The sequence below is a fragment of the Bidens hawaiensis genome, unplaced genomic scaffold, assembly GCF_021521415.1.
Source record: "Bidens hawaiensis isolate Kalapana, Puna unplaced genomic scaffold, B.hawaiensis_p1.1 tig00025091_1, whole genome shotgun sequence".
Classification (NCBI taxonomy): domain Eukaryota; kingdom Viridiplantae; phylum Streptophyta; class Magnoliopsida; order Asterales; family Asteraceae; genus Bidens; species Bidens hawaiensis.
This window is the reverse complement of record NW_027493990.1, coordinates 99,324-171,412: the sequence shown is the minus strand read 5'-3', so window position 1 is coordinate 171,412 and position 72,089 is coordinate 99,324. Positions and strand designations below refer to the sequence as shown.

Sequence of the window (72,089 nt, the reverse complement as noted above, 5' to 3'; positions counted from 1 at the left end):
AAACCTTGCACCACTAGACGTGCTTTGTTTCTAACAATCACCCCTCGATCGTCCTTCTTACACTTAAATACCCACTTAGTCGGAATGGCTTTCTTGACTCTAGCAGGTTTGTCTGTTAAGTCCCAAACACCCAAACGTGCAATTGCTGTAATTCTTCTTGCATAGCTTCTACCCAAGAAGGATCTTCAAGTGCCTTACGAGCTGTCATTGGCTCAACTTGAGATAGAAAGCAAGTGAATTTAGCAAGATTTACAATTCCCGAAGAATGTAAGTTAGTGTAAGCACACAATATGTTATTATCACTTGACGAAGCAACTTGATGACGTGTATGAACGCCCACATCAAGTTCTCCAATGATGTTTTCCTGTGGATGATATCCATGAATCCGAAGAGTGGGATTCTCAGGAACAACAACATTATCAAATAAGTTAGTGTAATGTTCACCTAACTCGGGAGATGAAACATTATCACTAGCAACTGGAGAAACAACTTGAGGTTCTTCAGTTGGAGCATCTGGTTGAGCTTCAACATCATTAGAACTTGAAAATCTTGGAATGGTCAAATGATCTTCAAAGTATGCTCCAACCAGATCTTCATCGATGTGTTCAGTCGAAGGAGTAAATGAATTAAATAAACTATCGTAGTCAAACATCCAGTCTGGACCTTTTCCTTTAGGAGGAGTTGTGTACTTTTGACAGTCCACATGGTACCATTCTTCAACACAACCAGATGTGAAATTAAAAACCCTTTTCTTTGGAGATGCATATCCCAAGAAATACCCTTCGATAGCTTTTTCTTCAAATTTACCCGAATCCTTCTTCAACATTGTACACGGACACCCAAATGGTTCCAGGTACTTTAAATTAGGTTTTCTATTATTTAAGAGCTCGTAGCTTGTCTTCTTGAGTCGTTTCACAGTTAGAACTCGATTAAGCGTATAACAAGCTGTATTCACTGCCTCATTCCAGAATTGGACAGGAAGCTTAGAATCAGCAAGCATTGTGCGTGCAGCTTCAATCAGAGTTCTATTTTTCCGTTCAGCAACACCATTTTGTTGAGGTACATAAGGTGCAATATATTCTCGGTGAATTCCCTTTTGAATACAAAAGAAATCCAATATAGTGTTTTTGAATTCAGTACCATTATCACTTCGGATTCTCCTCACCTTTTGTTTATACAGTGATTCGATCTTAGTAATAAGGTTTTGTACCAAAACCGGTGTTTGATCCTTCGAACTCATAAATAACACCCAAGAGTATCTTGAATAATCATCAGTCACTACAAAACAATACCAGTCTCCAGAAATACTCGCACGATTCACTGGACCAAACAAATCCATATGAAGTCGTTCTAGCGGAGTATCAATGGAATTGAATAGCTTAGATGGGTGCGATTTCTTCTTTTGTTTGCCCTTCTTACAAGCAACACAATGATCTGATAACTTAAAATTCTTTAACGAGACACCCTCAACTAAGTCATTTACCATTAAATAATTCATCTTTCTGACATGTATGTGACCCATTCTACGATGCCATAGAAACGAGTCTTTCTCGGTTGCTTTCTAGACAAAACATGTTTCGATCGATGTGGATACCTTAGAACTCATATTTAAGACATAAATATCATTTGATCGTGGTGATCGCATGACAACCATGTCCTCGGGAATAACATAACCCGGTTTCAAGATAAGACCTTCTTTGTCAGTAAATATCGTAGTGTACTTTTTATCACAAATCTGCGATACACTCAATAAGTTATGATCAACTTTGTCGTAATAATTCACTTTATCAAACGTAATGTGACCATTTGAAACTTCACCCTCTTGTGTGATCATTCCCCCAGAATTCCCAGCAAACGCTACATAACCCCCTTCAATATTCCTTACGTTGGTTAATAGGTCGAGATTCCCAGTGATATGACGAGAACATCCGCTATCCATGATCCAGTTTTCACCAGAGATGGTCTTGGATGAACCCTACACACAAACAAAAGTGATTAGTTCAAAAAGGCAGCCCAGGCCTCAGTCTTGGGCACCTTTTGGTTTTCTCTTTGATCATTAACTTGAACAGATTTCAACTGTTTTTCAGCCACTTGTGAAAAATTTACCGGCTTCCTAGACTTTCATCTTAAATAAGCTGCCTGAACAATGTTTGAATTCTTGTTCTGACATATGTGTTCAGTTGGAACGAATTTTGGTTTCACTTGACCATGTGTCTCATTGTCATGAAGAACCTTCCGAGGATTCACATTAGAGAATAAAATATGAGTATCATCCGCATACGACACAGGTCGTTTCAGGATCTCCTTGACCAATGGAATTGGCTTAGATTTGGTTTAACTGACTTCTTTACCCTCACAGGTTTGGTTTTCACAGTTTCTTCCTTATTCACTTGAGATTTGAATGAACCATACACAGCTTCCTCAAACTCTTGAGGTTCGCAAAGAATATGATTAGAACTAGGAATGTTCTTATTCTTGTGTATTATCTCAGGTTCAAAAACATCTTCAATAATCACTTTGTCAACATTTTCAACAAAGACCTTTTTATTTTCCACATGAGGTTTTTGAGGAGCAACTTGGGGTTTGACAATTTCAGGTTTAACCAATTTAGGTTTTTCAGAAATCACAGATTCTTTTTGAATCAAATCCTCTTCTTTTCTTGCAAAAGGATTAATTTTATAATCATTATGGAAAGGTGGTGGAATTTCAACAAAACCAATACCTTTCTTGGAATCCTTTTGTTTTCCAGATACCTCAATGATTTCATTCAACAGAAAAGATGAATTTCTAAATTTCCCCAATTTGTTCTTCAACTCAAGAACCTCATTCTCAAGCTCAGTTATCTTTGAACGATGTTTCAAAATCTCTTGAAATTTTTGTTCATTAATTATCATCTTCATAGATAACTCAGCCTTGAGATCGTGGTTACTTTTCGACAATGCATCAATCTTTTCTCGAGATCTCATTTGAGACTCAAGAGATTGTCGATAAGTATCCTTAAGAGAAGCAATTTCTCTTATTAGACTATCATTTTGATTTTTCAATGCTTCAAACTTAGATTTGTTAGATTCACAGTCAACACATGATGCTTTAACAGATGAAGTAGCAGAAATAGAATTACTAACCTCGTTAATCTTGGCCATGCAAGCAAACATTGATTCGGAAGGCTTGTCGCAAGAGTCGTCAGAATCAGATCCAGAATCATTATCGGAAGACATCTCACTACCAGTTGCATCTTGACAATCTTTATGTAACCCAAACATAGCCAAATTTGCTTGAACATCATTGCATAGTAACCGTTGTGACCAGTCGATTCCATCTGCTAACATTGCTTGTGTTGTAGAAGAAGATGGTTTCTTTTCAGCATCACTTCCTCGTGGTGTAGAAGCATTTTGACTTTGACCACGAGGACCAGTGTATTCTTTCCTTGGTTTGTCACATTCCTTCGCGAAATGCCCAAAGTCTTGACAATTATAACACTTTACTTTTAATTTGTCAAAACCCAACTTCTTGTTTAAAGCTGGAAGATCTTTTCCAGTTCTCTGCATGAATCTTTTAACTTTACGGACAATCATAGCCATGTTCCATTTTAAATCCATGATTTCTAGATCATATGGATCTATCTGATCATAGTCCTCATCTGTTAAATCACTTGTGGCAATCTTACTACTCACTAAGTTTTCATATGAAGACATAAAAGCTGTCAGAAAAGAAAAGTTTTGCTCAGCTTCCTTCATATTAACACTAGGTTGTGTAGCAAATGGATTTGTATTAGTTGAACTTCCAGAACCACCCGAATTACCAGCAGGGTAGAAACAAACTTTTGGATCATTCAACATAGTTGATTCTTGTTCACTTGCAGCATGAGTAAGAAAAGCAGTGATTGGAGAGATCGTTGAACTAAGAGGCAAACTTCCACCATAGAAAGCTGGATCTTGATTTTCTTTGGAGGATTTTTGACACTTAAGATCATACTCTCTGGCTTCGATCTTTTGTAAAAATTAAAGTGTCGTCAAGTCTTCATTCAAGAAATAGTCATTTTCTTTCAAGACCATTAGAAATGTTGAGTAGGAACTTGGAAGCACACTTTTAATAGTGTCAATTTTATCCCTCTCAGAAATCTCCATTTTCATCTTGTCCATTTCAGCAATTAAATGACTAAATCTAGTAGTCATCTCTTCAACTGTTTCTCCCTTCAATAAATTAAAGTTTCGAAACTGAAACTTGAGCATCACTTTCTTACTCTCAGTTGTGTTTCCCATACTTCTCATACGCAGATGTTGAAATAAAGACGCACATCTCTTGATACTACCAACTTGATGAAAGATATTTTCTGGTAATGCCATAGTCAGAGTAGAATAGGCTTTTATCTCGATTTCTAAAGCTTTCTTCTCTTCTTGTGAGTATTGAGAAACAGCTTTAGGAGTATACCCAATAGTATCATCACCAATCATTGGTGCCACATAAACTTCATCAAGACAGTAAGAGCAATCAGGATGAACATATCCCAAATGTGCACGAAACCGAGGTTCCCACTTGGCAAAGTCACCGAACTTCATCAATCTTGGACATTTAGAATGCGAACCTATCTCGGTATCAAGTTGCAACATCTGTTGCATTAACATGTTTTGAGACGCTAATGCATACATACCGGCCATCTTTGAAAAGTTTCAAAAATTTAAAGGGTGTAACAAATAAAATTTAACAATCTGTGAACAGTTATAGCGAACTGTGAACAGCTATAGCGAACTGTGAACAGTGTTTAACGAATCAACTCTTAACAAGGTTAAGATTGACCAAATGGCAAAACAGATAACGAATGAGATGAAGGTTTAGCGAATCACAAGTCAACTTAACGAATTGACCAAACGAATCACAAAGGATTAGTTTAGCGAATCACAAAGTATTAGTTTAGCGAATCAGATGATAATCAGTAACGAATCTCTAAGGAATGCTTAGAGAATTAAGATAACGAATCAGCTACAGTTGATAGCGAATCAACTATAACGAATCAGGTTGTTACAACCGTTTGTAACAAACTCTGACACCTTATGCCACGTGGCAAAGGTTGTTAGGACACAAATTCCAAGAAGAACATGTGTCACACGAATCGGTTAATCTAGATAGCGAACTATATAACACGAACCAATAACTCACACGAACTGGCTAACGAACAAGGTAACGAAGTAACAAATTTGATAACGAATCACGACAAAACATATAGCGAATCACCAGGTTGATGATAACTAATCAGATTCATCTTTGAATCTTCAAATTTTCAAACATTCAAAGTGAATTTCCAGAAAATTATGAACATTAACCCAGAAACCCAGAATTGTTAAATCCGTAATACTACTTCGTTATTCAACCAAATCGCACAAATTAGAATCCAGTACACTAAACCTCGTAACCGATTAACACCCTAAACCAATTCAATTACACCAAAAACTATCCCTAGTTTCGGACTTAAACCGAATCCAAAACCAATCCACACAGATCCAATTCAAACCTCAATTCCACCTCACAAATCCTTACCAATACCTTAATCAACCCATATCCAGTCCAAATTGTTCATAATTCAAACAATTTAACCGTAAATCGATTCAAAAATGCTTAAACAGAAAAATTAATAAAAATGATAACAATATCAAACCAAATCAAGTGTATGAGCACCAAGAGCTCTGTTACCACTTGTTGGAACCCGTATGATTCGTATCAATAACAATAACCACTAACAGATCTCAGATCTGTGTTTATACTATTAATACGATTAAGGATCTAGCTCATAATTAACATTGATTCAGTGTTATATATGTATATCTATTATCAATATATTAGTATTGGTGTTTGTATAAGATTAGTGTGAAGCTTGAGAGAGAGAGATTGGACAGCCATTCGTTAATTAACTCTCAAAACCTCTTATTAAAACGTGAACAGGAGTTCACTATATATAGAAGGTGATCTGGTTCGCTAACATCCCCTAGGGAACCAGCCTCTCCTTCGTTACATACATTAACATAGCGAAACACCCCCCTGATTCGTTAACATCCCCTAACGAATCAGGAGGGAATACATTAACAGTCTAGTTCGCTAACATCCCCTAGAGAACTAGCCTATAACTTAACGAACTAGTTAATAAACAAACTATTTATTACATTAAACATAAATAATACGTTAACGATAAATACAAAGACTCAAGACGCAAAACCGTGCATTAACACCCATATATTGTAAACGGGTTAAAAATGGTGAGGATGTCTGAGACAGTTACAAGTGGCATATACCGGTATTCTTTTATTAGAATAGATAGGTATTTGAAATAATCAAATGGTCACATTTTATTCGGAAAAGAAAAACATGGTACACATTATATTGTCAATATCAAATTGATGTGAGTGGCTATTGTTTCAATGTAAAGGGCATGATTATCCATCACTCTGTTTGGTTTAGTTTTTTTTTCTTAATCTAGTTTTCTTTCACCCTTGGGAGTTAATCCGTATGTAACTTCTAAAAACCACTACAACAAAGGCCTTTGGTCATTACTCCGTTATTAACGATTATTTCGAGTCATTCGTCCATTTAATTGGTTATTGAAATCCACATTCAATAAAAACATAAACTGGCACTTTTTTTTTCTCTTTAAGGATAGATAGTTTGGAAAGAGATATTTTTAGAAATTTATGAATTTTAAGAACTCAAGAACTAAATTTATGACCACGTACTAAATTAAATGATATATTTTTTGTGGTTAAGATTAAACACGAATTAATAATTGAGAGATGTTAGAGAAAACTAATATTTAATGATGAAATGGTATTTGGATAAAATATATATTTTACAATTATCAAATTCTAACAAAAAAAATATGATTTGTCACAAATCATGTTGTTGAAAAAAAATTAAATTATTATTTTATATAATAAAGAGTAAACATATTTCTTTATAAATATATTAAAACTTATTATTATATATGTTGTAAATAATTAGGTCAAATCTACAATAAATGAATCAATACATTTTCAAAACCTATTATTAATCTTGCTTACCTAGTTGTCTCCTAAATAGTAATATTTGTTTACTAAATAATTTATCTTTTGTAATATAAATACTATACTAATGTAAACGAAGAGATACACCATCATATATACTCTTTCAAAGATATATAAATATCTCCCTACTTCTCTAATAATCCTTTCTAAAGTTCTTAAGAAATAACACTAATAACGTGTTAATTATTGTTATATTATAACACGTTATCAGCACGACTCGCTTGTGTTTAAATAAAGAAGATCAACCAAGTAAGAAGGTGTCAATCATAAGCAAGCTTATCATTTATATCTCATCTCATTTATTCTATTACTTACAAAATAATTTTTATATCTGTACATAATTTATATATATAACCGTTGATGAAACGATCATATAGCCGTTATATAATAGTTATAAATTTTCAACTATAAATAACCGGTTATCAATCTCAATTCTTTCACAAATACAAAAACACATTTTTTCTCAGGAATACTCAAGATAATATTTTGAAAGATGATTCACCCAGTTTTGATGTTAACCACCATAATGCTAATAATCTTATTGTTCTTAATTTGCAATCTCTCACCTAAGGAGTTTAATCTTTTCTTTTTTCCTTTATCTACTTATAGCTCTATCTTTTTATTTTCTTTCAATTTTAATAAGTTTGTAATCCTAATATTTATCTTATATGTGTTTCGTAATAAAATGGCAAACATCGCAGAACTTAAAATTCCGGCTCTTAATATCACCGGAGATAATTGTATGTCGTGGATGGCACGTGTTGAACAACATCTCAAATCAATGGGTGTTTTGGAAAAGATAAAGGAGGGAAATAATTACGAAGAACAAGACAAGGAAAAAGCCGATGTCTTCCTCCACAAACACATTAACGAGATGTTACAATTTGAGTAATCAAATTTAGGATCCATACATCTTGTGAGAAGATTTAAAAAGCGGATTTGATCATCAAAGGGAAGTTCTACTTCCCACTGCTAGAGATGAATGGAACAGTCTCAGGTTTCAAGATTTCAAAAAAATTAAATGAGTACACCACTGCTTTATTCAGAATATGCTCAACGCTCCGATTTTGTGGGCAAACTATTATTGATGAAGATATGTTGGAGAAAACTTTCTCCACATTTTATGCATTAAATATGAATTTGCAACACCAATATAGGTTGCTAAAATTTAAAAGATATTCTGATCTAAATTCATTTCTCCTCGTAGAAGAAAAGAATAATGAGCTTTTAATGAAAAAATCATCAATCTCATCCCACCGGATCACTACCAATCCCAGAAGCAATATTGCTACTAATAATGACAATAAAGAAAAAAAAAGTAGGTACAAGGCCATGGGCGTGGTCATTTTGATAAGAATTATTCTAATGGTCGACACCGTCCATTCAAAGGTAATAATAATTACCAAGGTAATTTTCATGGTCGTGGCTGTGGTCGAAATCAAAGAACCACCAATTACCACGCTCCACAAAATAACAAATACAACCAACTCAATAAATGGAATGAAGCTGGTAGGTCCGAAAACAATGGCACTTTTTGTGTTAGATGTTGAAATACAAACCACTGGTCAGAGGCTTGTTACACAACTCCACATCTATGTGAAATATACCAAGCCTCTCTCAAAAGAAAAGAGAAAGAACTGAACCACGTTGATAACTTTGATGATCTCAATGTTGAGTTGAACATTGCATACTTTGATGTGGAACGCTGAAACAAATGTTGCTTGACGACAATAATTATATGCAACTATTAAGTGTTTTTCTTATTATCTTTGATTATGTGTTTTCCTTCATGTATTGTTTGTCTTTCGATTAAATAAAGTTCTTATTAAAATATCGTAATGTCTTCCTTATACGCTTATTATTTTTCTTAGTATTTTCAAGATTAAAATGAAAATCACTGGAGCACAAGATCAAACAAATGAAGAAGATATATGTATAGCGGATAGTGGAGCCACACATACTATATTTATATCTAAAAAATATTTTTATGAACCGAAACCAACAAATGGATCATTAATACAATATCGGGTCCTACAAACTTGATAGAAGGAGCGGGAAAAGCTAGCTTAGCATAACCAAATGGTACAAAGCTCAAAATAAAAAATGCTTTATTTTCCCCGAAATCAACATGAAATTTGTTGAGTTTCAAAAACATATATCATAATGGATATGATACTCAGTCAAGGACTGTTGGTAATGAAAAATATTTACATATCATAAGCAAAGATGAAATATTGGAAAAACTGCCAATGCTCCATTCTGGTTTACATTATACATATATAAATGTGCCTCAAGCACATTTTACATTCGAAGAAAAGTGTTGTGATTCAGGTATCATAAATTTATGGCATGACATATTAGGCCATCCAGGATCCACAATGATGAAAAAGATCATTGAAAATAAACATGGGTATCCATTGAAAGATCAAAAGATCCACAAAATAGATAAAATGTCTCAATGTACATCTTGTTCTCTTTGCAAATTAATTACAAGGCCTTCGCCATTAAAAGTTGATAAAGAGTCACCATTGTTTCTTGAAAGAATTCAAGGTGATATATGTGGACCAATTCATACACCTTTTGGACCATTTAGATACTTCATGGTTTTAATAGACTCATCCAACAGATGGCCTTATGTCTCTTTATTATCGTCTCGTAATGGCGCTTTCGCAAAATTTCTTGCACAAATTATCAAATTACGTGCACATCTTCCTGATTATACCATTAAAAGAGTAAGGCTTGATAATGCATGAGAATTTACATCGCATTCTTTTGATGATTATTGCATGTCTGTGATGTTTTTTGTTGAACACCATGTTACTCGCTTACACACACAATATGGTTTGCCCGAGTCGTTGATCAAACGCCTGCAACTAATAGCTAGACCATTAATAATGAGGACACAACTCCCTGTTTCTATTTGGGGTCATGCAATTATGCATGCTAGATCATTAATTCGTGTGAGACCAAGTGCAAATCATAAATACTCTCCTACACAACTTGTTTCCGGAAATGAGCTAAACATCTCCCACCATAGAATTTTTGGGTGTGCTACGTATGTTCCTATTGCACCACCACAACGTACAAAAATGGGTCCTCAAAGAAGGTTGGGAATATATGTTGGATATGAAACGTCTTCCATCATAAGATACCTTGAACCTTTAACAAGTGATGTATTTATAGCACGTTTTGTTGATTGCCATTTTAACGAGACAATATTCCCGGCACTAGGGGGAGAAATGAAAAGGCAAGAAAGAGATATATCATGGTGTGTGCCATCATTGTTACACCTAGACCCAAGGTCAAAACAAAGTGAGACAGAGGTTCAAAAAATAATACATCTACAAGAAATTGTCAATCAGTTACCTGATGCATTACTAATATAAAAAGGGTCACTACATCTCATATACCAGTTGCTAATGCTCCAACTCGATTTGAGGTTCCAAGTAAGCAAGACCATAATAATGCACCTCATGAGTCCAAAAACATTCAAAACTTGGGAGGCCAATCGGTTCAAAGGATAAAAATCCTCGAAAAAGAAATGGCTCTGAAAAGGATACTGACCCTATTGAAGGAATGAATGGCAAAACTGTTGGATTTTATACAAGATAATCAAAGTTCAAGTTAACCATATTTAACTAGAAAACGCAACGGAAGCTAGGATTTTAAAACTTGTTATGAACATACCATTATGTTAAAATCAAAACCCAATGAACAAGGATCAAAATTACAAGAACAAAATGCTCACAAAATGTAAATTGTACCTTCTTCTACCTTTAGAAGAACAAGTGATTTGTTGAAGGAGATGGTGGATGAACGACAAGCCTTCAAAGAAGAAGACCTCAAGAGTGTGATACCCCAAGCTATTTGTGACAACACCAAGTGATTGCTAGGATTTATGAACACTATATGAGCTCCCAAAGACTCCCAAAATCTGCCCACCTTGAGCCGTGGGTTTAGAGAGAAAGAGAGAGAATATGAACTTGATTTTTTTTTTTTTTTTAACACTTGAAAATTCAAATGAAAGATATTCATGCATGTCTTGGATGTGGAGATTCATAAAGAGGCATCACATGGACCAAAAGAAAGCCTTGAATTTGATTGGACCAAAACCTTCCACCCACATGGGGTGGACGGCTCCCCTTTATTTTTTTTTTTTTTTTTTTTTTTTTTTTTATTATTTTGTTTTAACCATTTAAAACCATCTCCATTCATTTTATAAAACTTAATTTTATAAAATGTACATGCATTTACATAATTATTTAACCAATTAAATAATTAATTTATATAAATAAATTATCCAGATAATTTATTTAAATCCTCAAGTGTGTTTGTTTAGAAAACCAATTTCCTAAACACGTAGTGTTCGGTATTCTTTTAAATGATCAAATCACTAAAGGAATACATTTGGTGTTGTCTAGCTTGTTATTGGGTATGACCCGACTTGGATCAAACACAGTTAGCCACATTAGTATAAGTATGTGTCTCGGGCATACGTAATTCCAACAATCTCCCACTTGCACGAGATACATAGAAAATTAATGCAAGTGGTGAATACCGCCTAACAACAGTTCACCACCCCTAATGTGTTTGACGAAGTGCCATTCAATAACATCATCCCTTCAAGTTCCTTACTTGATATGATTTAGGTGAATCTATCATTATATCCCTTTGTTACTAGATGTCATGTTGAATCTAAGAGACATAGGTGATCATTCTCTTTACAATTCAACTTTATCAGGCCTTAGACATCTAAACTCTCAACACATAAGAGGAACAAATTCCATCTTGACTGTATATGCCTCCCACTATCACTTTTATACTCCACCTGAGCTCATCCTTATGTACCATCTTTTACGAATAGCGAAGGGGAGAGTCAAAGTGTAATACTTGGTGAAAATCAAGACCCAATATACATCTCAGGTCTAAGGATAATATGAAATTCTCCTTTACTCAAGATTACTAATGATCAAGTCAATCGACTCCATGTAGTAATATTGAGAGCGGGTCAGTCCAATATTTGTATCCCACAAATATCTATGAACTTTGGCAGCAAACCTATGCTCCATATTCATTCCTTATGAATATCCACCAATCCTAGTTCATAATAGTCTTGCTTCATATTTGTTCCCACAAATGTGATCGACTACGGACTTTTGGAATAAGATAACTTATTCATGGATTAAACATGCAAAATTAGAATTTAACTCAAGATTCCATAATCATATAAAAGAGTTAAATTACAAAAGTCTTTTAAACTTTAATACAAAATAGATCAAATCCAATTACTAGAATATCGAAGTCCTAAGCCACTCGCATGACGCTCATGTTTCGGTCTTTCTAGGAGCTTCGTGAATGGATCCGCAAGATTTTGATCAGTTCCAACTTTGCGAATACATATCTTTCCTTTTTCAACTTCATCCCTTATGTAGTTGAATCTCCGCTCTATGTGCCTTGTCTTTTGGTGCGAACGAGGTTCCTTGATTTGTGCAATCGCACCCTCGTTGTCACAAAAGATTTCTAGGGGGTCTTGAATGGAAGAGACCACCCCTAGATCAGTAATGAATTTCTTCAACCATGCAGCTTCCTGAGCTGCCAATGAAGCGGCGATGTATTCTGATTCTGTAGTGGACAATGCTACCACTTCCTGTTTTGAGCTCTTCCAAGAGACAGCTCCTCCATTAAGAGTGAACACATACCCAGACTGTGATCGAGAATCATCTCGATCAGTTTGGAAGCTCGCATCCGTGTAACCTTTTATAGCGAGTTCCTCCTCACCAGATCCATATATCAGAAACATATCCTTAGTTCTCCTAAGGTATTTCAATATGCTCTTAACAGCCATCCAATGACTGTTTCCTGGATTCTGTTGGTATCTGCTTGTCATGCTCAAAGCGCATGACACATCCGGTCTAGTACATATCATCGCATACATGATGGATCCTATAGCAGAAGCATATGGGATTTGTTTCATCGTCTCTTGCTCACCCTTTGAGCTTGGACATTGAGCTGAACTCAATATGGTCCCTCTTTGAATAGGTACAAAACCTTTCTTGGAGTTTTCCATCTTGAACCTTTTCAAGATCTTATCAATGTATGTACTTTGGTTCAAACCTATCAAGCGCCTTGACCTATCCCTATAGATCTTTATTCCCAAAATATAGGCAGCTTCACCAAGATCCTTGATGGAAAATCTACTTCCAAGCCAAGCCTTAACGCTTTCCATGGTTGGAATGTCATTTCCAAATAGTAGGATGTCATCGACATACAATACTAAGAAGGTAATTATACTCCCACTAGCTTTCTTATACACACAAGCCTCATCAGCGTTTTTGATGAACCCAAAATTTTTGATTTCTTCATCAAAACGATGATTCCAAGTTCTAGATGCTTGTTTCAATCCATAGATTGATTTCTTTAACTTGCATACTTTATTAGGATGTTTCGGATCGACAAAACCTTCAGGCTGAACCATATAGACATCTTCCTCAAGATATCCATTTAGGAAAGCGGTCTTGACATCCATTTGCCAAATTTCATAATCATAATGTGCAGCTATGGCAAATAATATCCTAATAGACTTTAGCATTGCCACAGGCGAAAAAGTTTCATCATAATCAACCCCTTGAGTTTGAGTGAAACCTTTAGCTACAAGTCTTGCTTTATAAGTATCCAAGTTTCCATGCATATCAGTTTTTCTTTTGAAAACCCACTTACTTCCAACAGCTTTGGAGTTGAGTGGTGGTTCAACCAATTCCCAAACTTGGTTGTCATACATGGATTGCATCTCAACGTTCATGGCTTCAAGCCATTTGTCACAATCATTCTTGGACATTGCATCACGGTATGTGGTTGGTTCATCCGAATCTACCACGTAGCAACCTTCTACAAAAAATCCATATCTTTCAGGTGGATTGCTAACTCTACCAGATTTGCGAACGTTTTGTGTGTTTTGATCAACCACTTGATCACTTTCAACAACCTCTTGTTGAGTGCTAGTATCAACCAATTGTGTATCATCTTGTGATTCTTGATCCTCATCAAATTTCACTGTTCTACTATTAGTTCCTTCCTCAAGGAACTTAGTTTCCAAGAACTTACCCTTTCGAGCAATAATAACATTTTGCTCACTAGGGTTGTAAAAGTAATATCCTATATCATCTTTAGGATAACCTATAAAGATACATTTAGTGGATCGGACTTCTAATTTGTTTGGGGTGTATTGCTTTACATAAGCTTCACAACCCCAAACTCTTAAGAATGATAGCGATGGAGCCTTTCCATGCCATATCTCAAAAGGTGTCTTCTCCACTTTCTTGGTTGGAGCCATATTCAATATGCGAACAGCGGAAAGTAAAGCATAGCCCCAAAATGATAGAGGTAAAGTGCTTCTAGCCATCATCGATCGAACCATATCTAATAGGGTACGATTTCTCCTTTCAGACACACCATTATGTTGTGGTGTTCCAGGTGGAGTAAGTTGTGAAATAATTCCACAACTCTTAAGATGATCTTGAAAAATACCACTTAGGTATTCACCTCCTCTATCACTACGAAGTACTTTGATTGTGGTCTTGAGTTGTCTTTCTACTTCAGTTTTGAAGTCTTTGAACATTTCAAAAGCTTCATCTTTGTGTTTCATTAAGTACACATAACCATATCGACTATAATCGTCAATAAAGGTAATGAAGTATCTTTCACCATTCCTAGTCATTGGTCTAAAAGGACCACATACATCCGAATGTATGATACCCAATAATTCTTTTGACCTTTCAAAAGTTTTATTAAAGGGTTGCTTTGTCATTTTGCCTTGTAAACAAGATTCACATACATCAAATGAATCATACTCATTTGTTTCTAGAATACCACTCTTGCGAAGAGTTTGCATGCGATTCTTGCTTATATGTCCAAGGCGACAATGCCAAAGATAGGAATCACCCAAGTCCTTCTTGAGTTTCTTGGTGCTGACATTGTACATTGAACTACTATGTGACATACCACTTTGATCTATTTCATATATACCATTCATGGGTATAGCTTTAAAATAAAATATGCCATTCATCAAAACATGAATATCATAATCAATAAACTTAAGATCAAAGCCACATTGTTTTAAAAGGGACACGGAAATAATGTTTCTCCTTAACTTAGGAGCATACAAAACATTCTTCAAAATTACTTCCAAACCACTTGGAAGCTTTAACAAGTAGTCTCCTTGGGCTTGGACTTCAACTCTTGCTCCATTGCCCATAAAGAGACTAATGTCCCCTTTGTTGAGTTGTTTACTTCTTTTGAACCCCTGCAACAAATTGCAAATGTGAGTTCCACATCCGGTATCAAGTACCCATGTATTTGAAGAAATAACATTTAGTTCAATATGTATAGTAAAGATAATACCTGAGGTATGCCCCGCATCCCTCTTATCTTTTAACGCATTGAGATAGGTCGGACAATTCCTTTTCCAATGACCTATCTCTCCACACTCAAAGCATGGATCTTGCGCCGCAACCTTTTGCTTCTTTTCCTTCGGTTTGATGGGCGTGATGGCTTTCCTCTTTCCCTTTCCTTGGACGTGGCCCTTGCCCTTAGCAACACTTGCTTTGGGTTTGGAGTTATGTCCCCTTTTTCCTTCATTGATTGTTAGAACGGGTAAAACCTTTTTACCCATTCCCGCTTCGGCCGTTCTTAGCATTGCGTGAAGCTCACCAATGCTTTTGTCCCACCCATTCATGTTATAGTTCATGACAAAAGTTTCAAACCTTTTGGTCAAAGAGTTGAGGATCAAATCCGTAGCCAACTCATTAGAGACGGGACAATTTAACCTACGAAGCTTTTCAATGTAGCTTTTCATCTTTAGGACATAAGATGAGACGCTTTGGGTTTCCTCCATACGACATGCATGAAACGCTCGAACCGTTTCGAAACGTTCCGCTCTAGCTTGTTGAAGGAACATTTCCTTCAATTGAGTTATCATGTCGTATGCCCCATGATGCTCGAAATCCTTTTGGATTTCGGGAATCATAGTCCCCAACATGAGGCAAGAGGCTTGCACCGAATCTTTGGTGTACTTGACCCAATTGTTATACGCCTCCTCATCTTCCACGTTAGGCTCATCGGGAATGGGATCGTCTAAGACATATGATATCTCTTCTTGCTTGAGAACTATTCTCAAGTTGCGATACCAATCCATAAAGTTATTATGGTTTAGACGATCCTTTTCAAGGATGGTTCTTAAGGATAGGTTACGGGTGTTATGGGTAGAGGTGTTTGCATTGTTAGCGGCCATCTACAAAATTTAACAAAGTTCTATTTAGTATTATAATCAATTTAATTATTAATACCCTTTTATTCCAGATTTTAAAATAATAATTAAATTCTAGAATCCAACGATAAATCAAATTTCGGTTAGGTGACCTTTATCCCGTTATTTGATTTAACAAGGTAGTCAATCTTGACAATTGCAACCCTTTGCAACTTCTAGAGGTATGGGACCATTCGAAATCCTTATTTCGTGTTGGCATGTTAATCCCATCAACACCATTAGATCCCATGCTTAGGTGACCTTTATCACATGGTTTCCAATTCAAGTCGTCCTACTTGTATAGACATGTAAGATTAACATACAAGTGGTTAGGTGACCTTTATCCCACAAATATGTTAATATTACCCTAAGTATATTAGTTTGCTCAAAATGGTTAGGTGACCTTTATCCCATTTAAAGTTCCCTAATACGTTAAGTGTTATACAAAAGGATGGTGTTAGACTTGTTTCTTTGGTAATTATGAAAAAGGGATTTTGAATTTTCAAATATTCTAGTTGAAAAACAATATGCCATATCCTAACATGCATTTAGAAATATGGCGATTTTGAAAACCAATTTTCAAGGTTCAAGTTATAATAAAACCAATTTTATTATATGTGAGTAATCGCTTAGTTTTAATAAACCCATTTAATTAAACTAATTGACGCGATATTACCAAATATATATTAGAACCCGTTTCATGCTTGTTGTCGTTCCTATGTGACGGTTTGGATATCCTAATATCTATCAACCACACATTACATAAAGTAAAACAAACAATCAAGCATACATATGCAAAATATAGTCATAACCGAGAACCGCTAAGTTTGACCATACTTGTTAGCCGAAACAAGTATAGGTCATAAGTCACACCTAAGGGACAAAACATGACACAAGGATGGAATGTTGACTCCCACTTGACCTTGCATCCAAATGCTTCAAGTATCCTTTCCAAGTTGTTGTGTTCTTGTTGGGCTTGTTAATGGGCTCCAAACTTCCAAAAGTCTTCTTGGGCCCAAGAGTGAAATTTATGGGCCTAATGGGCTTGAATCCCATGATGGGCCGGTGAGGCCCAACAAGCCCAAAATTTCGGTCCAAGGCCCAAATCCACCAATTCTTGCATCTTCAATTTTTACAAAATGTATCCTAATACATATTTTTCTAAAAAAAGGAAAATGCAACTAATCTATTTATTACATACCAACTTATGAATAAATAAATTACACAAGCCTAAGATTATGAATTATTACAACCATATTGAATAATAAACATAATCAACATACACAAACAACAATCAACACATCCAAGGTCTAGGTTTCGGTTATGACACATCCAAACATACCAAATGTTCTAAGCATGCAACCTAAGCAACCAATGCCCAAAATCACCAAATAAAATCGGCCCCCCCCCCCCCCAAGAGGCTACGGCCCAAATTTCTTTTATTATTTTTTTTTTATTTTCAACATCCAAATGTTAATAATGGTTTCCTAAGATCTTTCCATGCATGTCAAGATCTTACAAAACCATGAGGGGTAAAATCCACCAAAATTTCGGACCCCTTTTTCACCCATGAAAAACCCGAAATCTATGAACATGTAAGGAGCATAAGTCCTTGTAACCGGCTCTTGATGCCATTGTTGGATTTTATACAAGATAATCAAAGTTCAAGTTAACCATATTTAACTAGAAAACGCAACGGAAGCTAGGATTTTAAAACTTGTTATGAACATACCATTATGTTAAAATCAAAACCCAATGAACAAGGATCAAAATTACAAGAACAAAATGCTCACAAAATGTAAATTGTACCTTCTTCTACCTTTAGAAGAACAAGTGATTTGTTGAAGGAGATGGTGGATGAACGACAAGCCTTCAAAGAAGAAGACCTCAAGAGTGTGATACCCCAAGCTATTTGTGACAACACCAAGTGATTGCTAGGATTTATGAACACTATATGAGCTCCCAAAGACTCCCAAAATCTGCCCACCTTGAGCCGTGGGTTTAGAGAGAAAGAGAGAGAATATGAACTTGATTTTTTTTTTTTTTTTTAACACTTGAAAATTCAAATGAAAGATATTCATGCATGTCTTGGATGTGGAGATTCATAAAGAGGCATCACATGGACCAAAAGAAAGCCTTGAATTTGATTGGACCAAAACCTTCCACCCACATGGGGTGGACGGCTCCCCTTTATTTTTTTTTTTTTTATTTTTTTTTTTTATTATTTTTGTTTTAACCATTTAAAACCATCTCCATTCATTTTATAAAACTTAATTTTATAAAATGTACATGCATTTACATAATTATTTAACCAATTAAATAATTAATTTATATAAATAAATTATCCAGATAATTTATTTAAATCCTCAAGTGTGTTTGTTTAGAAAACCAATTTCCTAAACACGTAGTGTTCGGTATTCTTTTAAATGATCAAATCACTAAAGGAATACATTTGGTGTTGTCTAGCTTGTTATTGGGTATGACCCGACTTGGATCAAACACAGTTAGCCACATTAGTATAAGTATGTGTCTCGGGCATACGTAATTCCAACAAAAACCTTCCCTCAGGAAGGAGTAAATGATATAACCTTCCCCTATGAAGAAAGAAATGATTCCAATAAAGAGTTGTCAAACAACTATGGTCAAACACATATAATGTGGGATCGAGATGAAATGGAAAATATTGATGATATATATTTTCGTATTCCGTGGCAAGTGATATTATGGAAGAAAATTATGACCTTGAACCAAAATCTGTAAATGAAAGTCAAAATCGACAAGATTAGAAAAAATGGAAAAATGACATGCAAGCTGAATTGAATTCACTAAACAATCGAAAGGTTTTCGGACCTATTGTTATTACACCAAAGGTTGTAAAGCTTGTAGGGTATAAATGTGTTTTTGTACGAAAACGAAATGAAGTTAAAGCTACAAATCTAGAATTGTGTTTCAAGGTTTTTCACAAAAGCCAGGGATTGACTATGATGAAACATATTCCCATGTTATGGATACAATAACCTTTAGATATTTAATCAGCTTAAAAGTCTATAAAAATTAGAGATGCGTCTCATGTATATTGTCACAACTTACTTCTATGGATCACTAGACAGTGACATCTATATGAAAATTCCCGAAGGATTTAAACCCCCCAAAGAATTAAGCTCAAAGCCTAAGGAAGTGATTCCATCAAGTTACAAAGATCCTTGTATGCACTAAAACAATCTGGAAGGATGTGGTACAATCGTTTGAGTGATTATTTGATAAGCAAAGGATATACAAGTAATCTTATTTGTCCATGCGTCTTCATTAAGACGACAACCTAAGGATATGTGATCATAGCTGTGTATGTTGATGATATGCATTTAATTGGGACACAAACAGAAATTAATGAAGCAATTTCTCTTTTAAAGAAAGAATTTGAAATGATAGACCTTGGAAAGACCAAATGTTTTCTTGGTTTACATATTGAGCATATGCATAATGGGATACTTGTGCATCAGTCAATTTATACTGAGTAACTTTTAAAGCGTTTCAATATGGACAAAGCAAATCCTTTAAGCACCCCAATGTTTGTTAGATACCATTTCGTCCTTGCGAAGATAATGAAGATATCCTTTGTAAGGCCCTGAACCCAGAAACCTTACTAACAGTTGGATTTGCACTTGAACACAACTTAGTACATCACATTTTACAAATACTTTCACGGAATATTATTAACTTATAAAAAACTTTCTTTCTAATGACTCTTTGGATTTCAACACCGTGTGGATAGCCTTGTGTGTACTCCACGCTCCCTTACTTTCTTTTATCAACTACATGTATGCATACTACAAGTCAGCTACGATGAGTGAGTTCTAGTTAATCAGGCAACATACATTACATTCACATATTCATACGTATTCGTAGATACATATTACATACTTTACATGCTTCCTTCATTCTTACATACATACACACATTCATACTTATACACTTTCATACTTGCATTCCTTCATACTTTCATACCTACATTCTTTCATACTTTCATACATTCATCCTTTCATTCTTTCATACTTTCTTCTTTTAGCTTACTTACACATACATAATTATTTATATATTTTATAGAGCCTTTCGCCCTGTAACCTTCGCAGATATATGTAGGGTCTGCAATCCTTGAATCTTCGCAAATATTATTAGGGGTCTGCAACCCTTTAACCTTCGCATATATTAGTAGGGTCTGCAACCCTTTAAACATACGACCATACAACCATGCATAACTTTACTTTATCTACATACATATATGCATGCATACATACATACATACATACATACATGCATACATACATGCATACTCTTAACCCTTATCTACATTCGTTCAACATTTCTATATCATTCGTATATTATTTATAAAACATTCATATAGCATACACTTACCATTTAATGTAAGTGTATTAACTAATCACATAGGAGTATGCACACAGCCCCGAAAACATAATGAAAAAAAGGGGCATGAAACTCTCCTGAATCCTGTTACATTCAGAGCTAACAGTAATCCCCTTCTTTAGTTGCGCACGACTAACTGTTTAACATGTATACTTGTTAATTAACCGCGTTACCTAACTAAGTTCGTGTTTAGTAACTTAAACATGCTTGATAAGATAGGCTCGTTTGTTTAGTTAAACTGATCTGACGGGGTTACATCGTTTAACGGAAGTCATTATTTAATTCTTTATTTTTCTTACGTTTAGCGTTCATACTTTTCGTTTATTACATTTGTTTAAATCATTTTATATTCAAATATGTGTGTATGTGTGTGTATCTAATCTAAATATCTATATAAATGTCTACCATAAATTCCTACATGTCGCTCTCACGTCGCTTCCCACCCTCTATCAAGCTACCAGATCGCTTGATTTATGAATAAAATCTTCTCATTCACTCCCTCAGTTTCGTGGGTATAATCCTACTGGTTTTATCTCTCAAAACGGGTTATATGACTGAAGTAACCTTAAACCTTCACAACTTTGATGCGACGATTTCCCTCATCTTACTAAAACCCTAATCGAATCCTCTTCTTGGCGACTCTAATTGATCCTTGCCTCTGTCTTTTCCATCTTATCTCATCGCACCCATGATCGTCTCTTAATTTAATAGATATTTTCTATTTTTATTTCATCAATATTATAAGCCCTAAAATTTATCCAATCAGTTATCTTTATTCGATTTGAAGAGGTATGTTATAGATTAAATCGTATGTTCAGATTTCCTACATGAGTTGTTGCATTAACGATTTTGATTATTGAACCTAAATACATAACAAAAGTCATGTTTTTTTATTTGCTTGATACTATCTATACAACACTATGTATTGGAATAATGATGCTTGAATGAAAGGCTTTGTAGTATTATTTAACTTTTGAGTTTGGGATTAAACTCAATCAAATTTAATGTTTTTACATTGTATTCAATGTCTGCATACCAACTGCTCGATGAAATACATGTGTGAGATTATAAATTTATTTTACTTCAAAAGTTTACAATTAATCTTGAATGATCGAAGTATATAATGATGAGTATTGTTTGGTTTTGTGTTTTTGGGGATCAAATTCGACATTCATACAATGTATTAATGGATGCATACCAACTTCTCAATGAAATGCATGTGCTAGATTATAAATTTATTTTACCAATTCCGAGTCTAAAAAGAAATTTCAAAACATGCAGATAAACAACACGTGAAGATCAGAAGATCACATCAAAGAAAATTCAAGCCAAAGATAAAATAGGCAAAGCTCAAGATAATAATAATAATAATAATAATAATAATAAATCAGGTTTCTCGAAAAGATGTTCACGGGTTTGCCTAGACACATTTGGTTGGGTCTTGAATCTGACTTTGGTTCGGATCCGGTCCAGGTCCAACTCCGTATCAATTTGGTATGTCAAGATAACGTAACGTATGATAAAAATCAAGTCTTTTAACTTATTATTATATGAATAGGAGTCACATGTTCAAGACACATTGTGCAAATATTTTCATCACCAAGGTGACATACAAAATGTAGAGGTACACTTTTTCATTCTTGTAAATACTAAAATTCAGATACATATATAAAGTGATTGTTGTTTTATTTATTTTGTTTCTTTGAAGTTTGATGCTCATTTGGTGTTGTAGACTTGCATCAAACTAAAAAACATATTTATTGCACCGAAAAATAACAAGGATTGAAATATGTAATTAAATGGCACTCAAATAAATTTACAATTTATGAAACTATAAATGGTAGGATATCATGAAATCAGATGAGATATTGGCTTAAAAAGGCTGAATTAATGTATATTGTCATACGCTGGTTATTAATATTAGTGTATGCTTCGTGTTTGCATTGACTGAGTAACTAAATTTGAATTTCAAAGAAGCCAAATCACATGTTATAGATGTTAGAAAGTAAAGTATTTTTAGCAAATATTGGGTCAGTCAAAGTTAGTTACATCATTCTCCATATGGCAACTTCATAGCTAATGACAGCAAATGTCTAGCCTAAAATTATTATGTATCCATATTTAGTGGTCTGTTTTGCCTACAAAAAGAAAGGCATTTTCATTGTAATCACACAAAATATTACAATCAGTACTTCCCTTCAATTTATGATTGATATCATGGTATCAAAGCAGTGTCTTTGGTCCTAGAACCGGCCTGCTCATCACATACCTTTCCTTGGTCATCAGATCCCCTCGCTGCCATGTCCGGAGACGCTAACGCGGGTTCTGATTTATCAATCCAACTGGCCAATCTATTCATGAATGGCTTCAACCTCCAACCCCAAAATCCCAAACTATCCGACAACCTGCAAATCAACCTCAAACTCAATAGCCAAAATTATGCCTTATGGACTCGAATGATTCGAGTCGCAACAGGCGGAAAATCAAAAGGTCTGTTAAAACACCTAACCTCATATCCTCCCGACCCAAGTGATGCAACATATGAGCAATGGGAACAAGACGACCTCGTCGTTTTTTCATGGCTCATTCAGAATATTGAACCGACACTCGCCAGCAATTTAACCGAGTTCCCTAACGCAAAAACGTTGTGGGATGCTCTGGTTATCACATACAGCAGTGGGAAAGACAAGCTACAAACATTCAATCTTCATGTGAAAGCAAATGAAATCAAGCAAAACGAGACTTCTCTAGAAAGCCTCTGGATCTCTCTTCAAGGAATTTGGGGAGAAATTGAAAGAATTGACCCAAATCCGATGAAGTGTCCAGATGACATAAGGATCTATACAAAAATAAGGTCAGACCAAAAATTATTCCAGTTCTTAAATGCTTTAGATCGGAGATACGACCACATAAAACGGGAGATACTCCGGTTGGATTCACTACCAACCGAAGAAGAGGCATAGGCAACCGTTCGAAAGGAGGAGGCTCATCAGAAAATTCTTGGTACAACCAAAGATGACTCGTCAGGTATGTGGGGGGGGGGGGGGCGGACATGTCGCCACCAACCAAAAAACCTCAAATGGATCTGGTCTTGTCTCAAAGAAGTTCCACCGATCCCAATCTCCACAACCCGACAAAAGCCATCTGAAATGTACTCATTGTGGTATGTCTAAACATACCAAAGAAGAATGCTTCAGGATTTTCGGGTATCCCGACTAGTGGAGTGACGGTCACAAGAAAGGGAGCAAGAACGTCGGACAAAAGAAAGGAAGAGCCGATGTCGTCACGGGCAACAACGATGATACCGACGTAATGAACGGCGACACCGGTGGCTTCGTGGGTATGGCGGCGGCTGACAAATATGATGAAGGGGTCTCAACAGGTATTGGGTTTGAAGATATTTCTTAAGACCCTTCTAAACTTATCTTTAAAAATATTTTAGTTATAACCCCAATGGAAATACAAAACGCCCAAACAGACCCTAGAGAAATTGGGTTTGCTAATATTGCCATAAAACCCCACGGAAAAAAAGATAAGTTTTGGATTTTCGATTGTGGTGCAACTGATACAATGACATATGAATTATCAGATTTTCTCTCTTCGAGTAAACCAGGAAAAACATGTATTCAAACCGCAAATGGGGAAAGAATGAATGTAGGGGCAAGGGGAACCATCGAAATTTCACCAACGTTAAAACTTTCGAACTGTCTTTACGTTCCGGATTTGTCACATAAACTTTTATCAATAAGTCATGTGACGAAAGAGCTTAATTGTATTGTTCTAATGCACCCAAATTTTTGCATATTACAGGATGTCAGGACGGGAGTGATCATTAAGCGTGGCACTGAACGACAAGGGTTATACTATGTGGATGAGGTGACTCAATCGGGTACTGTGATGCTTGCTCATGGATCTTCAAACCGCGAAGCTTGGTTATGGCACAGAAGATTGGGACATCCTTCTACGGGTTATTTACACATTTTATTTCCAAAGTTGTTTCTTCCTAATAATGTTTCAAACTATGAAACTTGTAAGTTTGCCAAAAGTCATAGACAAACGTACAAACCAACCAACACAAGAGTTGATGTACCTTTCTCTTTGATTCATTCGAATGTTTGGGGTCATGCTCCAGTCATTGGTGGACAAAACTTTTGTTTCTTTCTTCTTTTTGTGGATGATTGCACTCGAATGACTTGGGTTTATTTTTTGAAACACAAATCCGAAGTTATTGACAAATTTACCATTTTTTATAACATGATTGAAACCCAATTTCAAAAGAAAATCCGAACCCTTCGATCCGACAATGGTAACACACGTATGAAACAATTTATTGAAACTAAAGGGATAATCCACCAAACTTCTTGTGCACACACTTCAGAACAGAATGGTGTTGTAGACGGAAAAATAGAATCCTGCAAGAAATCACTTGGGCACTTTTAATTGAATCACAAGTTCCGAGTAGTTTCTGGCCCGAAGCCGTTGCCACCGCCACCTACCTAATCAATCGCCTAACAACCAAAATTCTTAAACTAAAAACACCTTTAGAAACATTATCAACACTCACCAAATCCCCAACCCTCACTCTTCAACCAAAAGTTTTTGGTTGTTCTGTCTTTGTTCACATACCAAAACCAACAGGACCAAAATTGACCCATGTGCCAAGAAATGTGTGTTCGTTGGTTATGGAATCAATCAAAAAGGATATAGATGTTATAACCCAAAAACAAAGCGGATGCACACTACCATGGAGTGTGATTTCCTTGAAACACAATATTACTACACTCCCCAACACAACGGTCAGGGGGGAAACACATATTCAGACACACTGAGTTGGTTACAACTTGTTTCACTTCCAGAAGAGAAATTACTCACAGTACCCAAGACGAGTCACTCTCAACGTCCACACCACCCGAGGTTGCAATTACCAATATCCCGATCACTCCGTCCAACATAATATCAGATGTAAGTAATTCTTCTAGTGCTTCTAATGAAACTAATAATGTTGCTAATGACTCTGGTGTTACTAATGAACCTATGCCAATTAGCCACGATGTAGCTGAAGATGATCAAGAGGCTCCTTTTGCCTCTGAAGAAGCCAGTGAAAAATATGTCTTACCCCCTAGGGCAAACAGAGGGGTTCCTCCAAAGAGATACTCTCCAGAGAAAGTGTCTCGAAGTTCAAAATATCCTATAGCAAATATTGCCGATGGGAGTCTTTCACAAGAAGCCAAGGCGTTTGTTGCCTCTTTGTACTCTGAAGAAACTCCAACAACTGTCGAACAAGAACTCAAGTCGAAGAACTGGAAAGAAGCTATGAAATCAGAAATGGATGCCCTAAAGAAAAATTCCACATGGGAAAAATGTATCATTCCGGAAGGTAAAAAGCTAGTGGGATGTCGATGGGTGTTCACTATAAAGCATAACCCAGATGGAACCATCGAACGATACAAAGCACGGTTGGTAGCCAAGGGATATACACAAACGTACGGAATTGACTATTCCGAAACCTTCTCACCAGTTGCAAAAATCAACACGATCAGGGTTCTTTTCTCTATAGTTGCAAACAAACAGTGGCCACTCCATCAGTTTGATGTTAAAAACGCCTTTCTACACGGGGAGCTTGAAGAAGAAGTGTATATGGAAGCACCACCCGGATTCACCGAAGACTTTAATCCGAAAGAAGTCTGTCGTCTGAAGAAATCCCTATATGGTTTAAAACAATCTCCTCGAGCTTGGTTTGGCAGATTTACCCTTGCTATGAAGAAATACGGATTCAAACAAAGCAACTCAGATCATACTTTGTTCCTTAAACGAAGAGGCAAACTTATAACATGCCTAATTATCTATGTTGATGATATTGTTACAGGTAACAATGAGGAAGAAATGGAAAGGCTAAAGGCAAATTTGTTTTCAGAATTCGAGATTAAAGACTTGGGAAGACTCAAGTACTTTCTTGGAATTGAAGTACTAAGGTTCAACCATGGGATTTTTATTTGCCAGAAAAAATATGTTCTTGATTTGTTAGCCGAGACAGGGATGATTGATAGCAAACCTTCAGACACTCCTATGATTATGAATTAGAAGCTCTTTATGGAAGAAGGTGCACAGTTGACTGACAAAGGAAGATACCAACGAATTGTGGGGAAATTGATATATTTGTCACATACTCGGCCAGACATAGCCTATGCCTTAGGGGTTGTAAGTCAATTCATGTATCAACCCCAAGAGCCACATATGGAAGCAGTTTTAAGAATTATCAGATATCTCAAAGGAACTGTTGGCCATGGTGTTTTATTTAAGTCAAATGGTCATGTTAACACTCAAATCTACACTGATGCAGATTGGGCGGGAGATAAAGGAGACCGAAGGTCGACCTCAGGATACTTTACTCTAGTTGGAGGGAATCTTGTCACATGGAGAAGCAAGAAACAGCAAGTGGTGGCCCTTTCCAGCGCAGAAGCCGTATTCAGAGGGATAGCACGAGGCTTAACTGAAGTTCTGCGGATTAAAAAACTTCTCACTCAAATTGGTTTCACTTCAAGTAAACCCAACCAAATTCTATGCGACAATAAGGCTGTTATTCAAATCTCGGAGAATCCAGTTCAGCATGACCGAACAAAGCATATTGAGGTAGATCGAAATTTCATTAAAGAGAAAATAGAAACACGGGTCATCGAATTGCCATTCATCCGGTCTGAAGATCAACTAGCTGATATTTTAACAAAAGCCGTCAATGGAAGAATGTTCAGCAAATGTTTGAGCAAGTTAAACGTTGGTAATCCCACCATTCAACTTGAGGGGGAATGTTAGAAAATAAAGTATTTTTAGCAAATATTGGGGTCAGACAAAGTTAGTTACATCATTCCCCATATGGCAACTTCATAGCTAATGACAGCAAATGTCTAGCCTAAAATTATTACCTACAAAAAGAAAGACACTTTCATTGTAATCACACACAAAATAATACTATCAGTACTTCCCTTCAATTTATGATTGATATCAATAGACATTCATAATTAAAAACTTGATACCATCATAAACGCCGTTGTACTTGCTTGCGCATCTAATGAAACTTGACTTTGTATAGAATTTATCATTTTGATAAAAGAACGGAGGAACAGATTATACTGAGAGTTGAGAGTGCCACCCTCTGTTGTTGAACGTATAGAGCACCTTTTAAACGAGAGTGCATTAGATGACAAGTCACTAGATTTGTCATTATTTGGTAACACAACATTGTGTTTGTTACTTCCATGGTCACCAGGCTCCACCACCAAAATCCATCATCGGCGCTACAATAAGCCCAGGTAAGATCACTCTAATTCAATTAATTTATTGTACTTATGCTCTAACTATATCGATTTGATTATAGGTCTTGATACACATAATCCATAGCATCCTCTAGGGCAACTGTATTTTGTCAAGTACCCTGTTGTTCGTCCTACTTTGTAACTCTTTTAATTGTATAAATCGTTAATGCAAGTTAATTTTGGGTGATCGATTGGTAGTGTTACGTTGTTTTCTTTCGAAAAATTTAAGTAAATGGATGATTTAGACCATTGATGTTGCGAACCATAAATTAGTAGATTTAAATCCAAAATAGATTGCTTTGTATAAGGCAAAAACAGTTTAGGTTACACTAATTGTAACATTAAAGCTTGAATTCACTAAATTTTTTAAGTTAAAAAGTAATATAATTGCTTCAAATCAAACTTTTGTTTGGTTTTCTGACTTATGTTAATGTTGATGAAGGTTATAAGAATGATGAGTGCAACCATCAGGTAAAAAGAGTTGGCTTTCTGTTCATCTGATCTGGCAAACATTGTATGTATTCTTTGATTATTTCCTCAGGTCTTGTTCTTTAATAATCTGTTACCTTTGATAAATTATAATAAATAATGGTGGATGCACCAAGTATATGATAAGTACCGAATGAAAACAAAGACGGTGTCGTTTTTCTTAAGCTACAACGTATGATTTAGGGCTTTTTTTCACGCATATATTTCAATTGGTTTCTGTTTATGAATTAGAATAAGAAATTGATGCATGTAATGCAACCCTAAATGTTTAATATAGGATCTATTTATATTTAACCGTAACTAGAACATGAAATCGATGCGTGCAATCATGGTTTAAGTAATTACGTTATTACTACAGATTATGGGCGTGGATGATTCGGTTTTGGGCTAAAACTGAAACAAAAACCGATGCGATGCTCTCAAAACGATGGTTTAGGCTCTGTGAGTAAGTTATGTTCCATTAAACGATGAAATCCCAAATCGATGCGATGCTTTCAAAACCACTTACCCCTACATCATGTTCTTTCAATTCAATCCAGATCTATTCAAAGAAGCAAAGCTTCCAACTTGGCATTCGAGGCTGAGAAACTCGATAAGTTATGAATCTTAATCGATTAATAAAACTATAGGTTTGTTTTTTTATGAATTTGTGATTACGTTCATTTTAGCATCTCATATTGTTTAACATGATTTTGTGCTTCCAGCCACAACTGCAAAATTACTAATTCTCTGATGCTTTTGTTAATTATCTTTAAATACACATGTTCTAGACGATAGGCTACTTAAAAAAGATTTATTTTGTTTTTGTTTTAAGCACCGGTATTAGTGGCCGGTACAATATCTTATGAGACGTGTGCTACTCATGTATGGTTAACAATTTCTCATTTGTATCTTTTCACCTTTTGAATGTTACTGATCTTCCATTCTCATATTCTTTGTTATAACAGATCACAATCATGTTGGCTCAACAAGCTTTAATTTGCTCAATAGAAGAAGTCACTCAAGAGTTACCTGGGTAACTTTCTAAATTAGCTTAGAATCATTTTGATTTTTCGGCACGTTAAAAGAAGTCTTTAAATTCACATAATAATTAACTGAACATGATATACAGTGGAAGTACGGGAGTTGGCTTATGCTTTAAATATGTTGTATTTTTCTTATGCTCAGTTTTGTTTCATAAAAAGAAATTTAGTGATATGTTTGTGGTTTTTTTGGAAAACAAATTGCAATATTGGTGGTTTTGTTTTAAATATGTAGAATTGATGCGCAATCGGCTGAAATTGATAGTGTTTTCACTAAATCGTACAAACTAAACCATGTCTTGTGTTGGCAAACCAATATGCGTGTGTTGTGATGGTTTTAGACAGATATATTAGGTTTACTTGTGTTTATGATGTTATTGACTGAACTTACACCTCCACATTTTTTTCTTCTCTTTATAATATACCATGTCTGCATGAAGCCTTTTTGCCCAAGGTTCAACGAGAGAGCCGCTTATAATAGTTTAAAGATTGAATGATTAATTCTTCTTGCGTAGATTAACCGCTTAACTAATGAGAGAGTGTTATTGGTTTTTAATAGCAGGGATAGAAGCCGCATGTGGTACAACATATACACTTTTAGTAAACAAGTAATTTACAACACTTAAAAAAACTTGAAATATAACATGCTTTATAAGGAATTAATATAAAAATTATTTATTTAAAATAGTATTAAAGAAAACCCTAAATTAACTCGCGTAACACGCGGGCTAGAAGCTAGTATGTGTGTGTATATATATATATATATATAGTAAGGATCCTAAGAGAACCTTTTGAAAATTGAGAACTTTGAAAACCATTTTGAGCAAAAAAAAAAACATCTAAAAAATATTTAAAAAAATCATAAAACGAAAAAAAAAAAACAAAAATTTTAAAAAAGTAAAAAAATAAAATTCTTATATTTCATTCCAGTTTCATAAAAAACAAAAACAAAAACTTTGTATTATACACATATGTATAATTTCATAAAATCTCTAGTTACATAATGTACACATATGTGCATTGTCATTTACCTTAAATTATACATATGTGTATAAAAAATTGTGTATAAAATTTAAAAAATAAGTATTATACATATGTGTATAATTTTGTTAAAACGATATTTTTTTTTCAATTTTTTTTATTTTTTTATAAAACCCGGGATGAAAAATAAAATTTTTTGGTTTTTTTTACTTTTTTTATTTTCGATTTTTTTTTATTTTTTTAAGAAGAGTGTTTTTTGTAGTCTAAAATGCTTCTCAAAGTTCTCAATTTCAAAATAGTTCTCACATGTTCCTAATCCTATATATATATATATATATATATATATATATATATATATATATATATATATATATACTAGTTTTTATTTCCCGCATTACGGAGGTTGTTTTATATTATTTGTTTCTAATATTTATTTATTTTTTGATTTTTTGTTGTATGAAATTTAATAATATACTTATGGTTTAATGACAAATTGTTTCACAAATAAATAAGATGTTATAACCCGGATTGAAAGCTATATGTGTTTGATGAAACCCAAGACCCGTTTATATTTTTTACTATAAAATTGGTTTTTTAATTATAACTAATATATAGCTTTTTTTTTAATAAATCAGATATTAATTTTTAGTATATCCCTACTTTATAGGATTATTAAATCAATTATTTGGTGAGATTAGTTTTTTATTTAATAGGATGTTATAACCCGTTTAAGAAATATACGGGTTTGATAAGATCCATGCCCGTGAATTCGGGTCAAATGCATGAAAATCCTCCATTTAAAAACCAAGCAAATCTGGTGACTCCAAAAAAATGGGAAGCGACCACGTCACGACACGTAGGATTTTTATGGTTTCTTTTATATATATTATAGATATATGTATATATATATGTGTGTGTGTGTGTGTGTGTTGCTTTCATATATCGTCTAACTTGTTTTCTAAAGGTTAACGGAGTTGGCGAGGTCGGTTAGTTTGGCTCATTATTTTTGGATAACCTAAGTTATATTAACCAGTCCATTTGCCTAGCCCAATTCCAAGCCCGTCTTGTAAAACCATCTGATCCTGTCCATCTATAAGTCCAAGCCCACCTTAAAAGCCCATCTCGCAAGTTAGATCTTGTAAGCTCATTGTATCCAGGCCCATCTCGCAACCCATATCTCGTAGATCCACCTCGCATGTCCATTTGGCCCACCCAAGCCCATATCGTGAGTTATCTCGCAAAAATTTAATTTGCGAGGGCCGTAGTTCGAATCCGGCTTCCCCATCTCGCACCAAGTATTTCAACCATTCCACAGTGGAATTTCCACCACCCAATCCTTATGCTATGATGTGTGGGTTAAAGTATGTGCGTTAAGTGTTCAATATTGTGTGTTTTACTTGTTTATATGTATCGAACACAAATACTTTGATAGGTTTTATGTTTACAGGTGTGCGGAGCTTAACGGAGCTTAAAGGAGCGAATTTGGAGCATTCATGGTGGAGTGGAAATGAAAGTAAAGATCCATGATAAGATAGAGAATTGAAATACGAAGACGTGGCTGCAAACTGGGAGGAAAACGGATTCAGTTCTGATGATTAACACACTCAATCGTTAAGTCTTTTGATTTACATATTTAACAAGAAACTGTTCAAAGAAGTTTATCAATTCCTTAACTTGTTGCAAAACCCGAACCCTGGAGTTTGGTTATTTTCATATTATTGTTTACAAACTACTCTTTTAAACCGCTTGACATCGTTTGTCCACTTAGTTAATTAATTATTAAGCATTAAACTTGATTAGCACTTTCCACTGATTTCCTGTGGATTCGACACCTTACTTGCCCTTGCTAGTAAAGGTATTTTACAAATGTTTTTGATTGACCTTTCGACATCGATTAAAATGGCGCCGTTGTCGGGGAATCAACGCGCAAAGTGCTAGTTTAGTGTTTTGTTTACTTTAGTTTTATTTTATTTTTGTCAGTTTTACGTTTGGTATTTGTGTGTCTCATGTGTGCAAGTAATTAAAGATGACGTGGAGTTGGGTCTATGACCCACATGAAGGATATAAGATCGTGGAGGACGATGACTCGTACCGTACACATACATATCATGGCCCACCTTCACCAAACTCTCAAGGCTTCTATGAGTCAGATAACAAAAGGAGCTTCAACCAACAGCATCGCAACATGCAGTACCAAGATTATTCATCGCCTCAATCTGATTATAATAGTTATTTTGGGTCAATAACAGGTAACCAAGAAAAGTCGTATCAAAGCAGTTATCAATCTGACAAGAGAATTAATGGTTACCAATTTGAGGATGATTCGGAGTATGATAGTGAAGGGTTCGATACGCCAAGTTTGGTAAGTTATCAAGATGATGAGGACTACTACTACCATGAACATCGTCAACCACTATACGAGGAAGTACCTCGATATTATGATCATGGTGGTACATATCAGAGAAATTATCATCAAGATCAAGAAGATTCCTCGGGTAACAAAGAAGAGTCGATTAAGGATGTGATGGAGTTATTGAAGCAAATAAATCAGAGGTTAGAACTCCAGGAAACGTCTAATGCTGCCCAAGATGAACTGATGAGTCAACTATTTGAAGATGTGGTCCAAATTAAACGAGATCAGGAGCAGTTGGTTAGTTATGTCGTGGTGAATGATGAGCTAATAAATGAGGCTATTGATCTTTCGGAGAATGAATTTGAGGAGGTGGCAGTGGAGAATAATACCACACCAATTCCTCTAGTTACTGAAAATCCAATGAATGCATTAGTTGCGGTTGCCGATGAGGATGTTGAGGGATTGGGTCTAGACCTTTTGGAGTATATAGTTGAATGTGTGGACCGAGTTGAAGACAAAGTACCTTTCAAGAAGAGGAAAGTGGAGGTGAAGGATAGTGGGCATAGTATTAAGAAATGGGGCCATATTGGTTCTTGTTCTTCTGATGTGTCCACCACAAGAAAAAAATTATGGACACAACACCTCAACTACCGAGCATACATGGGAAACTCGATTGAAAAATGCTCGGTTCGGCCCCGATCAGTATTTAATATTTTGAAGATAAGAAATAGTGTGTGGGCTCGACGTGTGAACTACCGGGCATAGGTTGGAAATTCTTAAGGTAAATATGCATTCGCACCGGCCCGCTTTGGTTTATCGGACATGCTGAACATGAAGAATGAAGTAAAACCGTGGTGTGTCAACTACCGTGCTTTTATAGGAAACTGAGTAGGTAAATGTTCCATGCGACCACCATAACCGCCAAATCAGGTAACGGTCTGGCTGAAGACCTTAACAAAAACTTAGCGCTGATCGGGAGGCAACCCGACCTTTTGTTTTGTTTTGTTTCTTTATTTTTGGTTTTCTTTTTGTGTGTTACTTTTTGTTTGTGTTTTGTGGTCAAAGTGAACCATAAGTGTGGGGAAGCTCATGGTGGTTTTGTCAAGATTCGGTGAAGTAGATATTGTCATATCATATTCAAGAAGTGTGGGTCAAGGTTGCAAAAGTACTCATCAGCAGGACCCGTTTGACATAAGAGATTTGAATCAGGTCCATGTGTCTCTTCCTATCTTTTATTTGCTGTTGACTGTTTAATAATTGTGTTATCGGTGGTCGGGTGGCGTGATGAACTTTCGGGTCGTGTGGTTGATGCTAGTGTCTATGCTTATGTTTGAACACTTTGTGTGTTTATTTTAATGGTATGCAACTTTATTTAAATCTGGAGATGGGTAATTGGTTGTCCCTTGAATTGCAATTGGTATGAATATCCCGTGTTTGCATCTGTTTTTGAAAATCTGAGTTACATTGAGGGCAATGTAAATCTTAAGTGTGGGGATGGAGAAATTAAAATTTTTTAGCCTTAAGAGTAGCTTGATTGTGCGCAAAAGCCAGAATTGTAAATTGTTAATTGTTAGTATTAATGCCAAGTAGAGGTCTTTGGTCATGGTCAATTTTTAAGCTTCTCGAAAGTCTTCCCATGCAAATGTTTTTCAAAAAGAAAAATTTAAATGAACCGTTTAGATGGGGATAACGAGTCAGGGGGACAGGAACACATGTTTCATGTCGGCAGCATAATTCCTCCGATATGTGTGTGAGTTGACCCAAATATATATAATACACATATAAGATATAATACACACATGTCATTGAGCACTTTCATTGATGTTCATGGATTACGGGACCGTAGTTGGCAAAATGCGAAAGTGATAGAGGCAATTAGGTTAAGCCTCGTCTGGATGAGAATGAGTGTGGGTACTGGGGGTTGGGGCCTCATACATTATATATATGAGGATGGTTAATGAGAGGGGCGGGGGTTTGGGTCCCTTAGAAAACCTTTCTTGGACTTATTTTTCATTTGGTTAAACCCGACATTATGTTACGAGACAATCCGGCTTACTAGGTTTATTTGTAATTGTATTTGTTTTTGATTTTGTATTTGTATTTGTTCCAGTATTAAGCATTACGTTATTATGCTTAAAAAAAGCCAAAAATATGTCTGTGTATATTCAGTTATGTATTCAGTAGTTCGTTTTTGTCAAAAAAAAAAAGTCAAAGAAAAGCTCAAAAAGAGTCAATGTTCTAGTCAGTATTGGTCGTGAATGAAAGTTCGTGAGTTTGTTTAGTTGTTTGGTCGTTGGAATAAATTAGTTAGTTGTTTATGTCAGTATTATTTAGTTTTTTTGTAATAAGCCGGATCGGATCGTTTGAGCTACTTTCAAAATTTCCTTCCATACCCTTACACTTGACCCTGTTACAACCCTTTTAAAACCTCTTGATTTGCATATGTATCAAGGCAGCTTTATGGATGAACATTTTCTTATGAGTGATACTGAGAGCAGAGTGATACTAGCACATCTTTTGCTAGTACAGATATTAAACCGAGAGGAGAGATTATATTATGAGGGGTATGACCATGTGTGCCTTAACCGGAAACAAAGTACACTCGTTTGAGCGGTTTCAAAAGTTTTAAAATGTATCATTAAATTATTTGGTGGGTTATCAACCTTGATAGTGTCAGTTCTTGAGAATCGGGTATGACCTTATACCTCACTAGTATTAATACTGATAATTGATGAACCGTCGATCGATGTGTATGTGTTGCATGAGAGTTTGCTTGAGGGCAAGCAAATGATAAGTGTGGGGATGAATCATTTTGATCGATGTCGGAAGGTCAATCAAAAACATTTATAAAATACCTTTACTAGCAAGGGCAAGTAAGGTGTCGAATCCACAGGGAATCAGTGGAAAGTGCTAATCAAGTTTAATGCTTAATAATTAATTAACTAAGTGGACAAACGATGTCAAGCGGTTTAAAAAAGTAGTTTGTAAACAATAATATGAAAATACCCAAACTCCAGGGTTCGGGTTTTGCAACAAGTTAAGGAATTGATAAACTTCTTTGGACGGTTTCCTGTTAAATATGTAAATCAAAATACTTAATGATTGACTATGTTGATCGTCAGAACTGAATCCGAACAATTGACACAGCTTAATGAAAATCTAATTGATAATCGATTTTACTTATTGAAACACAAAATCAATAATATGGTTAATGATAAACGGGTCAATGACGAAAGAACTTAATCCTAATTGTTGATTACCACAAATCAATAACTGACAAAAGATTAAGCAATCAATATATGAAAACCGTTTAAGCACAAAAGCAAACACAAAGAATTGATCAACCGAATGATTAATCAAATCCAAATCCAAAGTTTAAGTTTAGAATATCAAAACCTAATCATGCAACTCAAACCTACACCCGAAGATGGTTATGAAGCCTTTAGCCTTGCATCTTGATCTTCATGCTCTTGATTATGATGTTGGAGGATGATTTCATGGATCAATCGAATGATTAGAGTGTGTTAAGATGGTGTATGATAGCCTCCAAGACGTCCCCCAACTGATTATTATTGAATGGTTTCGACTTTAGGGTTTTTGGGCCTTAAATATGGAAGAAAAATCACCAAAATCCCTTTTTTCGTCAGACCAGACCGTAAGCTACGGTCTGGCCACCGTAAGCTACGGTCAGACCGTAGCTTACGACGGTCTGCCAGCATAAATCTTGTTTTCTTCATAGAATCTTTGTTTCAACCCCGTTTTCCTCCCCGTTTGCGGCCACGTCTTCGTATTTCAATTCTCTATATTATCATGGATCTTTACTTTCATTTCCACTCCACCATGAATGCTCCAAATTCGCTCCTTTAAGCTCCGTTAAGCTCCGCACACCTGTAAACATAAAACCTATCAAAGTATTTGTGTTCGATACATGTAAACAAGTAAAACACACAATATAGAACACTTAACGCACATACTTTAACCCACACATCATGCTACTTAGGGGCTGTTTGGGTAAGGTCTGGGTAAAACCATTCAGATGGACATGTCTGATTCGTTATGGACATTTTTTTTCTTTCATGATGTTTCTTACCCGCATGTTGTCCTGCGGTCGCATTTGTAAATTACGTGAACTGAGCCATTTCTTAATTCCTAATCTGAATTCTCTTTTATCAATATTTCCATTTCTGTCAGTGTCCAAATGTCTCATTATGATCTCCTGTATCTCGCTAGCTACCACCATTGTCTCCTTATCGAGGTCTTTGACAATGAAGGTTTGCAGTTCAGTTGGTGTAATATATCCATTACTGTCTGTATCGATGTCATTAAATAATCTGAAAGTTTAATACATAGTTAGACCCTAAGGATAACATTGTCATATATTCATAGCAGAGAAGTGGCAAGATGGGTGGATTGGGTAAAACTTGAACCATATCAGATAAAACGTAACCGAAATTGACACGTTCAAAAGTAGATGAGTTACAATTATCACCTCTAAAGACATACCAACATACCTCTCTATGGCCGAATCATCTAGTATTCCATCTTCATTAACTAATTTCTTCTTCATCATAAGTGACATTAGATCTATCAATTTGTTTTTATCTTTTAGCAATAGTTCCCGGACCTGGAACACAAAACCGAAATGCATCATTCACGGATAACACATACCACAAACTTGTTTTCATTTAGTTTATTATGTGACCCTTACCTGATTGTACTCAATCTCAGTTTCTTCATTTAACGAACGTGGACCATCCAAAAACTTTTTTGTGCCGTCAAGCCAGTCTTCAAACTTTTTATAAAATTCTCCCTTCTTCATTGTTTCACTTGTAGTCTCTGGATTGTTGAATATTTCCTCTATCTTTTTTTGTCTCATCATCAAATATTTTTCCCTGTCTAACATAAGTCTCTGTACCTCATAAAATGATACATGCATTTCTGAGATAGTAAAAACACATATCTGAGATCTGTATTAATAGTATAAACATATATCTGAGATCTGTTAGTGGTTATTGTTATTGATACGAGTCATACGGGTTCCAACAAGTGGTATCAGAGCTGTTGGTGCTCATACACTTGATTTGGTTTGATATTGTTATCGTTTTTATTAATTTTTCTGTTTAAGCGTTTTTGAATCGATTTATGGTTAAATTGTTTGAATTATGGACGGATTGGATTGAGTTTGTGTTGGTTAAGGTATTGGCTACGTTCGGATAAGTGGAATTGAGGTTTGATTGAGTTTATGTTGTTTGGTATTGATTTCGGTTTAAGTCCGAAACAGAGTATTGTTATTGGATAAATTGGTTGAGTAATTGAAATCGTTCGGTCACGAGGTTGTGTGTACTGGATTTGGAATTAGATTACGAGGAGTTTGATAGGTAATTTGTGCGATTTGGTTGAGTAACGAGGTAGTATTACAGATTTGGTATTTCTGGGTTGATCTTCATAATTTCTGGAAAATTATGTTGAATGTTTGAAGATTTGAAGATGGACGTAATTCGCTATCATCTTCCTGGTGATTCGCTATATGTCTAACATAAGTCTCTGTACCTCATAAAATGATACATGCATTTCGACTTTTTGTTCGACTTCTGCATACTCCAGTCTCCTTTTCCATATCCGTGAATCATTACGCTGCCAAAAATAACGTCCCAACACAGAAAAATCAATAATTTAGAAATATAACTTTTGACACATTTCTGAAAACTTAATATTTTTTAATAAAATCATGTGTGTACCTGATAGTAGAAGTATGAGATCAAGCAAATTAGCGAAGCAGAAAGAGAGACAAATAGGACAATCTTGTATTCTTCACTAGAATATGATAAGCCAAATACACTAGGCAGTAAGATGATTGCAAACGGTATAAGTGAAAAGAACATAAACTTGGCATGATAACTTGTTTCGGCATCTTTAAGAACACCAGAACCTGTAAAAATATACATATAATTTGGTTCACATTAATAAAACTACATGATTTTTAAGCAGATTCATGCTCATAGAAAATCTTAATGACAATAATTGTTAAGATAGACGAGTGCGAACCACTTAATAATTGTATTGCTTGATTTCCAATATTCTTTTGAGCAATGGTCTCTGCATCTCTATGATCACCTGACATTTAAAAGATATACATATAGTTAGGTTCATATCAATAATCCTACATGCTTTTTAAGCAGATTTATATAGGTTCTTCAAATGTGATAATGACAAGAACTCTTAAATTAAGAGAGGTGAGGAATACAAACCAGGGAATTTTTGTGAGCCACAAATGAAGCATGTTCCCCATAGAAGTGTAAGAAGTAATATGGACGATCCAGCTAGCAATCCCGCACCAGTAACTACGTAGTCTTGCGCTTTTTCATGACTACAGGACAGTCCAGTTGCTAAATATCAAATGATCAAGGATGGACTTGTTAGAATATAATGGAGAACACACACAACACAAATATTGGCCTTTTATTAGTTTTGAAAAATAAACACATTTTATTATGTTCAAAAATGCAAGAACCTGGCATAGTGTTGCCAAAGCTATTACATTACTAATCTGGTACTAACAGGCATCAACAATTACATTGTTCGATTACTAAATCTGGCTATAATTTGTCATGTGAGGCGGAATTACGGGAGGGTCAGGAGGGTAGGCCGGCCAAATTCATAGTATACTCGAATACTCGGCTAACAATTTTTTGATTTGTCTCCTATAAAGCCTTGAAGACGAAAAAGAAAGAAAATGTTCAAAATTTTCCGATAAACTATAAATGGGAAAATGGAAAAATGTACAAGCAGTGTAAATAATATAATGGTTTACCGTGGGCTTTTAGCCTTTTGGTTAAGACAGCCTGGCCCACCTATTAAAAGAAATCTAATTTTTCACTATTGTATTTTATTTTATAGAGAGAAGTGTCATTGAAACTTTTTGTTTTTCTTAAAGTATACATGATGCAGGTAATTTATTTTTCTTTTGGTTTTAGTTTTGTTTTCTTGTTTTTTTAAACTATTTATATTATTAAAACTTTTTAATTAAATTATCTACCAATGCTGATCTCATATGTTAAGATATTTAATTAAACTATTTAAATTTAGATACTTAAACTTTTAATGCAAAGCACTAAATTCATTTTATCGTTTATGTGAGGTTATTTATTTAAAATAGAAAAAACAAATAACTATGTTGCATTAATTTATCATTTTATTTGAATTAAGATCTCTTATTTTTCTTTACTACTTCTTGTCTTTTATAATTTTGTGTAACTATGTTGCAAATTAGTTTTAACAGTATATCATGTTTGAAGGATTTAAATAGTACGTGAAGATGTAAAAAAGAATTATAACGTGCCCCCCGTTAAAAAGCTCTGGTTTCGTTGCTGGATGTCTAATTTAAGTAAGATATTATCTGTTCGGGTAACATACAAAATAAACATGCCAACCCACCTTTCAGCCCCTTTAAAAGTAGAGTAAAATAATTTTGTAAGGTAGGGTCAACCAGTTTGTTACAACCCCCAACCTGTTTATTCCCTTTTACAACTACATAACAACTCATTTACAATCAGCTAATTACCAGTTTGAGTCACTAAAAAATGGACTAGCTTGGATGGTTACACACAGTATGTATTACAGCTAAATCTAGTGGACGGTTGACTAGGAGAACATGAAATAGAGAACTTACCAAGAAGTATCAAAGAATCTGGTAAGGAGTCAAGAAGCTGAGAAAAACATGAAACCAGAAAGTTTTTGCCAAGGAAGCGGAATATTCGCCCGTCACCACCAGCATAGGATTCACCATGATATAACAGATACTCATATATCACAATGAGAAAGATATGACTTGGGATATTGGTTGAACATGGCAAAAAGCCATACATTAGCTTACACTCCTCTTCAGAAGAATCCATTCCTTTGAGACGTAGAATGGATTCATCCACGCGACCATTACTCACACCATCGGACACCAACTCCGCTTCATTATACTGCAAGTGACGACTTACTACTTTGCCTACTAAAAGGAAATGAATTAGTGCAGAACACAATGCAATTTTGGCAAATAGTTTTCCCATTTTGAAAGGTTGTAATTGAGTTAAATGAAACGGTGTATAGACATTGTGCAATATATAGAGCCATTAGGGATCCCTTGGAGTTTTGAGAGGAAGAAAGTCAACGTTTACAATTTCTTTTGGTCCACTCAGGAAATCATAAAAATTAAAGAAACGAATTAATTAAGAGAAGAATACTTTTGTAAATCTTCCTTGATTCAAATATTATATAGAAGTCATATATGCAAATTGATGACTCATAGTTTCTTTCATTCTTCTAACCTAATATCTAAGTGCACGTTCCTTTCATTAAAGAGTACAGATGTATAAACGAAATAAAATATGTATTAGTACACATGGAGATATAATTTTCTAAGATTTTAGTGGTGTGAACTTAGTAGGTAAGAAACTCAACTATTCATCATGTCCACTAATCTAGTTTTAAAAAAATGGGGATGATAACTTGAAAGAGGTTCAAAAATGATCCAAAGAAAGATGAAGAAACATGAACAGAGCATATTAATTAGTATTCATTTGTCTAACTTTAACCGAATAAACGATCAAAACGCAAGCAATTAACTATAAATGCATTTCTTGTTCGTTAAAAAAATGAGCATGTTAGTGCTCGGTTAAGCTTATTTGTTAGTAATATAAACGATTGGTTCATGAGCGTAAATGAACAAAAGCAAACAAGCATAACTTGATGCTATTCATCTTCATGCTTATTCAAAATATCTAAGGACCTTTGTAAAATGGATTAAAAACTGACAAAGGGTATAACTTGAAATTGTGTAATATGGGGCGAGACTAACCCATTTAAGACCCGTTTCAGTAAAATGGGTTAAAAATTGTGAGAGTGGATGGGGTGTATAAAATGAAGAAAAGAACTTGTTAGTGCACGGTTTTGCGTCTATAGTCTTTGTATTTATCGTTAACGTTTTTATTTATGTTTAATGTAATAAATAGTTTGTTTATTAACTAGTTCGTTAAGTTATAGTCTAGTTCGCTAGGGGATGTTAGCGAAATAGACATTAAATGTATTCTCTCCTGATTCGTTAGGGGATGTTAACGAATCAGGGGATGTTTCGCTAAGGTTATGTATGTAACGAAGGGGAGGCTGGTTCGCTAGGGGATGTTAGCGAACCAGATCACCTTCTATTTATAGTGAACTCCTGTTCACGTTTAAGGGGGTTGAAGAGAGTTTTTGAGAGTTAATTAACGAATGGTTGTCCAATCTCTCTATCAAGCTTCACACTAATCTTATACAGATAATATATTGATAATAGATACACATATATAACACCGAATCAATGTTAATTATGAGCTAGATCCTTAATCGTATTAATAGTATAAACACATATCTGAGATCTGTTAGTGGTTATTGTTATTGATACGAGTCATACGGGTTCCAACAAGTGGTATCAGAGCTGTTGGTGCTCATACACTTGATTTGGTTTGATATTGTTATCATTTTATTAATTTTTCTGTTTAAGCGTTTTTGAATCGATTTATGGTTAAATTGTTTGAATTATGGGCGGATTGGATTGAGTTTGTGTTGGTTAAGGTATTGGCTACGTTCGGATAAGTGGAATTGAGGTTTGATTGAGTTTATGTTGTTTGGTATTGATTTCGGTTTAAGTCCGAAACAGAGTATTGTTATTGGATAAATTGGTTGAGTAATTGAAATCGTTCGGTCACGAGGTTGTGTGTACTGGATTCGAAATTAGATTACGATGAGTTTGATAGGTAATTTGTGCGATTTGGTTGAGTAACGAGGTAGTATTACAGATTTGGTATTTCTGGGTTGATCTTCATAATTTCTGGAAAATTATGTTGAATGTTTGAAGATTTGAAGATGGACGTAATTCGCTATCATCTTCCTGGTGATTCGCTATATGTTTATTCGTGATTATTCGTGATTCGTTATCAAATTTGTTACTTAGTTACCTTGTTCGTTAGCCAGTTCGTGTGAGTTATTGGTTCGTGTTATCTAGTTCGCTATCTAGATTAACCGATTCGTGTGACACGTGTTCTTCTTGGGATTTGTGTCCTAACAACCTTTGCCACGTGGCATAAGGTGTCAGAGTTTGTTACAAACGGTTGTAACAACCTGATTCGTTATAGTTGATTCGCTATCAACTGTAGCTGATTTGTAATCTTAATTCGCTAAGCATTCCTTAGTGATTCGTTACTGATTATCATCTGATTCGCTAAACTAATCCTTTGTGATTCGTTTGGTCAATTCGTTAAGTTGACTTGTGATTCGTTGAACCTTCATCTCATTCGTTATCTGTTTCGCTATTTGGTCAAACTTAACCGTGTTAAGAGTTGATTCGTTAAACACTGTTCATAGTTCGCTATAACTGTTCACAGTTCGCTATAACTATTCACAGTTCGCTATAATTGTTCACTAATTCGTTAAGCTATTTCACTATTTGATTCGTTAAACACTTAAATTTTCAAAGATGGCCGGTATGTATGCATTAGCTTCTCAAAACATGTTGATGCAACAGATGTTGCAACTTGATACCGAGATAGGTTCGCATTCTAAATGTCCAAGATTGATGAAGTTCGGTGACTTTTCCAAGTGGGAACCTCGGTTTCGTGCACATTTGGGATCTGTTCATCCTGATTGCTCTTACTGTCTTGATGAAGTTTATGTGGCACCAATGATTGGTGATGATACTATTGAGTATACTCCTAAAGCTGTTTCTCAATACTCACAAGAAGAGAAGAAAGCTTTAGAACTCGAGATAAAAGCCTATTCTACTCTTACCATGGCTTTACCCGAGAATATCTTTCATCAAGTGGGTAGTATAAAGAGATGTGCTTCTTTATTTCAACACTTGCGTATGAGAAGCATGGGAAACACTGCTGAGAGTAAGAAAGTGATGCTCAAGTTTCAGTTTCGAAACTTTAATCTACTGAAGGGAGAAACAGTTGAAGATATGACTACTAGATTTAGTCATTTAATTGCTGAAATGGACAAGATGAAAATGGAAATTTCTGAAAGGGATAAAATTGACACTATTAAAAGTGTGCTTCCAAGTTCTTACTCAACATTTCTAATGGTTTTGAAAGAGAATGACTATTTTGTGAATGAAGACTTGACGGCACTTGAATTTCTACAAAAGATCGAAGCTAGAGAATACGATCTTAAGTGTCAAAAATCCTCCAAAGAAAATCAAGATCCAGCTTTCTACGGTGGAAGTATGCCTCTTAGTTCAACGATCTCTCCAATCACTGCTTTTCTTACTCATGCTGCAAGTGAACAAGAATCAACTATGTTGAATGATCCAAAAGTTTGTTTCTACTCTGCTGGTAATTCGAGTGGTTCTGGAAGTTCAACTAATACAAATCCATTTGCTACACCACCTAGTGTTAATATGAAGGAAGCTGAGCAAAACTTTGCTTTTATGACAGCTTTTATGTCTTCATATGAAAACTTAGTGAGTAGTAGGATTGCCACAAGTGATTTAACAGATGAGGACTATGATCAGAAAGATCCAGATGATCTAGAAATCATGGATTTAAAATGGAACATGGCTATGATCGTCCTTAAAGTTAAAAGATTCATGCAGAGAACTGGAAAAGATCTTCCAGCTTTAAACAAAAAGTTGGGTTTTGACAAATTAAAAGTAAAGTGTTATAATTGTCAAGAATTTGGGCATTTCGCGAAGGAATGTGACAAACCAAGAAAAGAATACACTGGTCCTCATGGTCAAAGTCAAAATGCTTCTACACCACGAGGAAGTGATACTGAAAAGAAATCATCTTCTTCTACAACACAAGCAATGTTAGCAGATGGAACCGACTGGTCACAACGGTTACTATGCAATGAGGTTCAAGCAAATTTGGCTATGTTTGGGTTACATAAAGATTGTCAAGATGCAGGTAGTGAGATGTCTTCTGATAATGATTCTGGATCTGATTCTGACGACTCTTGCGACAAGCCTTCCGAATCAATGTTTGCTTGCATGGCCAAAATCAATGAGGTTAGTAATTCTATTTCTGCTACTTCATCTGTTAAGGTATCATGTGTTGATTGTGAATCTAACAAATCTATGTTAGAAGCTTTGAAAAAACAAAATGATAGTCTTATACAAGAAATTGCTTCTCTGAAAGATACTTATCGACAATCTCTTGAATCTCAAATGAGATCTCGAGAAAAGATTGAAGCATTGTCGACAAGTAACCAAGATCTCAAAGCCGAGTTATCTGTGAAAATGACAATTAATGACCAAAAGTTTCAAGAAATATTGAAACATCGTTCAAAGATAACTGAGCTTGAAAATGAGGTTCTTGAGTTGAAGAACAAATTGGGGAAATTTAGAAATTCATCTTTTCTGTTGAATGAAATCATTGAGGTATCTGGAAAACAAAAGGATTCCAAGAAAGGTATTGGTTTTGTTGAAATTCCACCACCTTTCCATAATGATTATAAAATTAATCCTTTTGCAAGAAAAGAAAAGGATTTGATTCAAAAAGAATCTGTGATTTCTGAAAAACCTAAATTGGTTAAACCTGAAATTTTCAAACCCCAAGTTACTCCTCAAAAACCTCATGTGGAAAGTAAAAAGGTCTTTGTTGAAAATGTTGACAAAGTGATTATTGAAGATGTGTTTGAACCTGAGATAATTCACAAGAATAAGAACATTCCAAGTTCTAATCATATTCTTTGCGAACCTCAAGAGTTTGAGGAAGCTGTGTATGGTTCATTAAAATCTCAAGTGAACAAGGAAGAAACTGTGAAAACCAAACCAGTGAGGGCAAAGAAGTCAGTTAAACCAAAGATTTCTGACGAGGACTTAATTCGTTTCATTAATCCTCCGAGTTCTAAGTCTTCATCGGCTAGAGTTTTTAAGTTAAAAGGAATGGATATGATGTTCACTGAAAAAGATATTCCAATAAGTATTATCAAACCTGAACTTATTGATAGTTTTTTTGTCAATGAAACTTCAAAAATTCAAGAACTTGAACGTGTGTATGCTCAAGCAAAAACATTAGTTCAATCTGACCCATTGACTAAGGCAAAACAACTTTAAAACAAGCTAAGAAAATAGTTCGCTATAATTGTTCTAATTTAGATTTTTACTTAATGAAGAAATCTGAATTATCTGATGAGTTTGCTAAGAGCATGACTAAAAATGTGAGTCATCATCAAACTTCTGGGTCATTCATTCCAAATACCTCGCAACAACATCATGTAGACATGCGAAGTTGTTTCTTATGCGGTCAACTTGGTCATGTTGCGAGGGATTGTAGTCAGAAGTATCAGCAGAATCTTCATCCTTTTATCAAGGACCATTCCAAACCGATTCCTGTGGTAAAGGAGATTTTTAAACGACCTGTGTCGTATGCTGATGATACTCATATTATGTTCTCTAATGTGAATCCTCGTAAGGTGGTTCATGTTAATGAGACTCATGGTCAAGTTAAATCCAAGTTTATTCCAACTGCTCCTTTGTGTAAGAATGAAAATTCAAATGTGGTTCAGGCAGCGTATCTAAGACGAAAGTCAAAGAAACCTGCAACTTATTCACAAGTTGCTGAACAACAAATGAATGCAAGTAAAGTTAATTTTTCCCAAGAAAACCAAGAGGTGCCCAAGACCGAGGCCTGGGCTGCCTTTTTGAACTAATCACTTTTGTTTGTGTGTAGGGTTCATCCAAGACCATTTCTGGTGAAAACTGGGTTATGGACAGCAGATGTTCTCGCCATATTACTGGAAATCTTAACCTCTTATCAAATGTGAGAAATATTCAAGGGGGTTATGTAGCGTTTGCTGGGAATTCTGGGGGTATGATCACACAAGAAGGTGAAGTGTCAAATGGGAAGATTACTTTTGAGAAGGTTAATTATTGTGATAAAGTGGATCATAACTTATTGAGTGTGTCACAAATTTGTGATAAGCAGTACACGACAATATTTACAGATAAAGAATGTCTGATTTTGAAACCGGGTTATGTGATTCCCGAGGACATGGTTGTCATGAGATCACCACGAACAAATGATAATTATGTCTTGAATATGAACTCTAGAGCATCTACATCGATCGAAACGTGTTTTGTCTCGAAAGCAACCGAGAAAGACTCCATACTTTGGCATCGAAGAATGGGTCACATACACGTAAAGATGAATTATTTAATGAATTATTTAATGGCAAACGATTTGGTTGAGGGGGTGTCGTTGAAAAATTTTAAGTTATCAGATCATTATGTTGCTTGTAAGAAGGGCAAACAAAAGAAGAAATCGCACCCATCTAAGGTATTCAATTCCATTGATACTCCGCTAGAACGACTTCATATGGATTTGTTTGGTCCAGTGAATCGTGCGAGTATTTCTGGAGAATGGTATTGTCTTGTCGTGACTGATGATTATTCGAGATATTTGTGGGTTTTATTTATGAGCTCGAAAGATCAAACGCCTGTTTTGGTACAAAACCTTATCACGAAAATCGAATCTCTTTACAAACAAAAGGTGAGGAGAATTCAGAGTGATAATGGAATAGAATTCAAGAACACTATGTTGGATTTATTTTGTATCCAAAAGGGAATTCACCGAGAATATAGTGCACCCTATGTACCTCAACAAAATGGAGTTGCTCAAAGAAAGAACAGAACCTTGATTGAAGCTGCAAGAACCATGCTCGCTGATTCTAAGCTTCCTGTGCAATTCTGGAATGAGGCTGTGAATACGGCTTGCTATACTCTTAATCGAGTTATGACGGTTAAACGACTAAAGAAGACCAGTTATGAATTATTAAACAATCGTAAGCCTAACTTAAAGTATTTGGAACCTTTTGGGTGTCCATGTACTATGCTGAAGAGGGATGCGGGTAAATTTGAAGAGAAAGCCATTGAGGGTTATTTCTTAGGGTATGCGTCACCTAAGAAACGAGTTTTCAATTTTACATCTGGTTGTGTCGAGGAGTGGTACCATGTTGATTGTCAGAAGTACACTACTCCTTCACAAGGGAAAGGTCCCGAATGGATGTTTGATTATAATGGCCTATTTAATTCTTTCACCCCATCAACTGATCATCCAGATGAAGATGTAGTTCGGGCGTATTTTGAAGAACATTTGGAAATTCCACGATTTGCAAGTTCAAATGATGTTGAAGCTCCAATTGCTGCTCCAACTGAAGAACCTGAAAACGAAGCTCTTGTTCATTTTGATACTGCTTCTACCTCATCTGATGATAATGCTTCAGTAATTGGGTATAATGTTTCATCTCCTGAATTGGGTGAACATTATACTAATTTATTTGAAAATGTTACTGTGTCTGAAAATCCTACTCTCAGGATTAATAATTATCATCCACAAGAAAAAATTATTGGAGACCTTGATGTAGGGGTTCAGACACAACATCAAATCGCCTCTTCAAGTGACAATAATGCTCTCTGTGTTCATGCTGACTTACACACATCTGAAATTGCAGCTGTTGCTAAGTTTTTCTGTTTTCTATCTCAAGTCGAGCCAACAACTCCTCGTGTGGCTTTACAAGATCCTTCTTGGGTAGAAGCTATGCAAGAAGAACTACAAAAATTTGCTTGTTTAGGTGTTTGGGATCTTATTGATAAACCTGCTAGAGTCAAGAAGGCAATTCCGACTAAGTGGGTATATAAGTGTAAGAAGGATGATTGTGGGGTAATTGTGAGAAACAAGGCACGTTTAGTGGTGCAGGGATTTCATCAGCAAGAGGGTATTGATTACACAGAAGTTTATGCGCCAGTGGCAAGATTAGAGTCTATTCGAATTTTCCTGGCTTATGCTGCTTACAAGAACATTAAAGTGTATCTAATGGACGTTAAGAGTGCCTTTCTAAATTGGGAACTTCACGAAGAAGTATTTGTCATACAACCTCCAGGTTTTGAGGATCCTGATTATCCTGATCGTGTTTACCATTTAAACAAAGCATTATATGGTCTTCATCAAGCCCCGAGAGCTTGGTATGGCACGCTCGCCGACCATTTGACGGATAACGGCTTCAAACGTGGAACGGTTGGCTGCACTTTATTTTACAAGAATATTGGTGATGATCTTCTTCTAGTCCAAATTTATGTTGATGATATTATTTTTGGGTCTACAAACGACACATTGTGTAAGGAGTTCGAGAAGTCCATGCAGACCAAGTTCGAGATGAGCTCGATGGGAGAGATGAATTTCTTTTTAGGGCTGCAGGTTCACCAGTCTGATAAGGGAATCTTCATTCATCAGAAAAAATATGTGAAAGATGTCTTGGAACGGTTCAAGATTACTGCCGGAAAAATCCCTTCTACTCCTCTTCCAGTGGGTCACAATTTATCACCGGATGAATTGGAGGATACCGTTGATCCGACCCTTTATCGTGCTATGATTGGTTCTCTAATGTATTTAACTGCTTCTTGACCCGACATAATGTTTGCTGTTTGTTTGTGTGCTAGGTACCAAGCTAGTCCCCGAGTGACTCACCTGGCAGCGGTCAAGCGTATTTTGCAATATCTACGGGGAAATCCTGACACCAGGTTATGGTACCCCAAAGATGATACTTTTGATCTTACCGCTTACTCAGACTCAGATTATGGAGGATGCAAGATCAATTTCAAGTCTACTACAGCGGGATGTCGATTCTTAGGAAACCGGCTTGTTTCCTGGCAGTGTAAGAAGCAGACAACGGTCTCCACTTCAACCGCCGAAGCTGAGTATGTTGCAGCCTCGAGTTGCTGTTCCCATGTTTTGTGGATACAACAACATCTTCGCGACTACGGTTTGAAGTTTCTTACTACTCCCATTTTAATTGATAATTCTGCTGCTATTAGTATCACCAAGAATCCTGTACAACATTCTAAAACGAAACATATCGAAATTCGATATCATTTTATACGAGATTGCTATGAAAATAAATTAATTGATCTTGAGAAAGTGCATACAGATTTTCAAAAAGCCGATTTATTTACCTAAGCGTTTGATAAAACACGTTTTAACTTTTTGCTTGGTTTAAATGGATTGAAGACCCATGCCGAGATCCTAAAATTAGGATAATTATCTTTAATTTGCTTTATTGTTTTAACTTAATTTCTTTATGTTTTTAGGTTTTAGGGGGAAACTTTTAGAAAATTCAAAAAGATTGTTCTTTGAGTTTGTCTAGATAAAACCCAAAAACATTAGAAAACATAGAAAAATCAAAAATATTTCTTTCTTGTTTTTAATCTGAAATACCAAAAACATTTTAAAAATTAGAAAATCTCAAAAATATGGTGATTTATGTTTTGTACAGAAAAATCCGAAAATCCAAAAAGATTATTAAGTTTATTTTGTTTATAAGAAAATTGAAAAAGACAAAAATATTGTGTTTTTAAAGTTTGTATAAAGAAAAACCAAAAAGATTTTTGCAGGCGTTTTTAGATTATTTTCTCGCTGAAAATTATGTCAGTTATTTAAGTTTGTAAAGCATGCTTGCATGTCTTGGTCCTATTATTCACTTGTGAATTGTTGTTAGCCATTTATTTATAAACTTAAGTTAACTGAGGCGATTAAATTTATTTTTTCTTTATTTTATGCTCCTCAAAATTTTGAGTGTTTGAAGCAAAAAGAAAACATGATAGTACATTGATTATCTTGACCCCAAATCCAGCAAAAAGTAAGCTTAAAAGACTGTGTGCGTAATTGCATTGGTGCATTGGTAGGTTTTAAAACAACCCAGTAGAGTAAAGTATGTGATATAAACATAAAGAATTGCCAAATTGAAAGGGGTGTTAGTCTCTAGAAAAATTCTCGGTGAGGATGACAGAAATGTAATAACCAGTCATACTCAAGCCTTATATTTGTTGATCACCCAAAAATAAAATAAAGCAAATAACAAGCGTTAGGATTCTGGACACTGTGAGTCTTTATGCGGCTTAATCATCTGGGTATTCATAAGCATGAATATTTCACTCGCTTTCAAGAAGCAAACCCAAAGTCATTAAACTTGATCACCGCTGTACTTCGTACAATTTAAATTACTGACTTGATCAAAATCCGCTGTTAGTCATACATTTGTTCCTCCCTTGCGCGCGTCGTAATACCATTAAGAAACGGACCCCAGGGGATACAATGTATGTAAGCCGACAGATGGACTCGTGCATACTCACTCACAGTAAAGGAAACTTGATGCATTGCTCAAAATTTCAAAATTCGTATCAAAAATTTTGATCAACAATATAGTGGTTTAAGTCAAGTTGGGGTGATTTGGCAAAAATCAAATTAAGCTTGAACCGAGATTAGAGGCTGATAGTTTTTGATATTCTGTGCTTTAATTGAACAAATTAATCGTATCACAAAAATACTTGAATGTGTGTTATTAGATTTATGTGGATAACAATACCAATGACCGACTTATCGCCTGTCATAATATCGCTGAAATATAAAACTGTGATGGAAGGGCATTTTGGTTAATATGATTCTCTGCTCAAACTCAACAAAAAATAAAAATAAATTTATTTCGTTTGATAAATCATTGAAAAACACAAAAATATTGTCTATTTTTATGATTTGGATATTCTTTTGTAAATACATTCTTTATTCTTTATTTTACAAAATACCAAAAAGATTTTTTTTTCTTTTTAAATATTTTTTTTAAGTTATGTTTCGTAAAACTGAAACGTTTTTTAAGGTATTTGGTTGTCGGGATAAAAAGATTCTCGATAACCTAATTTATTTATTTTATTTAATTATTTAATCCATTTATTTATTTAATTTAAAATTAAATAAAAGATTTTTTAATTAGAATCTAATTCGTTATTTATGGATAACGAACTAGGTGATTCTTTAGCGAACTAACTTCTGGTTCGCTCACCTAATTCGCTTCCGCACTCTGTAACGAATCATCCCTTCGTTATGCATATTTAACGAATCATGACACGAATCATGTCTTGATTCGCTACCTTTAATTTAACGAATCATGTAGCGATTCGCCAAAATAAGGTAACGAATTGAGTTAGCGAATGGGCTAATTCGTTAATTTTAATTTAAACGAATCGTCTGATTCGTACAAGTTGTACCTCGAGTTGCGTGCAAGGTCTATAAAAGACAAGAAACACGAACAGTCCTTACACTGTTCGCCTTCTTCCTTCACCTTAAAGTAACCTTATTCAAAATTTTCTCTGAAATTTCAACCTTCACGTTTTGATATTTCTAAGATATCTTTAGATTTCTAAGGTATAGACGATCATGGCGATCTAATTTTCGTCAAAAATGGCTAAGATTTGATAGTTAAATTATGAACTTTTAAGGGTTTAAGGGTTTCCGAGTTTATAAACCCCATTTCGGTATAATTTGTGTTGACACACTTGTTAATTTTGATATCATTGTGATCGGAATGTCATTCCGATACCCTTGGTGGACTTTAATCATTATTTGATTGTTGTTTGTTGGTTTAATTATGTATCTGTGTTTTCGGTGGTTATGGTCTGTTCGTTTAACCTAAGTATCTCGAGATGCTGAGTCTCAATCTCATCCATCTTAGTTTACGACCAGAATTCCGAGTTCAATGAGCTCATTATTTTGATGATTCGACGATAGATATGGCCTAATTGGATCTGTGATTATACTGTTGACTATTGTTGTTCATCTTAATTTTGACTTTGACCAAGGTGGTCAAAGAACAAGTCTTAATTATCTTGACCATTCGTTAATCTTAGCGAATTGGGACTGTTTCGTGTCCAATTCGTTAAGATCGTACATGAACTAGCTAAGCGAATAAGATGTTACACGAATCAGATATGGATTCGCTTAAAATATAACGAACTAGAGTTTAGTTCGTCAGAATTAAATAGTAATTCGCTATGTCCAGTTCGTTAGTTAATTTACTTGATAGCGAATCGCATGATTCGTTACAATATTGTAACGAATCAGTGAGAAGTTAACGAATGACATGTCATTTTTTTTAATTTAATTATATTACCTAGATGTTCAATTAATTTAATTAAAGAATTTAAAATGTCTGATATGCGTAAATATATTAATTATACATATCCTTTGATTACTTATATACACCATCTATAGATATGTTGATATATTTTGATATCTCTTCTCATATTCAATTTTATTTATACAGTAAAACATGGCTGATCAAGAACAACAAAATCAACCACCACCAAAACAACCTCCACAGGATCAACAAGATCAACAAGCTGAAGTGATCTTATGTTGATCAAGATGTACCTGATTTGGAAACATTTGGAGATTTGTTGACTTTCTTACGACGATCAAAGATACACTATGCTATCACTGCTAGACCAAAGGTGTATCTAAGTATTATAAGAAAATTTTGGAACACGGCTGCATATGTTGAAGAAAATCAGATCATCAGGGCTACAATCAATCAAACTCCAATTAAAATTGATGTTGTTGTGATTCGCCGAGTACTTCAATTCGATGATAATGACGATTACCCGAGTGAATTTGACAGGTCATTAGTTAAAGGACTATTCACCCGTTTGCACTGTAATGGAAATATTCTTAAGTCCATGTTGAATAAGAATGGGGTGTGTGCACCATACAAGTATCTGTTGCATGTTCTACTTCATTGTATGAGTGGACGTCGCGGTGGTTTTGATGAGTGTAGACTGATTTTGCAGTCGGCCTTTGTTGCCTTGATTCTGAACAAGCCGTATAATTATTCTGAGTTAGTATTTGATCATTTGAAGGAACAGGTTCAGCAAACTCTTCAGTCGAAGAAATTCTTGATGTACCCTCGTTTCCTACAACTTATTATTCAAGAATTGATTTCGAATTTGGATATCGATCATACAAGAGTGAATGATGTACTTCATCAAGAACACATGACTGCTGATACCGTTCATCGTATGTTAATTTATAGAAAGGAGAAACCACAGGATAAACGGATGATTGGTCATATAATCAATCAGAATTATGTATGTCCTCCTAATGAGCGCTGGATCCACGACGATTCGGATTCTGAGCGTGAAGGGGAGAAGGTGGGAACAATGATGGTATAGATGATGATGGGAATGATGGTGATGGTGTAGCTGGTGAACGAGCTCTTAAAGAACAACAAGATGCAGTCGATGCTGCTCTAGCTGCCACCATGAAAGCTCAGCTACAAAGAAAAAGAAAGGGTAAAGCTGTAGCTACTGGTGAACCATCAAAGAAGCCCCGTGTGTCTGCTGGGGCTGGGGTAATCATTGGAACCCCACCACCACGTTTTTCAACGCCTCAAAGCTCGGCGGTGCCGCTAAGTACTAGCACTCCGATGCTTACTTTGACGACGACGTTGGTGTCACACGAGAGGCTCGGTCTTATTCCCCAAATGGCGTTAACCGAGATACCGAGACCTCCTGCTGCATTGTCTACAGTATCTCCTACTACATCAATGAGACCTCCTCCTTTGCCAATAACTCCTCCTCCACCTCCGCCAAGTGATATCTCATTTATGAGAATTACTCGGCCTCAAGGACCTGTTCAACTTGTTCACCCGTCCGTATACAACTTGCCGCCAAGTCGTCAAACTGAAATGCTGCTAAATCTGCTACATCTATATGAAAATCAAATGGCAGCTGATCGTCAAAATCAAGAACGACTCATGGAGAATCAACGACGAATGATGAGTTATATTTCTTTCTGTCAGAAGTAGACTAAGTCGGTGCGTACGATTGTTGAGTCTCAGGGGGTGAAATTAAAGGAACAAGAAGAGTTAATTTTACAATTAACTTGTAAAGAAGATGCCCTCAAGAAACTCAAGAATGACGACGATGATCCTGACGAATCTGGTGCAGGAGGTGAGCCTAAACAATCGCATGGTTCATCCTCTGGTGCTGGTGTTAGTGGCGGTGATGATTCGAGCAAAAAAATTATTATTTATCAAGATCCAACAGCTGCCAAGCCAATTGAGATGATTGCAGCTAATACGGTGATATTTGTAGATGGATCAGGGGTGGTTAAGAGTGTGGTGAATAGAGATGAGTTAGAGGTTGGGGAGTTTGTAGAAAGATCGTTGACACGGACGCAGATTTCTATACTACTTGGGCTGAATGATAATCAGCTAAATGCTTTAGAAACTGAGCCCGATGTTGAGGTAGGGAATGAGGAAGGTTTGGAAGTTGATCCGTCACTTCAGATGAATACGGATTTTGTTTATGAGAATGAGGATGTAGAGATGGAGGATGTGACTGCTGATGAGTACCCGGACTTGTATCAACACACGAACGTTGATCAAGGTGCTCCGGTATTTCATGAAGAAGTATTTAAAGAGACTGAGGATGAATTGGAAAAGGTTGTGCAGTGAACAGTACCCTCACTCAAAGAAGTGACTGATGAGGACGTAGAAAGATGGTTCAAACATCATAAAGTGGGTAAAATTATCAGTGCTTATCGTTATGTAGATCAAGAAAGAAAAGATACTGCTGCTGCTTGGGTTAAGGCTAATCAGGTGACTACCTTCAAGACTGTGTCCAAGGTACATGGTGATATTGTCTCTTGGCTCTATGATTCTGACCTTAAAGTATGTATAGTCAAGTGGGAAAAGGGTGTCCAGTATTACGAGAAGATAATGGATGTTCTTACATTACTGCGGTGGGATATTCGTACCCTCGCGAGACGTCCATTTATCAATCGTGGGGGTTACCGAACAGCTGAGTGGTTTCACCAACACTTACTGTTCGAGGTCAATCATGGCTTCAAATTCTTCAAGCCCCAGGTCCCAAGACGTAAGCGTATTGACGAGATTGATCCGAGGATGGGCAGAAGGAAACTTGTTTTGAAAGTGAAGTCGCCCAAGACTATGAAGCAGGTTCCCATGAAAACATTGCCTCAAGATATTTATCTGTCTTTCAACCGCTGGTATTATGACAACCACACCAGCGAGGCCGTCATTGTTTTGGGAAGAGGTCTGAAGACTAAGTTTATTAAGATAATCGACCCGATGTGGTTGGTTAACTTATCAGAGACCGACAATGACGTGCTCTTCAGGAAGCAGAACTTGTTCGAGCGCCAAGAAGATTACGACCTGGCTATGCAATTCCAACGAGTCGTTCGTGTGTGTCATGAACATGGAATTCATAGTTGCAGATACTGGCAGTCAAAGCGCTTCAAATAAGTTAAAGACAAAGAGCTCAAGACGAGGGGGTGTCTGTTAGTGCACGGTTTTGCATCTAGAGTCTTTGTATTTATCGTTAACGTTTTTATTTATGTTTAATGTAATAAATAGTTTGTTTATTAACTAGTTCGTTAAGTTATAGTCTAGTTCGCTAGGGGATGTTAGCGAACTAGACATTAAATGTATTCCCTCCTGATTCGTTAGGGGATGTTAACGAATCAAGGGATGTTTCGCTAAGCTTATGTATGTAACGAAGGGGAGGCTGGTTCGCTAGGGGATGTTAGCAAACCAGTTCACCTTCTATTTATAGTGAACTCCTGTTCACGTTTAAGGGGGTTGAAGAGTGTTTTTGAGAGTTAATTAACGAATGGCTGTCCAATCTCTCTCTCAAGCTTCACACTAATCTTATACAGATAATATATTGATAATAGATACACATATATAACACCGAATCAATGTTAATTATGAGCTAGATCCTTAATCATATTAATAGTATAAACACAGATCTGAGATCTGTTAGTGGTTATTGTTATTGATACGAGTCATACGGGTTCCAACAGAAGTGATGGGTGGAATTTCGCACTTACGTGTTGTTACACGGACAATGTAATTACGATACAACTTAAAATGATAATAGCTTAATTATGCTATAACTAGCGTAATTTTATTACATAAGTTTATTTTCTTGTAGTGTGATTATAATTATGCTACAATAAACTAACAAACATAACAAAATTATACTGTAGTTCAATTGTCACCGCGTTCTTTTTCTTCACATTTCATGCTATGTATGTTTAAACCAATGTTTTGAATTCGACTAGGACATGGACATGTGGTCGATTCAATTCGATTTGTTTGGACTCGTTTTATTTAGACCAGTCGGTTTGAGCGGTTTAACGGTGAAACCAGTTTTGAGAAAAAAACTTTAATTACATGACCGATGGCATTTTAACTTGAGACCTTGTGAATAATAAAAAAAATAACTTAACAACTGGTTTAAAAACATTGATATATTTTGTGATATTTGTTTTAAATATCCTTACAACTCGCTAATATGTAATAGTATTAATTTTTTTTATTAGATTTTAATAATCCCTATTGACTAGTATTGGCCGATAATAGTCCCTATTCATTTTATCGTCACTGGCGGTCCCAATTTTTAAAAATTTGGCCCTAGTGGCCCCTCGTTAAAACTGACTAACAACGTTATACTTTTTTCTGAATTTCAAACTATTTTAGGGCTTTTAATCGGAAGGAGAATACGAATCGATTGATGTAAAACTTAACTCGAAACGGTGATACAAACGACTTTATTTTTGTTAAATAGAAGTACAAACACACAAATTGAAGTAAAAATGAAGTGAATTGATATCGTATCTTAATTTTTTTAGTTTTAGAATGATTTACCGGGTTTTTAGTTTTGGAATAGCTGCATAATTATCTACAAAAATAGGAGTGGTCAGAAAATGCAAACCGTAATCGTGCATCTGCTGTTGAATCTAAAGAACCCGAGAACAACTGGATACAGATACGAACTCAGCTCCGCAAGTAGACAACGTGCTTGTGTGTTCGATATCAGTCCAATCCAAATGTCTCACACATCATGATAGTGAAAAGGATCAATGGCGGATCCATAAATTTTTTCTAGTGGGTTCACTATTCGGGTTGGTTTGACGATTCGGGTCGTTTTGACGGTTCGGGTCATTTCCATGGTTCGGATTGGTTAAGGTATAACCCTACTATTGGTTCTCACGGATCAACCAACGGGTTAGGATCGGAACCTAATAACTTATTTAACAAAAAACATAATAACTATCCAATTATAATGGGTTAAGTTTAACGAGTTGTTACGAATTAGCAAATATTTTGTTCTAACTACATATTATCGATTAATAAGAATTGTTACTTTGTTAGTACTATTTAACAAAATATTTATTACAAATAATTGTATTATATATGCAAATTACATTTTGATACATGCACATTTGTTCATTTTCAGTAAATAACTTACATAATTGTAATAGGGTTGCTCCATTTATATTTGATATGTAGAGAGGGCTGGTGAAAAGAAACAAGAAAACAATGCGCTGAAAGCAAGAATCGAACCCGGGTTATTAAATTAGGAAGCATGCATGTTTACCACTAGACCAAAGTTCCACTTGGTGTATGTATTCACTCATAAATATATATATATATATGGGTTCACTCCCATGTTTTATTTAGGTGATATATATAGAATTCGAAACTTAGTGGGTTCCCGTGAACCCGGTCTCGCCTACGTAGATCCGTCCCTGAATAAGATATTGTAAAATCTTAAAGGATGTCCTTGAATCGGTCTATGGTATCCTAAAGAAGATGAGTTTGTGTTGAGAGCTTTTTCAGATTCCGATTATGGAAGCTGAAAGCTGAACGTAAAGTCTACAACTGCTGGATGTCAATTCTTGGCCAATAGGTTGGTCACGAGGCAATGTAAGAAGCAAACAACCATCTCGTTGTCTACTTGCGAAGCTGAGTATGTAGCTGCATCCAGTTGCTGTTCTCAAGTTCTTTGGATTCAACAGCAGATGTGCGATTACGGTTTGCATTTTCTGACCACTCCTATTTTTATAGATAATTCTACAGCTATTTCAATAACTAAAAACCTGGTATATCATTCTAAAACTAAATACATTGAGATACGTGTAAATAGTTTGATTTTGTTCTTAACTGTTGTTAAAACCAAAAATATTTTACAGTTCTAAGTTATTTTCGACTCTGGATGAATGGTTTGCTTTGGGATGAAATGTTGAGAATTTCAAACTGAGTAGTTGTTTCAAAATATATTTACAAAGGGCTAAAATGTAAATCAAGGTAATTAAATGTGACTTGACCTTTTCAAAAAAAGATTCAAAAGAAGAGAGTTTTTGTCAAAATAGTTTAATCAAGGTCAATAATTTGGACTTGATGGAGCTCGAAAGTGTGAATTTTATGATTGATATGTTTAACAACATATCCGGCGGATATGTATTAAACATATACGACGTATATGTGATTTCTTACATATAGGACGCGTATGTATAATACATATACGGCGCATACGTCTTATAAAGACATATACGGCAGATAAGTCTGTGGTATAAATATCACTGACTTATACGCTTGACTCATCGTATCCGGTCATATTCTTATACAGGTATATTTTGAACATGTTATATTGTCTAGTGGAGTTGTTATAGACCAAGTATCGAGGGTGGCCGACAAATGAGTAGTTGTTGCATTAAAGGTCCGCGATAGATATTATACTCTACAGTTGTTATTATATACTCTGCAGATTGAACTCCTTCACAAAATATCAAGTTTTGATCGGAAAATCTGAAAGAAACAATTAATCAATTAGGATTGGTTATAATGCAATTCCAGGTATGTTAATGTGTATTATATGATATCTGATCAAGTATATTTGTTTTCATCTGTGATGATAAAGGTGTTTAAAAAAGTCTTTAATAGCTTCAAAATCGAACTATTTGCATGATCACTTTGAAAGTGTTGATTAACAAAAAATGATGTATTGATTAATGAAATTTTATTTTGATTGTGATTCTCAGTTTGATTAGTCAACAGATTTTTTAAAATGTCAAAATTAAGGTTCTTGAAAAGTCAAAACTAACGATTTTGTGAGAAATATTTACTTATCAATTAATTGTCATAATCAGATATTCGTTGTTTGCTTTGGTTATTGTAGATGATGATTGATTCTAAAGATGAAGATGGGTCAGATGACTGAAGATGTGAAAGAAGTTTCAAGGATTTACAAGGAAAGGACGAAACGAATAGTTACAAGATTCTATTTCATATATAATGTCCGAATGATGGTGGATTAGTTCTCATAATATAATATGTCCGAGTATAGGATAGATAATTTGAATCTAAGATGGTGTTCTTTTGAAAATTTTGTTCACCATCAATATATTAGATTCTCCCAAGGTCAACAGAATGAATCTTCGGATGCCTAGGGTGCTGTCATGCAGCCATGGGTAATTTGATAGACCCAAATTTTAAAGTTTATATGACCAAGGTCTGTTATATCAACAAGTTATATAAATGTTGAAAAAGTGTTTGGGATGAACGACAGAAGTAATTCAAGATCTAACATCATCGGGGGGGGGGTTGTTAATGCATAATGTCTAATGCTAAGATCTTGTATTTTGTATTTTGTATTTTGTAATAGGCATAAATGTAAAATAAGTCTTATTAGATAGATTGATATGTCTATAAATATGAGACTTATCCGTTCATTCTAGGGGTGATTCAATGTGGGACTGATTTGATATTTGATATGTCATATCCTTTGTACTGTTGAAGCTTAACGTGAAATATAGTGTATTAGAAAGTGAAATCTTGTTGTGTTATTTATCTCACAATGTTTTTCGCACATTGTTTTATATAATAGATTGGTTACTCGGTGTTTCTATCCGTACACGTCCTATAGGACTTTCAAGAGCACTTATATGCCCGGATAAGCACTTATACGCCCGTATAAGTATTTTTGACGTATACGTTGGACTTATATGCTGCTAAGGACTTATATGTTTCTAAGGACTTGTACGCTCAAACTTATCCGCTGAGAACACAAAAGTCTGAAAATTTAAGAGTTTGTTTAATGTTGAAGCTACATTGAGAGGAAACAAAAGACAAGTTTTGAAAAGAATTTGATGATTTTGAGATGATGACTGGAAAATCGTTTATTCTATTAATCAAAAGATATTGCAAGCTTGTGAGAGAAATGAAACATATCAGAATTGAGAGACGTGAGTTCGAATACATTGATAGGTTGACCAATACACTCGTTGACATTTCACCAAAAGGTTTGGGGTGTATTCATTATGTCAATACAATCAGACCCTAAAACTTACAATCTCTCTCAATTCATCCAAAAGATAAAGGATTGTGAATTGTCTCTCCAAAACAATTGTAAAGTCGATGTTTGTGAAAGTTAGGAAAAGTGTGCTAGTTTTGTTATGAAATCAGAACGGATTCACGAGTTAGTTGAAGACCGTGAAAAGGTTATGAAGTCTGATGATGAGATTAATGTTCTAGTTGGCAAATCTGAAAAGTCTGAGAGGATTGATAAAAGTGTTGAAAAGAGTATAAAACTTGAATAACCGTCATTTCCTGATGTTGAACACCAAACTATAAGCTTCGATCAATATGAATTCATCATATTAATTAGATCTAGGATCTTGTTATGTGATATACGTTATATGTTAGGTTATGATCGATAATATCAATTGAAGTATTGAGAGAGCAATTTGGCAGAGTGACAGTATACTTCAAATCAACACTTAAATTATTCAATGCATGAACAACCTTATATAGAAGACGAGATGCCATTCGTTACACATCCCGTAACGAATGGCCTTCATTTGTCTTCCTTTACATGCGTTAACATATGGTATAGCGAATGACTCATTCGCTATACAACATTCGTCAACATTACATGACGAATGGATCTAATACATGATGACTGAGGTCCATTCGGTAAACATCCTTAACGAATGGAAATTTACAGATAACGATTAAGCTTCATTCATTAAACATCGTTAACGAATGAACCATAATTAATAACGAATGGGCTCATTCGTTAAACATCCTTAACGAATGAGCCTTACATAACGAATGGGTCATAATTACATAAATGCCCTTTAACATTAAAATAATAATAAATTACAAACGACTATTACAAATACTCGAGACGACAAAACCGTGCACTAACAAACACCCTCTTATCTTGAGCTCTTTGTCTTTAAATTCTTTAACCTCTTCATCTTCCAATCTCGACAACTATGAATCCCGAATGCATGACACACACGCACAACGCGTTGGAATTGCATAGCTCAATCATAGTGTCGGTCCCAAATAAGATCACTCCGTCACTCACTATTAATGTCGCAACCCATACAATGATGTGTCGAAAAGAGGGTTAACAACTTGCTATTTAGAGTAAGAATAAATGTATGTTAACGGCAGAATCACTAACATACAAGATTGTTGCTTAAAGATTGTAAAATGTAACAAACACAAACATTAACTCAAAAGATTTCCATTTATAGAAAGATTCTTACAAATGCAAATCAATTATGGATTTTGTAAGGAATGTTTTTCCGTACTATTCTTAGGACAACCGTCACACTCAATTCAGGAATATTTAGTAAGTCTGAAAAGTGTAAAGGATTATCCGTGGTAGGCGTGCCATAATATATTCTATTTATAGGCCTGACACTACCTGACAGTTGTCCTGACATCTGGAAACCCTAATGATGGATACATATTCAGAAAACATATTACAAAAGATTCTAAGTGTAAAAACAGGTCTTCGGGTAGACTTTGTGTCTTTTGTCTTCTTCGAGCAGACCTGGTAACCTTGAAGTGTGCTGATAAACAGTTCTCCGGTAGACTTTACTTAGAGTATTTTCATTAGGAAATACTCACCTAGCAGACTTCAATCTTCTTGACCATAGCAAACTTTGCTCGATATGGTCCTACGAACAAACTGTTCTTCATGAATCAAAAACATTCTCTTTCATACCCTCTTTCAACATAATCCCCTTCAAAGTTTTGATTCTTTCTTCATCATCCCAAGGGTCTTTATGTTTAATGGGTTCTAGTTTTACCTGCACAATCATGGGAATTTTAATGGTTTTTTAGGCTTGAGCTCTTTCTTGTTCATCCTTTTCTAGCTCAGACATATATAGATCTATCTTTTCTTTTCTGCTCACACCTTGAATGTCACCTAACCTTCCCCTTGCTTTCATTAGTTGTTCAACAATTTCAATTTTTCATCCTCTCATTTTCTCTTCTTCTCCTCTTTTTCCTTTTTAGCAAGAGTCATAAGTTTTTCCTTTTTCTTGTTTGCATTTGACTCATTCTGAATTTTTTTGTCACTCTTTTAACTCTAGTTCCACCATCTCTTTAGTCATTAATTCCACATCATCAAAAGGTCTACCATGTTCTATCAGGAATCTGCATTTTCCACCAAATTTGTTATAGAGCTTATCGGCCTTTTCTTTTTGATTTGAAGCTTTTGACACAAGTCTACCCCATTCTTCCTTATTCACAGTTTCTCTTGTTCTGTTGTAAGCTTCTTCAAGTTCTTCATACTTAAAATGACTCAAATCTTTTTCAGAAAAATTGTGGAGTCTCAGATAAACTCCGAATCTTTCTGCTTGCCTATTCTTCTTTTCCATCTTCTTCTTGATGATAGCCCTCTCTTTATCTAACTTTTTTTGTAACTCCTCATCAGTCAGAGTAGCCAGATCTTTAAACTTAAATCCATGTCTAATCAGACTCATAATCAGAGGATTATTCCTCCTTGCATCATTTAAGCTCTGTTGTATGTTCTCCCTCTATTCATTAGTCAGTTCAATCTGACGAGAGATCACATCAAGTTTCTCAACATCATCAACTTTTTCAACATGTGGGGAGATTATCTTTTCAGCGTTAGCATTCTTTTCACCATCATCATTATTGTTTGCATTTTCCGCACTCTTAGTATCATCATCCTTTTCTGTGAAATCATCCAATGCTTCAATTCTAGGTTCATTGAAGTCAGGTTCAATATCTGGCATCACCATTTGAATAGGAACAACCATCAAAGGGCTTTTATGTTCCTTTGGGCTCTCAACTGTGTATTTAGATTCATCATTCTTTTTGGTCCTTTTTAGTGATATTTCTTTATCAGTCTGCTTATCATGCTTCCTCTTTCTGGTGTATATCTTTCCAAACTTCTTTTGAGGTGGTGAGTCATAACTCCACTCATCTGGAGAATTTTTCTCAAATTCCTCATTTGCTTGTTTTATCCATTTCTTTGATGCAATTTTTGTCAAGGATTCTCCAGCCTCATCAGGCACCAACTGCTTAGTAGAGTCATCATTTGTGGGTCCAGTAGTGATTGGAGATTTGTTTTCAGTTTGTGGTTCTTGTTGTGACTGATTGAATTTGTTCACTACACTTGCTAGGGTTTTGTCCACCTCCTCAACATGTTTTAATTTTATCAGTACTTCAATCACCTCCTGCTCAACATTTTCTTCTTGATCAAGGGTTTTGGCAATGTTAGCTTGTTCTATCAGTGTTTCTTGCTCAACCAACTCTTTTGTAGTCATGGTTTGGGCAATGAATTCCCTTTCCAATGTTTCATTCACAATGGTGAGCATCCTCATCTTCTTCATTCTCATAATTCACATCATGTGTATCAACATAGTCCTTATCAGATTCAGCTATTGCTTTCTCTTTTTCTTTTCTTATCCTTTCATCTTCAGATTGAGTGGGAAAATTGCCAATCTCATCTTTTAATCTCTTAAATTCTTCTTTATCAGCCACAATCTCTTTCTCCTTTCTTAATAAATCATCATCAAAATCTTCATACAAGGTTTTCAAAATTTCATCATCCACATCATAATTTTGTTCATCATCACCAGATTTGTCACCTTCATAATCATCAACAACCATTTTCTCTTCACTATCCTCCACATCACTATCACCATATGTATTTAAAATATTTTTCAGTGCATCAACCTCAACATCTACTTCCATATCCACCAATTCTTCATCAACAACCTCATCAACAACAGTGACCATATGTATATTCCCCCTGTTTTGGGGCAGTTGAGGTCTTCTCAAATTCTGCCTCAAGGGTTTGAATTTTCAAGAGAGCTTGGGCCAAATGTGCCTTTAACTCCTCATTCTCTTTAATTACCTCTGCATTTCTTTCTTTCAAACCAACATTTTCAACTAGCAAATCCATGTTCCCGTAGTTTAGATAATCACTTGAAGAAGTGGTTTGGGTTAGTAGATAAATGAAAGGATCAGGTATATCAGTGTGGGAATGTGTTGGGGATTGAATTGGTGTGGGTGGAAAATTTTGTAGGTTTGTTGGAACTGTATGAGGAATGTAAGGCTCATGAATTGTATGGATTGGGTCTTGGGTAAAGGTTTGGTTAAGGGTTGGGATGTAGTTTGATCAATGGTTTGAGGTGGTATTTGGTTTAAGGTTTCAAGTGGGCTTTGTGTATGTGTGGGTGGTGTTTGGATGGGTGGGGATTGGTTTGTTTGGTCATGTGGTGGTGGTGAGGAAGGTGGTATGGCTGGTGGGGTAGGTATAGGTGTTGGTAGTGTAGGTAATGGTTGATCCCCCCCCCCCCGAACTTGTGCATCGTCAACAACATTTTCTCCAATTCCCCTGTCATCTCCATCTCCTCCAAAATCTCCATCTCCTCCATCATCTCCATCCAAATCATCATCCATCACTTCATCATCCTCCTCAGAGGTTAAATCTGGTACAAGCATGATATCAACATCATGATTAATTAATTTCTCTAACTCCCTCTCTTATAACTTTTTGAAAGTGGGGTTTAAATGCATTTTATCATTTAGTGAGTAAATAGCTGTCAAACAGTAACATTATCCAATTAAATATATTCTCATTTTAAACCTTGCTCGATAAAGTTCATTTTGCAAACCTTTCTCCGAAAGTGAGTTTTCACAAAGCTTGCTAGGTATTTTCCACTTTTTCAAAGCTTGCTCGTTCCAGATTTATTTCAAAAATTATAAAGTATCTAGAAATAAAACTAAGTAAAATGAAGGAAGCATAATCGAAATACAAGATTGCTCGAGAAATGAATCACAAGACAAATAACCAAGTACAAATCATCAAATAGGCAACCTTGCTAGGAATCAATTAAGAATCCCAAAATAATATCTTAGATCTATTTCTAAATGTCAACCTTGCTCGAATTTCTGAATAATCATAACCCTTACTCGAAAAATTCATAAACAGTTAACAAATACTCAATCAAGTATACTTAGAAGCAAAGTATGATTGACACACTTCAAGAATACAAAGTGTTCTAGAGATGAACTCTAAACACAAAGTGTACTCGAAAAGCAAAGTTGTTGAAATTACCAAGTATGTTTAAGAGAACACTTGAAAATTTTCAAAGTGTGCTCGAAACATAAAGTGTGCCCAGAAAACTAGGTTTGCCCGAAAAAACTTGTAATTTCAAAGAATCATATTCTTAATCATGAACTATGCTAGACAAGTACTTCTAACAGTTAAAACATCAAAGTTTACCCAAAAACGTATGCAAAAACATATTCACAAGTAACACATAATCATTAAGTTTGCTTGAAATTAAAGTGCACTCTATAATATAAGACAAATTCACTTACACACTCAAAATCACAAAGCTTCCTAGAATGAATTCAAATAATCAAACAAAAACACATAAGTGTGCTAGAAAGGCTGAAAACATTAAAGCTTGCTAGAAGTAACATATTCAATCACAAAACTTGCTAGAATGACCTAGAAAACCTATAAAATAGTTAAGTTTTCTAGAAAGTTATGAAATCAACAAAGCTTGCTAGCAAACAATGCATTCAAACATATCAATTAGCTTGCTAGAAATAGTTGTATTTTCAATCAAAACAACAAAGTATGCTAGAAAGTATAAACTATATAAAAGCTTTCTAGTAACATCATATTCAGACTTAAACAAATATCAAGCTTGCTAGGAAAGTTAAATTTCAAGTAAAACAGTAAACTCTACACGAAAAATGTAAAAACTTCAAAGCATGCTCGAAAAGGATAAACTTGGACCAAAATGTCTAAGTTTTCTCGAAAATGATATAAAACATCAAACCTTACTCGAAAATACATATTAAGGCCTTTTGAAGGTAAAATGCAACTCTTTTTGACTTAAACCAATTGTCAAACATATTTATCTTTAAAGATCATTGTCCAAGAGCTAATGGTGCATTAAGAGATCAAATTTCATTTATCTTCCCTTTCAAAAAATTTTTCTTCCTTTTTATTAAAAGATCTCTATCATGGGATCATATTGACTAAGTTGCTTCTCAGTACTTAATTCTCAGCATTATTATGACAGTATAGATAGGTTAACAACAGGTCTAGACTTAGCATGAATTTCATTTTTTTGGTGATATGATTAAGGTTAATTTAAGATGCATAATACTAAATGGATAACGCATATTGCTTTCTGTTGCTCCATATCTATTCTAAAGGCTTATTTGGTTTTTTCCAGATCACCCCGATTTGACTCTGACCCCCTGGATTTGGTTAAAACTTTTAATGACAGAACTTATTATTATTATAATTATTATTATTTTTTATTTTTTTTATATAAGGATGTGAACTTATAACAACATTGTGTTGCTTAAATAGTACACTTTGCTCACTTGTGTTCTTTGTCATTCTTATATAAATACTTCATTATGGGGACCAAATACCAACGGGCTCGTGTATGACTGAATAATCACTTTTCTGCCTATCATTCAGAAAGATTTATCTTGGAACATGTATAGACAACAATGTAACTCCACATTAAGCTTCGCAGATTCTTTATGTTTATATCACCTTAGATTTTACACATCATGGGAAATCAACCATACATGCTAATGACTGTACTAAGTGTCCTTTTAGCCTATTAAATCCATATGATTGGCCAGATAGTCAATGTACTATCATTTCCCAAACTTATAGAAAAACTCATTTAAAACTCAGTCACCCTAATCACTCTTAGTTTTCAGGTAAATGGCTATCCTGTTTGTCCACAGATGGTTAACAGGACCAAACATATATGAGAATACATGCCCTTCCAACTTAGAGTTATTGACATAATTTTAAGTGAAAGAATTTAGAAAATCACATCACAATTGCCCCGAATGCTTTCCGTCTTTAGGTTAATGGCTATCCTGTGAATCTAGGAATAGATGACAGGACCAAACATAGACAAGTATATGTCCTTCCAACTTGAGCAATCGACATAATTTTAAGCAAAAGTAACTCTTTTGAGTATTTTCATTAAAAACCCCTTTTAAGCTTCTATAAAGCTTTGAACTGAATAATCTTATCATATCTCTACACCATTAATCAACTTGCTCATGTTTTGTTCAAAATTTGTTTTATGCAAAATTTTCATTGAAAGATGTTCATTCAAGAACTCAACTTTGACACAAAGACAGATTTTGACACAAACAGTTGATACATAATCAAATCATAATATGAATTATGTCATCAAAACAAGTAGACATCACAAAATGCATAGTCTAGCACATTCTTACGACATCATCATATCAGATAAATCATATAATCATTATATCAGATACGCACACATTTAAATAGATCAAATCAAGTACTTATCCAGACATCACACACATTCACTGATCATTTTCCTAAGCATTATAGATACCTAAGTTTTGCAGTTAATCAGTCAAAGCACACATCAGTGAACAGTAAACAATAACATATTCAACCACAGACACTCACTTAGACCTTCTAACAAGATAGTCAATTAGCACATAGAGGCACACATCATTAATCAGACCTCATCAGAGTTGATCATTCCCAGGGATTTCAAAAGAAAGTTGAACCTGGTTCTATCAAGTGGCTTAGTGAATAGGTCAGCCAAATTATCACTTGTATCGACTCTTTTCATCTCAATTAGACCTTTTTCATTGCAATCCCTGATGAAATGATGTATGATTTCAATGTGCTTGGTCTTAGAATGCTGGACTCGATTCTGAACAATAAAATATGCAGCAGTATTATCAATGAAAATAGGAGTGTTCAAGAAATTCATACCATAATCCAGCATTTGATTCTGAATCCAAAGAACTTGTGCACAGCAGGCAGATTCAGCAATATACTCAGCTTCAGCAGTTGAGATGGACACTGTGGTTTGCTTCTTGCACTGCCAAGACACTAGCCTGTCTCCCAAAAATTGACATTCACTAGAGGTTGACTTCCTACTGATGTTGCACCCATCATAGTCACTGTCAGTATAAGCAATCAGATCAAAGGATTGGTTCTTTGGGTACAAAATCCCCAAATCTGCTTTTCCCTTCAAGTACCTAAAAATCCTCTTGACTTCTGTCATGTGAGAGACCTTAGGACTTGACTGAAATCTTGCACATACACATACAACAAACATTATATAAGGTCTTGAAGCAGTTAGATACATCAAGGATCCAATTTTGGCTGTATTCATGCTCATCTACAGGATCCCCGTTTTCATATGCTATCATTTTCTCATCAGTGTCCATGGGTGTTGAAGCAGTCTTGAAATCTTGACACTTGAACTTGTTCAAAATGTCTTGTACATACTTAGACTGGCATATGAAGATACCATCAGCCTTTTGCGGAACTTGCAGTCCAAGAAAGAAGTTCATTTCTCCCATTGAGCTCACTGAGTATTTGGATTTCATCACTTCTTCAAATTCATGGCACATTTGTTCATTTTTGAACCAAAAATGATATCATCCACATAGACTTGTAGGAAGCAAATCTCTTCCTCTTTTTTGTAAAAGAGGGTCTTGTCAGTAGTTCCTCTTGAGAAACCATTATCAAATAATTGGTTAGATAACTCATCATACCAAGCTCTTGGAGCTTGATGTAGCCCATACAAAGCTTTGTTCAGTTTGTAAACTCTGTTGGGATAATCAGGGTCCTCAAATCCTGGTGGCTAAGTCACATACACTTCCTCTTCTATTTTTCCATTTAAGAAAGCAGATTTGACATCCAACTAGAATACCTTATATTCTTTGAGGCAACATAGGCTAAGAAAATTCTTATTGCCTCAAGTCTTGCTACTGGAGAAAATACTTCCTCAAAGTCTATTCCTTCTTCTTATATGTAACGATTCCGACTAAACCAGGTATACCCTAACCGGTAGACAATAGTTACGTTATATTTAATGTCGGGTACATGAATTACCATAGTAATTATACGAGAATACATGGTTCACTGTATTGATTGTACGTGAATATATAATTCATCGTATTGAATATGCGATTAATCGATCGATAATAATTGAAACCCGAACGAATCGAGGGTTCAATTATAGACGATATCTATAATATTTAGTGATTTTACGAAGCATTAATGCTTCGGGATAAGTAAAGTACGGCACAGAAAAAGAATTTCGATTTAATGATACGTCGGTACATTAAACGAAACCTTCAATACCAAACCGAGCAAGAGACGATCGATCAAGCCGAAATAGATGCGCAATTATTAATAATATGATGTTTTAAGTTAATGAAAGTCATGGTTTAAGTTTTTAAAGTTTTTAAATCGTTTTAATATAAATTTCATTTTTTAGGCCGAAAACGACCGTTTTAGTCTCGTTTTAAGCCGAATTAGACATTTAACCGAAAAACAAACTGAACCAGATTATCCAAAACATTATCCGGATTTTGAGAATCCAAATGAGTGGCCAAGAATGGAGAGGTGGGTCCCACCCCACCACCTCCTTATTTCCGATCGGACATAGGGGTTTTACCCCAAGCCCTTGTCATTTTTTTTAAAAACACACCATGGCATTATCCTTCTTCCTCTCCACTTTATCACTCAAAAACCGAGATTTGGAGCAAGAAAAGTAAGGTAAAAATCGAGTTATTTACGTTTCCATCTTCGTTTCTTGAGTTTATTTGCAAGAAAATGAGGTTTCAATGATGAAAACCGATTCTTGCATGATCAAGTGATGTATACGGGTTATACAAGGGATCTTGGTCCAAGAAAGGAGTTAAACGAAGCAAAAACGAATTTTTACGGTTTAAACTTTAGTTTTGAAACAATAACCGAAACTATAGTGTAAGAGGCTTGATCGTAAGTGTAACTTCCTTGGTATTGTGGTATGTTGGTTGTAGGTTCTGTATTTAGTGGTAGATAAGGCGGAAAGACGAGTTTGTAGCTTGTAGTGGCGGAAAACAAAAGGTATATTCGGTTTTTGTATGAAGTTTGTGTTTTGGACAGATTGTTGATGGTTTAGAGTTAGGTCATGTAATTTTACAGGGATGTTCTACACATGAAAATAAGAGTTCTGTGAAATTTGGTAATTTTTGGACAAAGGATGAATATTTGGTGAATTTAATGCTCGGTTTTGGCTAAAAATGGTGAAAAATAGTTAAATATCATGAAAAATTCTGAAAAATTCCAGGTAAGCTTTTTATAACATGTGAAAGTCACACACAAAAATTTAGGTCCGTTGGAGAAGTCTAAGTAGGCTTTTCGGTTAAACGAGTTCTAGGGTTTTCTAGCTCGGTTTTAGTGTAAATGGCCTGTAAAAAGAGATTTTAGCTCTGGAAAAATTACAGGGGACTATGGAGATGGCAGGGGTCATCCAGGAAAAATTTGGGATTTTTGTAAGGTCGTTTGGTATTTACAACATATTTAGTGTTTAAATGGTGTTTAAAAATAGATAAATAAATTTTAAATATAAAAATTAATTCTGGAAATATTTTTATAAAATTCCCCACTGTCAAAAAGTGATTTGTGCAAAATTTCAAGATCCGAGACTAAACGGATAATTATTTGTGCTAAAAAGATAATAAAAACAAACTTTTAAAGCTTAAAACGCGTAAACCGGTAAAGCTCGCCTAAACGAGCTGACTGGTGTATAAAAACCCTAAAAATGAACTATTTTCATATAACTGAGTTAAACAAGTAAAAATAAATCATCCGAAAATAATTCGGATGATTTGGGTAATTTTATCCGATAAAACAGTTTCCGGTGCACTAAAGACGGAAACGGGTCCCGCGGCCAATTGGGGCGTCTAAACCGAGTTCTAATTTCACAACTTTAAATAAATTATCAGTCAACAACTACTTTCGGGTCGTGTGTGACCAAACTCATTTTGAAACGTAAAATCGGATATCCGTGCTAGGCACGCAAAACGGGGAAGACAAACTAGTAGTAATTTTGACTATTGAACTCTAAACGATATCACAATCTGAGTCCAGAGAAGTGTTTCTGGGTTAACATTGCCCCCGGAATGGGTACAACACTGGGTTAACAGTGTCCCCAGATGTACCGGTTAACACGGTTAAAGATTATGTAAACAATAATTGTATAATAACGATCGTAGGGATCATATTACAGATTGGACGTGTTAACTGATAATGATTGTTGTTACCTGCTTGCATGTGCTAAGGTCAGTTTCACGAGCCCCTTTTTCTGAATTGTTTTTAAATACTTTCTCGGGGCGGAAGCATGTTAC

The 72,089-nt window shown here is 35.2% G+C and overlaps 2 protein-coding genes across 2 annotated transcripts; one reads left to right on the top strand and one right to left on the bottom strand.

The window, feature by feature from the left end:
- Nucleotides 1–23,072: 23,072 nt before the first annotated feature.
- LOC143570814 (uncharacterized) lies at nt 23,073–23,735 on the top strand. The gene has a single exon (XM_077056362.1). It carries the CDS (start codon nt 23,073–23,075, stop codon nt 23,733–23,735), a length of 663 nt encoding a protein of 220 aa, XP_076912477.1.
- A 13,246-nt stretch (nt 23,736–36,981) lies between these two features.
- LOC143570813 (sodium/calcium exchanger NCL2-like) lies at nt 36,982–41,145 on the bottom strand. Its single transcript, XM_077056361.1, has 8 exons — nt 40,597–41,145; nt 39,176–39,313; nt 38,973–39,029; nt 38,666–38,856; nt 38,478–38,561; nt 37,636–37,842; nt 37,439–37,551; nt 36,982–37,258 (listed from the first exon to the last, which is right to left on the bottom strand). The coding sequence occupies exons 1-8, from the start codon at nt 40,982–40,984 to the stop codon at nt 36,982–36,984; spliced, it is 1,455 nt and encodes a 484-aa protein (XP_076912476.1). The 5' UTR covers nt 40,985–41,145.
- Nucleotides 41,146–72,089: the final 30,944 nt, after the last annotated feature.

Coding starts and splice junctions, on each gene's coding strand:
- LOC143570814 (XM_077056362.1), top strand. CDS start 23,073: ATGTCCGGAGACGCTAACGCGGGTTCTGATTTATCAATCCAACTGGCC.
- LOC143570813 (XM_077056361.1), bottom strand. CDS start 40,984: ATGGGAAAACTATTTGCCAAAATTGCATTGTGTTCTGCACTAATTCAT. Junction 39,030..39,175: donor TGGCTCACAAAAATTCCCTG/GTTTGTATTCCT, acceptor GTGATCATAGAG/ATGCAGAGACCATTGCTCAA. Junction 37,843..38,477: donor TGCATGTATCATTTTATGAG/GTACAGAGACTT, acceptor TCATTTTATGAG/GTACAGAGACTTATGTTAGA.